Source organism: Phaseolus vulgaris, chromosome 2, assembly GCF_000499845.2.
Source record: "Phaseolus vulgaris cultivar G19833 chromosome 2, P. vulgaris v2.0, whole genome shotgun sequence".
NCBI lineage: Eukaryota > Viridiplantae > Streptophyta > Magnoliopsida > Fabales > Fabaceae > Phaseolus > Phaseolus vulgaris.
Window position 1 is genome coordinate 20,270,779 of NC_023758.2, and position 72,089 is coordinate 20,342,867.

The 72,089-nt window shown below is 36.9% G+C and overlaps 3 protein-coding genes across 3 annotated transcripts; all 3 read right to left on the reverse strand.

Moving 5' to 3' along the window:
- Nucleotides 1–5,733: 5,733 nt before the first annotated feature.
- LOC137810876 (probable arabinosyltransferase ARAD1) lies at nt 5,734–9,547 on the reverse strand. The gene is made up of 3 exons (XM_068612359.1): nt 8,297–9,547; nt 6,871–7,236; nt 5,734–6,414 (listed from the first exon to the last, which is right to left on the reverse strand). The coding sequence occupies exons 1-3, from the start codon at nt 9,245–9,247 to the stop codon at nt 6,238–6,240; spliced, it is 1,494 nt and encodes a 497-aa protein (XP_068468460.1). The 5' UTR covers nt 9,248–9,547; the 3' UTR covers nt 5,734–6,237.
- Nucleotides 9,548–22,883: 13,336 nt separating this feature from the next.
- On the reverse strand, nt 22,884–24,942 carry LOC137810877 (cytochrome P450 89A2-like). Its single transcript, XM_068612360.1, has one exon. It carries the CDS (start codon nt 24,542–24,544, stop codon nt 23,051–23,053), a length of 1,494 nt encoding a protein of 497 aa, XP_068468461.1. The 5' UTR covers nt 24,545–24,942; the 3' UTR covers nt 22,884–23,050.
- Nucleotides 24,943–25,147: 205 nt separating this feature from the next.
- On the reverse strand, nt 25,148–44,684 carry LOC137809172 (uncharacterized). Its single transcript, XM_068610309.1, has 6 exons — nt 43,842–44,684; nt 43,442–43,588; nt 42,417–43,276; nt 41,481–42,323; nt 25,370–25,424; nt 25,148–25,285 (listed from the first exon to the last, which is right to left on the reverse strand). Exons 1-6 carry the CDS (start codon nt 44,682–44,684, stop codon nt 25,148–25,150), a joined length of 2,886 nt encoding a protein of 961 aa, XP_068466410.1.
- Nucleotides 44,685–72,089: the final 27,405 nt, after the last annotated feature.

A 72,089-nucleotide genomic window follows, 5' to 3' on the forward strand; every position in this document is an offset into this window, starting at 1 on the left:
AAAATAAAGAAAAAGGAAGGACTGAGTCATCTGATCAAGCTGTTGAAGAAAAAGGCAGTCATTGAAGCTGAATCAATGCTATGCAAAAGACCTCAACAGTGAAAAGAGGCTTCTTGATCATAAAGCACATGACTCCTTCTACTCATGGTTGGTGTATTTCTGCAGCAATCTTAGTGTTGGTGTGTTGACCAAGGAGAGTGTGTTTCTTAAGGTGTTCAAGGTCCATTCTCTTGGTTGTTGTGTAAGTGATCAAGGTGTGATTGCTTAGTGGATTTCCTCAAGGTTCTGAGAAAACTGGATGTAGCTCTGGGTTTGGAGTGAACCAGTATAAACAATTGTGTACAATCTCTCTATCTCTAACTCTTTAAATTCAGTTTATTTTGTTGTTTGTTAGTATAAACAACCGATTGTTTCTGCGAAACAACCGATTGTTTCTGCAAAACAACCGATTGTTTTTCTGGTACTACAGCTTTTGCTTGCTGTTTTGGCGAACTGAATTTCTGAATCAATTGTTTCCTCAGATAAATTCATTCTAGTTTTGAAAAGTTTGCGAAAACCCTCTTTAAACAATTCACCCCCCCCCCCCTCTAGTTTAAAGCCATCTTTTCTAACAAAAAATGATTCAGTAAAAGGCCTATGGGCAGAAAAGGTTCCCAACATGTTTTAGGGATACCATTGCACACCACAATTGTCCATGGGAGAATCCCCTTTTCGCCTTACCTACGGGGAAGATGCCATGATACTTGTAACTCGGTGAAGTGTTGTTGATGAGAATCAAATAAAGGAGGCTTTTATTAATGGAGGAAGAGGACATCCACCCTCACATTTGAAGTTCTTCCTTCTAGTCTTCTCAAAATTAAAAGAAGACATAAAATAAAGATGAGGCCCAAGCCCAAAGCCCAAGCCCAAGCCCAAGCCCAAGAAGGCCAAAGCCCAAAGAGCCCAAGTCCATCCCATGAGGGGCAAGGCCAAGCTTTGAAATACTCTTGTATAGTTTTAGGAGGTGTGGTTATTAAATAAAGGAGTGTGAAAATGTAAAATAAAGTCACATTACCCATGTGACTTAGGAGAGTGGTGTAGGTGTAGTTTTTGGGAGGTGTCATAGTAGAAAAAGGTCACACCTCCCATGTGACTTGTTTTTAGTGGGAATTTCAAATGAGTTTAGTTGAAATTTCCCACCTATTTTTTAGCACCTTAGGCTATAAATAGAGGTGCTTCCTTTGTAAAATTCAGATTGGAATTAATCTAAGAAAACTCTACTCAAATTTTGAGTGACCTTTGGAGAGCTTTTGGAGCCTTCTTCTCTAGTCTTATCTTGATGGATCAATGGAGTCCTCAAGTGGCGGCTTCACTCTCATCTAGGAGCATTCCACACTTCTAGTGGCGAGATCATCCATCCTCCTTCCATCTTCATGAGCATTCTCTTCTCCTTCCTATCTTCTTCTTCAATTGTTCATGTTGCTTTGTGTTCTTGAGTTTTTCAGTTTCGGTTTTTCTATTTTCCAGCACTATGTTATGTTTTGTTCTTAATTTTGTTCGGTTCATATGATTTGTTGTTTAATTCTGTTCGGTCATTCCAGCTTTCATTCCCTTTGTTGATTCAATTTGACAATATTTGGTTCATCCAAATGAGTTTGGGATTTGGTACTAGTTTTTGGTGAGTTCTTGTCTTAGAACAATGATCCAACTCTAAGAAAAGTGCCTCTATATTTTCCAGCTCAAGGTGATTCCTACGAATGTCAAGAATCTTGTTCTATGTGGCTAGTGGAATCACATCAGTTGTGGTGAAGGTTAAACTTTTAAGAATAACACAATTTCAATAACCTGAGGACCAACCTAGATCTCATACATGAGATAAGAGAAGAATCCAGGTTAGGGAAGAAGCCACGAAGCACATGGCAACTCGTTGGTATAACACTTGAGTAAAGGCCCGATCATTCCATAAAGAAGACCTTGTATAGAGGAAGGCCAACGAGGAAAGAAAAGAAAAAATCGAGGGAAAACTCTCACCCAATTGAGACGGCCCCTACAAGATAATAGATACCCTGCAAAATAAGCTCGAGGAATTAAGTGGGAAGTTAATTCCAAGGACATGGAATATAACCCACTTGAAAATGTATTATAGTTTAACAAAGATGATGCACTTTTTTTCCTCAAACTCGGGTTTTTCCCTAATGAGGGTTTATTGGGTGAGGTTTTAACGAGACACATCTCGAAATAAACTATTTATAAAAAGGTACAATGTTACTTAGTATGCAAAAAGAAATAAGTTCAAACGCGAACACTATCAAGCATAGGAAACGAGTTCAAACACGAACACGACCAAGCATACGAAACAAGTTCAAACACAAACAAAAGGCAACCAAGCATATCAATAAGTTGAAACATGAAAAGAATGCGACCAAGCATACAACGAAGTTCTAACCAACACGGAAAAAAAAAAAGCAATTGAGCATATATCTAAGCAAGAAACCTTGTTTATAGATACAAAAAAGAGATATTGTTCAAATATAAGGATTAGTCATCAATAAGATGATCGTTTACCACATTCTTGCTCAAATCAAAATCATCAACATTAATAGAGGGATTGAAGTGAAAGGCTTGGCGCATGGATTTCTTAAAGCCTTCAATATAGTCGAGTAAGGAGGACTCCACTAGATCAACATTAATGGTTTTAAGGGCTTCCTCACGACCCTTACTTTGTTTGAGCTCTCCTTGCAAGTGCCCAAGACTTTCCTTGGTTTGGAAGCACTAATAACCTCCAACTCCATCTGAAGCAAGTCATTATCAACCTCTAAACTCTCCATCTTATTCTTAGTTGATGAAAGAGTTTCTTCAACGTCCAACTTTTGCTTGGAGAGATCTTGAAGTCGATCTTCCAGTTCTTTAATTTGGGCAGACGACTCGACAACCTTAACAAAGACTCCTTCTTAGTATTACATGATGGCCATACATCTTGCCATCATGATCATGGCTGAGTCAATACTCTCTATCGGCCCCGCATGTTGACATGCCACAACGAGTTTGAATGAGGATCCAAGGAGGACATATGATCCAACCTTGCGAAAGGACCATCTTTGCTCCTTATCATCATAGCAGGCAAAGGACTACTCGACATGTTGGGTGGTGGAGGTCCTTCGACGACTATTTTGCTCCTCTTGAGTAGGTTGAAATCGGATAATGCACCCTTATCCAAAGAGGGAGCCCCCTTTTGGGATCAAAGCGCCTTAAAGTCGAAACCTTTACCCATAAGTTCTGCATACAGAAAAATGAAGTTAGAAAACTAAAGCAGGAAATTAATAGGATCCCAAAGCATGAACCTTACCCTGAAAAGAGGCAACAGGGTCCTCAGTGATTGGTACTCTTAAGAGACGTTGGTTTCTAATAGGTCAGGGTAAACTCTTAAGGACTGAGATGTCCAACCTCCCCTCATCATTGAGAAAGTGTTTTGCCAAAACAAGGGAAACTTGATAGAACCATTTATGTGGTAGAAGATCATCCTCGTAAGGTCTTGGTTACTTAGAACCTTGAAAAATGACTCTTGAAACTTTTGAAGAAGGAGGAGTACAGGGTGAAAAGAGGACCATGTTGGTCACCATTCAAAAACACCCAACAAACCTCAGGTCATGCTTTAATTGATAAAAATACATAAACTTATTTGCAGTAGGTCGATTATGCAAGTATTCACAAAGTAGCTGGAATAGCTTCAAAAAATGCCTAGTTGTTAGGGTGAAGCTGGCTCGGTGTTATGTTCATGACGGTCAGCATACCACACTCAAAAGGGGTCAAGGGAAAGGTGACTCCTAACTCTTTGAAAATATACTCATAAACATAAGTGAAACTCGAATAGTCCCCGGTAGGACCTAAATAAACCATTATTTGAATCACATGCCTCTCCCTTGACATATTGTTTCATCTTCTCAATGCAAAAATCATAAACACTAACCAACTCTTCTACAAGGCGGACAGAGGTGAAATCAAAAGGGTATGCGTGCACCTCGCCAGAGACCCAGAGGTAGTTACTGTTGGGAACAGGGGAAAATCTATCCTTACATTTCCTATAGGTTTCACTAAAGGTCATCTTCTATTTAGGCTTCCTCTCTTCAGGTTCCCATATTACAATGGAGGTTGAAGGAGGGTTTACAAAAACTTCCTCCAAACAGCTAGACATAGTCTGACTCAAGGAAGACTCATTATCTAAAAGAACAATATCTTGAGGGGAAGGAATAGGATTAACAGCAACAGGGGAAGCAGAAGGTAGAGATGAAGACGCCATAAGAACGTACGTAATGTGAAAAAGCAAGGAGCATGCAAAGGAAGAAACCCTTTGTGAAGTAATGGATGCAAGAGAAAAGACAATGTAAAGGAGAAGCGCAAATGATGAAGGGAAAAGGTAAACTTTGAGCGCGAAAAAGTATCAACTCAAAAGGTGTCAAAAGATGATTCAAGAAGGAAATAATTAGGGAGAAATTAAATAGACGTGACATTAACTGCCACAATTGTGATGCGTTGTAACTGTAGAACACACATCTAGTATTCAATATTTCAAAAAATAAATGGTTTAGGTGGGATCGACCTACCCGAATTGTTAAGAGGATCATCTCTCCTGGTAACCACCGAGCTGACAAGGATCAAACGCAGCTCGGGTACTTATTAACTCATTCATTCCTCGATAATTTTTCACCATAGTATCACCTTGGCTTCCGAGCTGAGGGGGCTAGTGTACCCGTCATAAAGACAGGAATATCTACAGCTCGAGGCAACTATGTATATCCCATAGCCGAGCTCTCATTGCCATCAATGGTAATTATGAACAAAACGATCTACTCAAAGAGCCTTTATTGCTAAGCGACTATTTATGAGACATAAATGGTCATCACATATTTTATACTACCTTCTTTGTACTCTTACTTAAACATCGAATAATCTTTTTCATGTAGACCTTCTCCTTTATCTGGAGACTAGCTAAAAGCGAATTTAATAAAGAATATCAAGATTTTTACCAAAACACGAACGATACATATAAAAAAAAAACCTTGGTATTAAAGATGTGTTTCCAATATCATAACAAATAATAAAATTCTTTTCCAAAGAAAATATGTTATTTAGATCATCCCAGATTTTGTTTAGCAAGATAATAAAGCGTATTATTTTTGTCTTATCTTAGGAGACCATGGAATGCCACATCAAAGTTATTATCTCTAAATTTTCATAATTTTAAATCTACAAAATTAGGATCATTTGACGCTGCTCCTCCACCCTTAACTTAATCTAATATTAATTGTTAATTTAGAATCCTGCAAATGTAATAGTTATAGTGCAAATAATTGGGTGATCATAGTTGGAACCGACCACATTTGAAAAATCATTTAGGCTCATACGTGTAACTTTAGCCAGTGGCGGTTGTTGTTATTGGTGGTGCAGGTGCTTGGGTACCTGTTGGTCGGGGATAAGGGTGCGTAATTTGGAATTTTTTAGTTGCAAAGATGACGAAACTAACAAAGAGAATGTTGTTGGAAGCCAAAGTCATGGGGTGATGCTGTCTGTCTCTGCTAAATTTAAAGGACTTAAATAAACAAATTCTTCAACACATTAAAAACAGATAAGTCAGATCTAGAATCGGGCATTGATTCACACATTCTTCGATTTGAACTGCTTGTCAAAAATTTTATACTGTCATAAATTTGCCCCTAATTACTTAATGCAACAATACTAGAGCTACATACTGATACATAGAGAAAGTAAGAATGAGAGTATATTATGATGTAAAAGAATAATAATGGCTTTATTCTCATCCTGTACAATTCAATCACGCTATAATGTTAATTTTGCTTCCTACTCTAAATCTGAACGCTTAAACTTAAAAGGGGCATATTGGAATCTACAACAGAACGTGTTGGGTATACTATCAGGTGACAAGCTATGCACAGAAGACTCGAGATATCGTACTTGAGTCAAACCCCACAGTACATGGAAGGATTTTTAATGTATTGGATAATGATAATTACACATATAACTTTCTGTTGCATATCTCATACGCATTCCGTGGGGGACGAGTTGTTGAGTAGACTCAGATTATCAAAAGTTTCGTCAAGTCATCCATATGCGAGAAATGAGACAAACCATATTTACAACTACCATTATCGCTCATTCAAATGTGTCCTCATCACCTCGGAGTGTCCTCACAAAACTGACCCCTGATTTCACGGAAGGCCAAACCTCATAGAGGGACAAGTGCTATAGGGTTTTAACCGCAGTCTGGTTTGTGCATACGCAAGAGCACATAGATTCCTTTCCAAAAAGCCTTTTCTCACGGTTAATCATCAATTTAATCAATGGCAGTTTTTTTGAAACTTGGCGCCAGATCTCATTAACTGTCCCGTTGGCTTCTTCATATTCGAAGTATCGCTTAACCTGAAACAAGTTAAACTAAATTAAAGCCTCCTGTAACCAGGGGAAATCTTCAAAATATAATCAAGCTAAAATGAAAGCTCTTAATCAAACTTCGCATACTAAAGTTATAAGTACCATAGCAGAAAAACAATGAGAAATTAGCACCCTCTTACTGATGAAAAGGTAATAATTAATTAGTTCAGTTAAATAACCATAACGAGGGAACTTGTCTTCCGATCAATACATCATCACTGTATACGAGTGCACAAAAATAAATAAAGAATGAGAGAATCAGGAAAAGATAATGCAATAACTATAAGTTGCAATATCAATCAAAGTTCACCACATATCTTTCTATGTACTGATTCTGTCATACTTTACAAGAGATTAAAAACTGCAACAGGTGGAGTGAAAGAAAAATGTAGTTATAGCACCCAAAAACATTATAGCAAAAATAAATTATGATGCACTACTAACCTCCTTTAGTTCTTTTTGGTATTTTAAGACTCTTTCTAGGGACAGAGCTCTCAATTTTGACACCAAATATCCTGGCTTTATAGCTGAAGTAGTTTCTACAAACACAGCAAATTTTCTGTAGTCTATAGTATCTTCAAAAGGCAACTCAATACTATCACTGACAATGACTGGAATGCACAAGCTAACTATGGCATCAAACAGTCGGCAGGCTGAAGGAGTATCTCCTGCAGGATGTAAACAGAACTTTGATGTATGCATTCCTTGCGAGGCTGCCCGCCGACTCTCTCTGGATTGTGCTCCATGCTTTATTATGACATCCTTCTCATTTTCAAGAATTTGAAAGAGTGTATCACGGATTTTCCCTCCCTGTAAAACAGATTTGAAGAAGAAAGAATCAATACAAGAAGAATAAACCATTCAAATCAGCGGCGATGTTCTGATTATTTAAGCACATACAAGGAAAACAACACTATTACAGCATCATGCTAGAATATTTAAATGAAAACACAATGAGGAAACCTAATGTAGATACATAGTGCTATTGATACTACACAGAAAACCAGACCACTAAAAAGAACGACATTACCCCCAAGCAAAGAACACATACAATTTAAAGATGGTATTTTTTATTTATTTTTGTTTTGGTATCCCTACGGTACTATCGTTCTTCGAAGACAATCCTATTTGAGGCATTGATTAAGACACAAAATGCGAACAACACCTATCTTGACGAGATTCCTAACCTTGGGATCGTCAGGTCTTAGAAAATTAGTCACTTTTGCTAAATCAAACTTGTTAGATTTTAAAGACTGTAAAATCAATTATATACAATATGGGTAACAAACAACAAAAGCGAGTATCGTTCTGCAAACAGTCAGAATAGAGGAAAATTTAATGCCTATGAAACTAAAAATGCCCGAGCCAGACAAACGTAAGGCATGTATCGAAGATCACCAGGGAGGAGGCTCCTCGACTATTACCTAAATAAAATACTAAGATTGAATTGCATTCGTCATCCTTCAATTTGCTGCTTAAAACTACATTCATAACTAAAAGACATTTTCAAAAGTTCATAGCGCGAACTCTCCCAACTAGATCAAAATTCATTTGCTCTCCAGCAGCACGTTCACTCCACCATTGATTCTAACTTCACAAGCTAAATTAATTTTTCCCATTCCAGGTAGAATTAAGGTTTTAAAAAATAGTCCACAACCATGAATTTGGAAGCGATGTCAATATTTTAGGGTTCTAAGCAACCGCAATTGCAGCCACAACAGCACTTTTTTGACGAAGTCCCCCAATGTCATGGACCACAACGAATTCAAAACATTAGGTAGAGCTATATAATATCAAATTACACATAAACAAATCATTATCTTAAAATTGAAATCCAAAGTCTCAATGACAACAGAAGACAATACAATACCTCTTTGCGATACCGATTTCCCATGAAAAACAACAAGGTGTTGCGTTCGGCGACACCGACATCACCAGCGTACGTTCTAATGCGGTGCGAGTAGGGTACAACGACATCCTTCACCAGCGATCCCTGGTCGGGTCGCAACCGCCCGAAATCTGAGACAAGCAGCACGCAATTTTTGATCCGGTCGATGACCCGGTACATCGCATTCGGATCCGAGGCCACGATCACGTGGTCTCTCCCGTTGTTCTTCTTCCAATACTCCTGCTCCTCCAGCCACTCCATCAGCGCCTCCTGATTCTCCTCGTCGCTGTAGATCGGTTTCTCCAAACTAGCACCCGAGCCGGGAGGTCGAGCCGGGTTCACGATCAGGCTCAGCGAAGAGAAGAACGGCACGAAGAAGAAATCGGCCTCCTCGGGATCCGTGACGCGAACCACGGGCGAGCCTGATCGTCCGGAATCGGTTCGGGAGAGATCAGAGAAGAGGTACCACTCGGACATGTGCTGGTGGCCGGGGTACTTGAGCGAGGAGACGTCATCGTGTTCTTCTTGGGGAAAGCGTGCGCCACGCGCGAGGGCGTGGTGGCGGATAACGCCATGGGTGAATCTGCTGGGGAGATCGTAAAGGAAGACATTTACGGTGGGGATTTTGGGGGCGCCAGCAGCGAGGAGGACGGAGGAGGCGGAGTTGAAGGAGAAGGTGGAGTCGAAGGCGGAGGAATCGGTGGGGAGGAAGAAGGCGTTGAAGATTGCGTAGAGGACGAAGAGGAGGAAGAGCGTAGCTAGGGTTTGCTTGAGAAGAGGTTTTCGGGTCATGGCGGAGCAGAATGTCTGGGTAGTGGTGGTGATACCGGAAATGAAACTGGGTTTGGGTTTTCTGGCTTTGGCTTTGGCTTCTTCGTTCACGTTTTTCGGGTACGGCATCTTCAATTTTTTCAACCTGCTAAATGTACGCATTATTTCAATAAATACGCCTATCTTTATCCAATTATACCATTCAATCCAATTACACCATTCATTGCACACACACACCACTACATTTACATAGAACACAATAACCCTATATTCAGATTCCTCTTTCTAATATTTTTTATTTATTTATTAATGAAACATGAAAATTGAGGAGTGGCCGCCATGGGAGAAAAATGAAATTGGATCGGAAGATGTAATCAATCACTGGGCTATGGATTTTTAAATCATTGGTTTGGTGGAGGAGAGTAGCTCTTATCAAGACTAAATAAATATTAATTAAATAACACCTAGCTTAATTCCAGAATCCTCTACTATCATTCAATTATTTATCCATTTTTAATTACTATAATTCGGGGGAGAAATTGTTTTTAGCCTATTCGATTTTGTTTTTATGATTTTTTTTCTTTATAGATCTTTATTTTTATGATATAAGTTTGGAACGAAATTATGAAAATAATTTTTAATATATTTATAAATTATTTCTAACTTATCTCTATAAGTTTTCTTAGATAGTTTCTCTATTTTACCCTTTCATCTTTTGAGAAACTTGGAGATATGATTATAACTATGTTTAATTAACAATATATTTATCCAGTATCAAAATATTTTGGATTTTTTATAAATAATCAATAGCATAATTTAGTTATAACTAGATGAGTGTTAGGGGAAAATACACACGATATTGTTCAAGTAGCAAATAATTAACTATATTTTTTTGTTATTTACATGTTTATTTTGGAGATTTAAAAATCTACAAACACATAATAATATCATTGGAATTGGAAGTATTCACTTAATTATGTCCACAATACTCATCTATACTTAGGGGTACTTAGGTAGCAGTGTGAGGCGGGTTATATGGATTGGCGTGTGGCCCGTTACCAAAAAGTGAAGTAGGCTCATAATCTAGTCCGCTGACTTACTTTGGTCCGTCCCGCATAACTCGCAGCCTGTGTCGGGCCAACCGTGGGACGGGACGGATTGGTCTGATGTCCCGCGTAAATAAAACAATAATTATTTAATTTAAAAAAAAACATATTTCATTCACTCATTATTTCAGTGTGATCTTTATTTTATTTTATTTAAAAAATTGAATTTAATGTACTAAAAAGAGAAATGTTTTATTTTAATCATCTAAGGGAGTTAGTATTAAGAGTGAGAGTGAATTTAGTTTTAAGTAAAGTCTTATATTTAAAATTTGTTAATAAAAAAATAATATAAAGAAGAGATTTCAATAGGATAGTTAAAAAATTAGTCATCTTCATTAAAATATTTTGTAACTAAACTTTGATAAGATACTTCTATATATTTACATACATATATAGGAAAAAATAGATGCAAAACAAAACTTTAATTATTTTTAATCAAGCCTTCTAACAACCCTCATACTTGAATTTATATTTTTATCTTAATTAAATGAATTGAAACACAGATAAAATTTTAATTTTGCAGTAGTAGGAATAAGTTTTTTTATAATTAATAAAATTTTAATTTTTGAAAAAAAATTCTTATGCGGGCTGTCCCGCAGACCCACAGGTTACTTCTTATGCGAGGTGGCCAGTGAAATGAGTATGCACTCCTAGCGCGGGGCAGACCAACCCGACTCGCATTTTGCAGGCCAAACGCGGAGCGGGCCTATTCGGGGCGTACCAGCCCGCATTGCCACCCCTACCTATACTTAATATTTTCAATAGTTTTTACTAACTTAACTATCGATTTTTTTTTACAAGTGGATATTTCATCAATCTTCATCAATTGTTCACTGTCTATATCATAAAAGATAAAACTTGGATATTACTCTTTCGACTTGCAAAAGATAATACTATTTTTCGATGAGAACATTGTTAGAATGTATGGCTTTAAACTAGAGGGGAGGTGAATGGTTTAAAGAGGGTTTTCGCAAACTTTTAAGTCTAGAATGAAATTACTTCGAGAAAAACTTGATTAAGAAATCAGTTTGCCAAAACATAAAGCAAATAAGCACAGCACCAGAAAAACAATTGGTTGTTTCGCATAAACAATCGGTTGTTTATACCAGTTTACAAATACAAATTGAAATTAAAGAGTTTAAGGGATAGAGAGATTGAACACAGAGGTTTATACTGGTTCACTCTTAACCAAGAGCTACATCCAGTCTTCCCAGAAACCAATGGGGAATCCACTAAGCAATCAACCCTAGATTACTTACAACACCACCAAAGAAGTGACCTTGATCCCCTCAAGACACACACTTCCTTTGGTTCAGCACAACACCACTAAGAAGACTGATCTTGACAACCTCAAGAACACACAACACTTCTCAGCTTCACACACACAGTTTCTTCAAAGTACAGAGGATTACACTTGTTACAGAAAAGATCTGAAATCAATACAAGATGGAAATCATATATCACACTCTCTTTGATCCAAGCAATCTCAAAGGCAATCTCTAACCCTTTTTAAAAGCAAAATCAGTGAAAAACTCAAAATCTGTTTTTCTTTTATTAAAACTCAGTTGTTGTTTGTTACATAATCTTAACAAACTATTTATTGCAATCAAAGCTTGGTCAAAGCATTTAAAACTAGAGCATATTCAGTTATAAAATCATTTAATTCTCAGTCAAAGCACAAAACAGTTTTCTGTTATGGTCCCAAAACAAACAACCGGTTGAATGCTCGAATCAATCGGTTGTTTTGGTTTGACAGCAAGTCAACCATCAAAAAACAGTTTTCAACCATCAAAAACAGTTTTCAACCATTCTGAAAACACCTAAGTATAAAATAATCGGTTGTTTTGACAAAAGAACAGGTTGTTTTTCACTTAGTTTGAAAAACACTTTTCAATTAAAAGGTTTGAGAATGCTTATGCTTTTGATTCAATTAAGAGTGGATTTACACATAAAATCTACCCCAGATCCTATCTAAAGACAGCTCAGCAACAACAAACACATCCAACCTTTCATCAACCTTCAAAGGGTTTGGATTCTTCAAAGCTTGAACACATTTGATTCAACAAACATTTAACAAGATAGAAAGATGAAGTTGTCTCTCATATTATTATCATATGGTGCAAAAGTTCATTTCCTTGCTATCAACAAAATAACAACTCTAGAGCACTTACAAGATTATTATGAGTTAGTGAGAAACACTTAATAACTTCTAAAGAATTGTATTAAATAATTATACAAAACATAAGATTGTTAAAACATCATCTTCTTCACCTTGATCCTCTCCTTAGTATGACAAAGTGATATTCGATATTAATATGTTTTGTCCTACCATGTTACACATGATCTTTGGCCAAATATAACACTTAGACTATTGTAGAAGATCACTATCTTCTCATAATCAAACCCCAAATCAACCATTAGACTCTTCAACCATATATCCTCCTTAATTGTCTCATCCAATGACATATACTTTGGCTTCATAATAACAACTTTTTGTAATCATCCATTTTGACTCATTAATTTGTAGACAAACTATTTTTTCTTCTATTTATGTGTTTTGTTTTTTTTTTCTTGTATTATGTTATTCTCATTTTTTATATTTTGTGATCATCAATTGTACCATTGAGACTTTCTTCAACTCGAATATTGGATGATGACTTAGACGAACTAATCAGACTATAATCGATGTTGTGGTTGGTGTACATGACAATTTGGATCTTAATTTTCGCAGAAAACATGTCTATCTTTGTGAAACTATCTCCACGAAGGTGGTTTAGGGCCCAACCCTAGACTTACATGTCTTGACACTTAAGACCCACTACCTTTAAAAAGAGTGAATATTAATCTTTTTTAAGTTTATAAATAGACCTCTACACCACCACTACAAATGACACACATTGAATGCTTCTAACTTAGAGTCTCTCAATATCTATGGCTACATTACAGTGTGGAATTTCATTAGAAAAGTACTGAAGTTTGTAAAGGTAAACATTTTTAGCAAGAAGGAGAGGAGTTATGCAAAAATATGAGACTAGTTCAATTATGTAGATTTTCTTCAATGAGAAGTTGATCCAAATGCTTGGTGACACTAAACTCATCCCGGAACAGCGAGGACATTAACTAGAGAATAGGTCTTTAGGAAGGTGGCAAATGGAAACATGTCGTAGTCGTCGACATACAACTCTAATTATGCATAGAGTATTGTGCAAGTGAAATGGTTGGACATGGTTAAGGTTATATGGCTGAGGTTGATTTAAAATTAGTTGTTAAGGGTTAAGAACTATTATGAAGAAAACTATTTATGAAGACTTTAATTCAATACTTGCATTACGTTAGTCTGTTTGGTTTTACCACTTAGACATTGCTTTGTTAAGACTCTCTTCAACTCAGATATTGGCTAATGTCTTAGACAGACTAATCAGATTACTAATATGACACACATTGAATGCTTATAACATTATAGTCCCTCAATATTTTTTGGTTTGAACTTTTTTTATGGAAGAAGGCCAAGCTTAGGCCCAACAACTAGGTATATGGCAAAGAAGATTTAGGAAGATTGGGACTCTGCTATTGATGGCAGAGAAACATTTCTCTACATGTTCAAATATGGCAAGACCCTAGTGTAAATTTGTAGAGTAGAATTTAAATTTTGTCAACTAGAGCATAGGAAATTTGCTTGTACTTTTTTCTAAATGTAATTAGGTTGAATTTAGGCATTTAAAAACCAACCTAGGATTAATTAGGGTTTCTAGAGACTCCTAATTTACCCATGGTCGGTCCTTTAGACCTAATTTGAGACACATGAACCACACTGTGTCACACCTCCCATGTGAGCTCAAAGTAGGCGCCTAATTCAAACCTTTTAATATTTGAATTTCCCATCTATTTTGTAATGCATGACCGGACCTCTAAACCTATAAGTAGAGGTGTTTGGCTCATGATTTTGGAAGATTAATGAATGAGTGAAATTGTTGTCAAAGTTGCTAGCCTTTCTCACTTCCTTGTCATGCCTCTATAGGATAAACACTTAGCTAAAGTGATATGGCCTAACCAATCACTTTCCCTACCTATCATGCACCTTCAAGGAAACCATAGCTCTATATGAGCCATCCTTGTTCATCTCTTCCATTGAAGTTTCCTCCAATCCTCTCCAAAATTCAAGAAAAGAATTCGGTTATTGAGGCACATTCCATCATTTGGTATCTAGAGCCAAGGTACCTCAAGAGATAAATGCCTTTTTTGTGTTATTCTTAATTCCATGTTGTTCATCATTTTTTCCTTAATTGTGTGTGTTATTCTGTTTTTGCTTTATTTGAGTCTTATTGATGTTTTTAATCGGTGTAATCTGTTTGGTTTGAGTCATTTTAAATTTTTGAATCCATTTCAGTTTTGTTAAGTCATGTTTATCGTACAATGTCATCAATTCCAAGTGGTGCTTATTGTTTTTGATTTGGTTGCTTGATTTTAATTTGAGTGTAGTTTTATATTTCTGAATTTGAGCTTTGGTGCATTTTATTTTTACAGATTTGAGTTCATACTTGTGTGTTAGTTCCATACAAGTTCATTTACATCAATTCCATTATGTGTTTGAAGTTTTCAATTATGTTTTTAATTCTAGTGTCGGTTTCCTCTGTTTTATTAATTTTGTGCTGGCTAAAAGCATTTATGAAAATTATTTTCGTTGGTGAAAAATTTTGAGACTCCATATTTGAATAGTTTGAGGTGTTAAAAAAAAGTGAAAAAAAGAAGTATAGCAAAACTAAAAAAATGATAAATGAAAAACGAACATAGTTCAAAATTCTTACTCTGAAAAAAAAGTGAAGCGACAATGATTTGAAAAAAAAATTATCACAATTAATTGTCGTACTGCTTTGGTAAATTTGCAGCCCCTAATTTGATCTAAGGCATTGAGTTTTTTGTGGTTCAAATTTCACATTCAAATTTGTTGTTTTTGATTTTTTTTTATCCAATTCTAGTACCATTCTCTAGGTTTCAATTTAAGTACTACCTTTTCTTGTGTACCTTAATTTTTTGTTTGTCAATTTTATTGAAACTCTTTCAAGTCTTGTCATATATCAACTTCCTTTATTGTGGTCCTATTTTTTTTTTTTAAATTGAGTTTTGTTGCTTTAAACTTGTTTGACCTTTTTTTGTGGAAGCAACTTAAAAAGTGCTTTGGTGAGTAGTGGAGCTGAAATTTTTGGTGAGAGCTATATCACTAAAGAGGTGCAGATTTGAACATTCAAAGTTGAATATCCTAAGGAGGTATAACAAGGGACAACAACAAGCTAGCATTAAAAGAAAATATATACACAAAGGAGCTACAAAGTGAATGAGTGCATAGAATAGGTCTTAAAATTTTGTGCCTCAAAATTTGTTGATCTAATTTTTTTTGTATTTCTTTGAGTTTTATTTTTCAAAACCTTGATTAATTAGTGGATTAATTTCGTCTTAGACGGTGAGTGTTTCTTCAAGGTTCTAAGTGTCAAGAAGCCTCACCTTAGGAATTCGCCTAGTTTAAAGCTTTCTAGTTAACAATTTTCTTTCAAGTGTTTTATTGCTTTGCATTGTGTTTTCTTGCATAAAACTTTGTTTTCATCTTTGATTGTGCTCTAAGTGAATTACTTAGAGAAGGGTTTGTGAAAGTGTTGTGGGATAGAATGTGGCTAGGAAAAGTTTGGTACTTAAGTGATCCAAGTGATCCACCTCCCTTTCCTTGGAATCTACCTACGGTACTCCACCTATCTTTCTTTTGGTAAATTGATTTTAACACATAACTTTAAACAAGTCTTCTCATTCTTCTAGTCCAAGTGAAAGTAGTAGAAAGTCTATAAAATCTCTTTTAAAACAATTAGCCAAAGACTTTCAATCACTATCACATAGACAATTGCAACATGTGGCCCAAATCATAGAAGATAAAAAGAAAGGGATGCTCATCTTGCTATTTTAGAAGAGAAGTGGAAAATTGTTAAAAGAAAATGATGAATACACAAGAAAAACAAAAAAGATCTTCCCATGCATCTAGTTCTAGGTTGAGTGGCTCATATGCTGAGGAAAGTCTTTGAATGAATGAATACTATCGACCTCATCCTAGGAGAACTAAAAAGGAAAACCCAAAGGAAACTAGGGTAGATTTACCTCATTCTATGGAAAAGAAAATGTTAAAAGATATCTAGATTGGGAAATGAAGGTAGAACAACTTTTTGCATGTCACCATGTGAGTGAGGAAAGAAAAGTACCCTTAGCCACCTTAAGTTTTCAAGGAAATGCTACGTATTGGTGGATTGCCCTTGAGAGAGAGAGACGACTCCATAAGGACCCTTCCATTGAGTATTTTAATGATCTTAGGGGAGCCTTGAGGCGCCGCCATATTCCCTCATATTACAATAGGGAGTTAATGGACAAGCTCTAAAGACTCCAACAAAAGAGCATGAATGTAGAGGATATAGGCAGAAAATGGAGCTATACATGATGAGAACCTCTATTAGGGAGGAAGAAACCACCTCCATAGCTAGGTTTCTAAGTGGTCTCAATCTTGAAATTAGAGATAAAGTGGAACTCTTGCCCTACGTGGACTTGAATGACTTGGTCCAACTTTGCATAAAAGTTGAGAAAAAAATTTGAGAAAAGGATCAAGTCATAAGGAGAGTTCTTACTTTAACTCTTATCCTAAGAGAAAGCATAGAAGATAAAGGGATGATACTATTTTAAAAGATAAACCTAAAGAAAATCCCAAAAGTGTAGGAAAAGATGTGTCCAACTCACAACCTCGCAGTAGAGACATCCAATACTTTAAGTGTCTTGCTAGATGTCATATAGCATCTCAATGTCCAAATAAGAGAACTATGAGCTTAAGAGGGAAGGATGAGTATAGGAACAAAGAAGATGAGTCTAGTGGGAGAAAGGAGAAAGAAGGTAGTGAGGGGGCATATCCTTGTAAGGGAGAATTAATGATGATTAGAAGAACCCTCAACAATCACCCTAGTGTTGACCATGAAACACAAATAGAGAACATTTTCCACACAAGATGTAAAGTTTTAGAAAATGTTTGTTCTCTCATTGTGGATAGTGACTCTTGCTGCAATTGTATAGCACTAGGATGGTTGAGAAGCTTAATCTACAATTAATACCTCATCCTAAACCTTACAAACTTCAATGGATAAATGAAGATGGGGAATTAACTGTAGAGAAGCGAGTGAAAGTCAAACTTTCCATGGGAAACTATAAAGATGAAATTTTATGTGATGTAGTTCCCATGGAAGCTTGTCATATCTTATTGGGAAGACCATGGCAATTTGATAAGAAAACTATGCATAATGGTCTTACCAACGAGATTACTTTCACTCGTAGGGAAAAAAAAGTTGTACTTTATCCTTTAACACGCTCACAAGTGGTAAAGGACCAAGTACAAATGAAACAAAAAAGAGAAAATGAAAAAAAGAAAAAAAAAGGCAAGAAAAAACCCTTAGGGCAAAAGCTGAGGCGTGAGAGAAGAGTGTTCGTTCCCACAGTGTCATTCAGAAAGAAGAAAAGTTTGAAAATAAAATTGAAAAGATACTTATATCTGAACAACCTTCAGGTCTCATTCTTTGTCAATGAACACTTGCATGCACTGCCACATTTTTTGAAATTTGTGAGTTACCTCCTCAAGTGAAAAAGCTTTTAAAAGAATTTGGTGATGTATTCTGATATATGATTCCAATAGCACAATATGAATGATTCTTGACATTCTTAGGAATCAACTTGAGTTGGATATGAGGTAGGCACTTTTTTATAGAATTGGATCAAGGTTCTATGTTCCAGAACTCACCAAGACTAGTACCAAAACCCAAACTCATATGGAAGTTCCATATATTGTCAAATTGAACCAAAAACAGCAACTAGAAAAGAAGAAGAAGCAAAGCTGAACAGCAAAAGTGAAATGAACCGAAGCAAAACACAAAGGAATTGAAATGCCAAACTGAAAAAGCAAAGAACCAAGCTAAGACATGAACATAAAAAGAGAAGGAAGGAAGGAGAAGAGAAAGCTCATGAAGATGGAGGATTGGTTGGATGATCACGCCACTTAGAGGATGGAGACTCCAAGATGAGTGTGCTATGCCACCACTTGAGGTAACCAAGAACACTCAAGATAAGACTAAGTGAGGAGGGCACAAAGCTCTCCAATTCTCTCTCAAATTGAGTAGAGTTTCTCTAATTCAAAATTCAAATCTGAATTATGAAGGACCTAAGCCCTCCTTTTATAGGAGGAATGGCTGGTCATTTACATAGCTTATTCCCTAAGCTACCCAAAATGCTCCTAAGCTTACGCCCCCCTTACTAAGCTCACTCCCCAAGCTTCTAGAATTTTCTAAACTAAAGCCTAGAGATATTTTTACAAAAGAGGTGTCTAATGTTTCCCTCTAAGCATCTTTCTAAACACTATTCTATATTATTTACAATTTAAAAAAAACTATAAAGAGAGATATTTAATTGAAGCCCATTCTTGAAAGCTTGTAGACTTCTTTGGCTTTAGGCTTGATCCTCTCTTTATTTTATGTCTTCTTTTAATTTTGAGAAGACTAGAAGGAAGAACTTCAAATGTGAGGGTGAATGCCCTCTTCCTTCATTAATAAAAGCCTCCTTTATTTGATTCTCATCATACTCCTCGAGTTGGAGAGAATTCGTCCTGGAATTTTGAATCCCTGCATATAACAAAGTCAGTTTATTTTTACATTTAAAAGTGGAAGAAAAAGATAAATATGACTTAGCATTTGGAAACAAAGGAATTTCAGAAAAGGAGGTTCTAGAAATCGACCAAGTTGGAAAAATTTGTTTGGGAATGATGATATGTTTTGAAAAAAGACCTCTTAAATGGTGAAAACCATTAGGAAGTATAAAATCATCCCTAACATTTTTTAACCAAGATGGTGTTGAAATAGGAACCTTGGGTAATGAAAAAGATAAGGAAGGAAAACACCTTGGAGGTGAAAGGATAAGACCCATGTCAACTTGGCCTTCTTTGTCTTTTTCATATTTACTTGTGGTAGGTGGGTGAGTTAGGTCTTGTTTTACCTTGTTTATCATTAAGGTTTGCTTTTGTGGACAATGAAGAGCTATGTGCCCAAAACCTAAACATTTAAAACATTTGATATTTGAAGTTTTGGTAGGTGACTTAGGAGTAGAAGGATTTGTAGTAGAAACTTTTTTTGGAGAAGTGGTTTTCAAAAGATATAATTCCATCTTGATGGCTATGTGAAGCACTTGCTTTAAAGAAGAGTACTCATTTAATTCTATAAATTCTCTAATATCGCTTCTCAAACCACGTATAAACCATTTTATCTTTGACTCTTCATTAGCATGCATATTCATTTTAGTCAAAGTTGTTTCAAAATCTTTAAAGTATTCATCTACCATCCTATGTCCTTGAGGAAGCCTTTGGAACTTCAACAAATGTTCCTTCCTAGAAGGAGGAACAAACCTCGCGCGCATACACTCTTTCAAAGCATTCCAAGAAACCACGGGAGGTTTCTTGCGATATATAATGTCCATTACAATACCATGCCACCATTTCATGGCATAATCACTAAATTCTAAGGTGGCTAGCTTATATTTGTGCTCATCTAGGATCTCATGGAGGTCAAAAATATGTTCACATTTAGCCTCCCAATCTAGATACACATTAGGATCACTATCCCCATTGAAACTAGGAATTTTGACCGAAGGGAGCTTGGCCTTTGAATCTCGGTAGTAGCGATCTTCACGTTTATCTTCATGAGCATGAGGTCTATATCCATGAAAGTGGGATTGAGGTCTCCTTCTTCTATGTTCTTCTTCACGTCCATGATCATTGGAAGAGCCTCTAGATGAAGGTGTATGAGAATGACGTTCTCCATTGATTGATTTAGAGGACCTAGTGTGCTTCATTTCAACTCTTTGTATTCTTTCCTCCAACTTTCTTATAGCTTCATCTTGGAGATTAATGGTTCGTTTTGCCTTTTTTAATTCATCAAGAGCAGAAGCTTTGCTAGAATAATGCTGTTTGGAAGAACCACTGCTGGAATATGAAGCCATTGGTAAAAGAAAACAGCAAACAACAAAACAACAAACAAAGTTAAGAAAACAAAGTTAGCAAAAATAAATTGGAACCAAACTGCCGAAGTGAAGTGTCACTTAAATCACTCCAAAGAAAGAATACTCCCTTGACCAAGCTGATATTGAGGCCTTTAGTAACCTCAAATGAAATATGTCAAAGCAAGAGCACACAATCTTCAAAGCACTTCACCACAAAACCAATGAATAATGAAAGACAAGCAAGAAAAGGTATAAGCAATAAAAGGCTATAACAAAAGGAATACTAGATGTATGACAAACTCAAAGATTAATGAACAAAAGACAAGCAAGAAAATAAGGTACTCAATGAAAAAGAAGGCACACAAAAGATACCTAAAGAAAAGCACTAGAGTAGATGAAGAAAACAAAAACAGAGCTACTGGAAAATATTTTTTATGCAAACTGTGCTTGATGTTCACTGATTTAACTGGAACGATATAAAGCGAACTGGATTATGAAATTTTAACCACAGAAAGTTCAAGATCTTAGCTCAGCACTGACACTGGAATTACTCAAAAACAGTAAGCCAATTAATTGAGATAAATTTTTCAAAATCACTGCCTGATTACCGTATTTTTTTCGGCAGAATTGCACACTTTTTGTTTTTGATTTATCATTTTTTTTGTACTTTGAATTTTGAAGTACTTCTTTTTTCTATTGTTTTACAACACTTTGAAGAACACAAATCCAAAATTTCAGAAATTTCCAGCTAGTAAATCAATTGCAATAAATCGAAACAGTAAGTACGTTTTCAGAAAAATAGAGGAATCCTAACAGGAATGAAAAACAGAATTAAGAACTAGCAAAGACATAATGGAAATGATGTATAGGAACTTGTATAGATCTAAAATACAAGTATGAACTCAATACTAAAACAGAAAATGCACAAAGGATCAAGTATGAAACTCATAAACTGTAATACACCAAAGCAAGAAACAAAAAATTCAATAAAAGTACTACAAGAAGTGATGACATTGTTGGAAAAACATGACTATGACAAAACTTGTATAGATTCAAAAAGGAAAAGACACAAACACATGATAGGCACAATTAAGAAAACAAAATAAGCCTAAAAACAAAAAGATAAACAACAAGAATTATAGAGTTCTTGAATTAAAGTGCAACACAACTCAAAAATTAAAGAAGAACAAACCTAAACTCTAGATACCACGTGATATGATTCCAATAGCACAATATGAATGATTCTTGACATTCTTAGGAATCAACTTGGGTTGGATATGAGGTAGGCACTTTTTCATAGAATTGGATCAAGGTTCTATGTTAAAGAACTCACCAAGACTAGTACCAAAACCCAAACTCATATGGAAGTTCCATATATTGTCAAATTGAACCAAAAACAACAACTAGAAAAGAAGAAGAAGCAAAGCTGAACAACAAAAGTGAAATGAACCGAAGCAAAACACAAAGGAATTGAAATGCCAAACTGAAAAAGCAAAGAACCAAGCTAAGACATGAACATAAAAAGAGAAGGAAGGAAGGAGAAGAGAAAGCTCATGAAGATGGAGGATTGGTTGGATGATCACGCCACTTAGAGGATGGAGACTCCAAGATGAGTGTGCTATGCCGCCACTTGAGGTAACCAAGAACACTCAAGATAAGACTAAGTGAGGAAGGCACAAAGCTCTCCAATTCTCTCTCAAATTGAGTAGAGTTTCTCTAATTCAAAATTCAAATCTGAATTATGAAGGACCTAAGCCCTCCTTTTATAGGAGGAATGGCTGGTCATTTACATAGCTTATTCCCTAAGCTACCCAAAATGCTCCTAAGCTTACGCCCCCCTTACTAAGCTCACTCCCCAAGCTTCTAGAATTTTCTAAACTAAAGCCTAGAGATGTTTTTACAAAAGAGGTGTCTAATGTTTCCCTCTAAGCATCTTTCTAAACACTATTCTATATTATTTACAATTTAAAAGAAACTATAAAGAGAGATATTTAATTGAAGTCTATTCTTGAAAGCTTGTAGACTTCTTTGGCTTTAGGCTTGATCCTCTCTTTATTTTATGTCTTCTTTTAATTTTGAGAAGATTGGAAGGAAAAACTTCAAATGTGAGGGTGAATGCCCTATGAAACTTCCGCCAATCCTCTCCAAAATTAAAAAAAAATAACTCGGCCATAAAGTCACATTCCATCACTTTTGCGTTCACCACAAAAGATTTATTTTCAGGACTCTCTTCAACTCAGACATAGGATAATGTTTTAGATGGACTAATGAGATGTGATGATTAGCTTAAACACATGAAAATACTTTAATTGATTAGGACTCATTAAAGAAAATATATATTAAAATTATTAATTTATTATATATTTATTTTCTCATCATTAAGTACAAGCACCCATTGATAATAGAATGATAAATTTTATGAGAGGAGTGATGTAGAATTTTTTTAAAATAATCTTAGACCCTCTAAGAATAGCAACAACAGTAAGAATAGTAACAACGTATTTAGAAAGATGGTAATTTTCTCTCTAGGATGGTTAGAAATAATGGAAACTTCTCCTCGGATGTTCTAACTTTTCCATCTCTGTATACCACCGAAAATCATATAAGAAACTGCCCAACTTACAACTGCAAATCACAACTTCCTAAAAAGATTATATTTTCACAACTCTTCTTTTATATAAACAAATTTACAATCTTTTTATAATAATATTGAAAATACATACACACAGCATAAGCACCGCTCTTATCTATTATGCATCATCAAATTATTTATACAATATAGTGAGAAATGTGTACATTGCAGAGTCTAGATTCTAGGAGAAAGATGAACATGCAATGCATTTTTCATGACCACAGTGAACTCTTGTTTCTCTGACAAATCCACATCTCCTCCATCAGGAACCTTCCACTCAAAATTCCAAACTAAATTAGCGACGAAGTACTCCAAATGAAGAAGGGCGAGATTATAGCCAGGGCAAATCCTTCTCCCAGCACCAAAGGGCATCATCTTGATCTCTTTACTCCCAGTAATATCAAAGCTCTCATCATTCATAAACCTCTCTGGCTTAAACGCCAAGGGATCCTCCCATACCTTAGGGTCCCACCCCATCTCTGCCACCATGAAATTCACTGTCCCATTCTTAGGGACCAAGTAATCATTAAAAACCACATCCTCAGTTACTGCATGAGGCAACACAAAGTGACCAGGTGGGTGACGCCTCAAACCCTCCAAAATCACACACTTCAGATAACCAAGTTTCTGCAAGTCTTCTTCTTTCACTTCTCTCTCTTCTCTCTCACCCAATACCTCCCTTATCTCATCCACCAACCTCTCTTGCACATGCGGGTACTTCACCAAATTCGCCATGATCCACTGCAACGCCGTGGAAGTCGTGTCCGTGCCCGCGTTTAAAAATTCATTACACAGCGTCACAAGTTCCTCTTCGTTGAGCTTGCGTTTCTCCTCAGGCAACTGCAAATCCAACAAAGTATCAATATAAGAAGCAACACCTTCCTCCTTGCCTTGCTTTTGCTTTTGCTTCCTGGCTCTTATAAGCGGAACCAAAACATCCTCTTGCTCCGTCCGAAGCCTCAGCAACTCCTCCCAGAGTTTGCGGAACAAAACGCGCGTGACTCTGGGCCAGAAATTGAGGATGTTGAAGGATTTAACGCGCAGAAGCATCTGGCGCTGCACGCGCTCGATGTCTCGGACTTTGCCATCATCGAGTTGTTCCCCGAAACACATGAAGACGAGCAAGCAGAACATGGAGTATCGGAAATGGTCGATGATTCTGACAGAATTGTTGGTTTCGGAATGGGATTTGAGGTGCTTGAGGAGGGTGTGGAGGACCCAGTTGCGGATCCCAGAGAAGGACTTGACGCGGGAGTGGTGGAGCATATGAGAGGTTAGGTTGCGGCGGAGAATGCGCCAGGTGGCGCCATAGGAGGCGGAGCTAATGTTGTGTTGGTGGGTGGTTATGATTTTGGCGGCGGCGAGAGCTTTGGGGCGATCGGAGAAAAGAGAAGCATTTTGGACGAGGGCTTGGTGGGCGAGAAAGCGGTCGCGTATGAAGACGACGGGAGTAGTAGCAATGTAGAGAGTGAGAATGGGACCGTATTTGGTGTGGAGGGTTGGGAGAATTGGTTCGATTTGAAAGGACTTTGTTAGCCAAAGGATGTTTGAGATGATTGGGATGTGTGAAGGGCCAAGAGGAGTGGTGGGTTTGTTGTGAAGGGAGAAGAAGCGTCTTATTAGGACGCAAACGGAGAGAGAGAGTATGATGAAGAAGCAGGGCTCCATGAGTGTTTGGCCAGTCTGTGGCTAGGTTGTTGTTGTTGATGAGTCAAACCCACTTATAAGACAGACGGATGGAACACGAGTATACAACGTAATCGAAATTCTTCACTGTGCAATAGTCTTACACTCAGAGTTTATATTTCATATTTGAGGATTCATATTTTGGGAATGAGCCATACATTGTAAAACTCTTTAGTGTGTGAAGATAACCCTCTCCACTTTCATTGTTGATTATATTGTTGCCTTAGAGTTTTTCATTTGTCGAGAGCTTTTAGTTTCACGGGGAGGTTAAAACTTGTTAACCGGAGGAGAGTTCTAGAATAATTGTTATCGGGGAGAAGTGTAAAATATTTCTTATTTGGAGAAGTGTAGAATATTTGTTAGTAAATCGATACATATTTTTTTTTCTATTCCTTGGTTATTATAATTTGTGTTTGAAATAAGCGAATTAATTCAGGCTACATTCAACCTCTCTTCTAGAAGAACCAAATTGTACCTACAATTGGTGAGCTAATCTTAGGGGTTAGTTCTCTACAGAACTTGAGGCAACGATCAAAAGGGGAACTCAATGGAATCTCTAGGTCAACTGATTGACAACACCACAATTCAATGAAGAGAAATATCTGTATAGAAAATCAGGATGGACGCATTCTTGGAGTACATTGACTTAGATCTAATGGAGACTATTGAGAAAGGTATATCTCCTCTGCTTGACATTGTTAGAAAGCTACTTCCAGAAGAAGCCTGAAATGATTAGCAAAAGATGTTATATAAGCTGAATGCCAATGCCAAGAGCATTCTCTTATGTGCATTATTTGAAGAGGAAACATCCAGAGTGACCACTATGATAAGTGCCAAGGACATATGGGAATCCTTGCAAAACCTGTTGATGATTTAAAAAAGGACCATATATCCTCAAAATCAAAGAGCGACCATACATGCTACTCATAAGATGAAATGAACACACATGAGGATGCTTTCGAAACATCGAAGCCTGATAATGAGGTAAATATCTCTGACATACGCTCTCTTAGGGAAAGCCTATCTAAAAGTTTAAAACACGAAAGACTCTCAATCATACGTTCAAGTACAACCTCTCACAAAAACTAGTTTTCCAAGAGATCACAAGATTAAAATAACTACTAAAGAATTGGAAATGAATTTTGTATTGTTCAAAACCTGAGAACTCAATGGGAAATTATAAGAGAATGAATCTAAAAATGGTTTTAGCCTTCCATGCGGAGGCAAAACGAAAGAATTACAAAGAAGAAAAGAAACTAAGAAAACCCTGTGAAGCTTCATTTTTTCTTCTTGAAGCTTGTATATTTTTTTAGGTTTTTTTGCTCTAAGGATCTCGGGAAAATATTTTGGTTTAGATTTTGTTAACAGTTTCTCAGTTCCCAATTTAACAAAATTATTTGATTATGTTTCCTTGTATTTTGTAGAAGATTTGCTTCCAATTCTATTTTTGGGATATTGTAAATTTCATTCTCTTATTCCTCTCCACAAATTTCGTTTTCTGTTTTAATTCAAAGAAGAAACTTGGGATAAAAACACATAATTAACATAAATAATAGTTAAGGCCAAAATAAAACGAATTAGAAGAAGCATAATTTAAACAATGGATTTATTGATGATTACCGTCCAAAAATCTATAATTAAAGCTATTAAGTGTGAATAAAATTATGATCATCAATGTGTTAATTGATAAATGCCTAATTTCCGTAATATTTCATATTAAAATATAGGCACTTATGAGTATTAATTACTAATTTACATATAAAATAATTCCTAATTTATGAATTTATACCTTTTAACATTTTTTATGATCTTTAATTGAATAAGAGCATTTTATCCCCAAATTTGATGTTAATTGTAGGTTTTTAGGGAATAATGGAGATTTGAACTAATGAAGAATGATATATGCTAAAAGGAGAAAGCTGGAAGGCTCAAAACGCACAAAAGAGAGAAAAAGTCCAACTCAGCAGCAAAAATGCAATAGATTAATTGGGCTAATTTTATGTTTTTATGAACGAGTCCAAAGAGCAACGCAGGAAGTCACCTAACCCTAGCAAATTAATTAGTTTAAATAAGGGGCTATAGGCACAACCCTAGTGTGCCAGATTGAGAGGAAAACACCATTGAGTGAATTGTAACCAATTGGGAGAATGAAAGGTGCTATAAGTATGCATGGCTAATTCTACCCTTTGGGATTGGAAGTAATATGTTCAATTCCTTATGTATTGAGGTGATATTTAATTATGATATAATATTATGTTCATGATTGATTATTGGTATTGTTGTTTTGCTTTTAAATATTTGAGACATGTTTGAGGATCATAAATCTGTCTTAGAAGTATTTTTAGGGTTCTGACCTAAACAACAATACTAAACATATTTGAGTGCTAGGAATAGACTTGAAATGTTAATTACTATTAACTTATGAGTTTAATTCTAAGTTGTTCTTATAATTATGCGAAGGATCGATATTTAGGGAACATTCGTAAGAATTTTATATGCGAGGAATCAATATAAATTACTTTTATACGGGCATCAATTTCAATCAAAGAGCATAATGTTAACATGCTAATCAAAATACGTAAGAGTGAGACAGATGAAACAAAATCCCTATTTTTCCAACTTGAAGCAACCAATTCTTTATCTGTTTTGTTATTGATCATCGCCAAGACAAACACTTTCAACACACTTTTAATTGTTCTATTTTATATTTAGTGAGTATTATACTTGATAATTCAACTGTACCTTGTGGGATCGATATTCGTCCTTAGGGACAAATTATTATTTATGACAATGCGGTGCACTTGTCATAGAAAGTCATCATTAATCCAAGTAAATGACCTTGTTTTTCCTGCATTTTAACATTTTGGACATGGGTGGAAGAGATTCATACATTGTTGCAGCTATCATAATCTTGGGCAGACCCTTCATGAAGATAACGCGTATCAAGATTGATGTACATGCAAACATACTTACTATGGAGTTTGGAGACAGTTTAGTATAGTTCAACATCCAAAACGCTACGAAACATGATTTTGAGAATTATTTTGGTTTCATCAACATTTTATATGATATTGTAGATGATAGCGTGTTAAACGTTATAAGGAAATGTAATTTTTTTTTATCTAACTGAAGAGACAGACACTAAGACAAACAAGTTTATATCTTTTGATGGTATAAACGATAATAATCATTGTGATGTGGGTTCTAATATTGAAGCTAATGTTGTTGAATGCACATATGCAATAACATTAAATGAGTCTAATCTTGCAACTTCGTAGGTTGTTGAAGTCACTCTCAACATTAGACTATTTTACCATCTATCGTTCAATCATCACCACTTAAACTGAAACCACTTCCTACCCACCTCAAATACGCTTATCTAGAACAAGGATAATAACTTCCAATGATTATTTCCACTACTCTTTATGTTGATCAATAGTAAAAGTTGTTGCAAATGATTGGACAATAAAAGAAGGCTATTGGTTGGATGCTTGTAGATATTCTAGGTATCATCCCTTCCATATGCATGCATAGAATTTTGTTAGAAAAAGCGATGAAACTATGAGATAACCCAGTGTAGACTTAATCCCCATATTCTTGATGTGGTGAAAAAAAGGTCACTAAGTTGCTACAAGGTAGTATCGTTTATCCCATACTTGATAGCACTTGGGTGAGCCCAATTCAAATTGTACCTAAGAAATCTGGGATAACATTGGTGAAGAACGAGCATGATAAAATCATTCCCACTAGAGAGCCTATATTGATTACAAACTTGAATCAAGACACTAGGAATGATCACTTACCCTTTCTTTTTCTTATTCAAATGCTTGAGTGTCTAGCAGGTAAGACCCACTACTGTTTCTTGAGTAGTTTTTTTGGTTATTTTCAAATTTATATTGCACTAGAAGGCCATCACAAGACCACCTTTACATGTCCTTGGGTACTTTTGCATATAGGAGGATGCCTTTGGGTCTATGAAATGCCCCAAGAACCATCCAATGGTGCATGATGAGTATTTTTTTTGACTTGTTGAACATTGCATAGAACTTTTCATGGATGTTTCAATATTTATGGCTCTTCCTTTGATCAATGTCTGGTAAATCTTACTAAGGTGCATTGAAAATAACCTAGTTTTAAATAATGAGAAATGTCCTTTTTATGGTTGCATAAGGCACCATCTTAGGCCACATACGGTAGGAGTCCCGCATAGGCCCGCCCACGTTTGGCCCGTAAAATGCTGGCTAGGTTGGCCCGTCTCACGGTAGGAGTGCAGACTCATTTCACTAGCCTGCCCCGCATAAGAAGTAACCCGTGGGCTTGCAGGCCAGCCCGCATAAGATTTTTTTTTTCAAAAATTAAAATTTCATTCATTATAAAAAAAAATATTCCTACTACTGAAAAATTAAAATTTTATTCGTGCTTCAATTCATTTAATTAAGATAAAAAAATATAAATTCAAGTATGAGGGTTGTTAGAAGGTTTGATTAAAAAAATTAAAGTTTTGCTTTGCATCTATTTTTTCCTATATAGGTATGTAAATGTATACGAGTATCTTATCAAAGTTTGGTTACAAAACATTTTAATGAAGATGACTAATTTTTTAATTATCCTATTGAAATATCTTCTTTATATTATTTTTTTATTAATAAATTTTAAATATAAAACTTTACTTAAAACTAAAATCATTGTCACTCTTAATACTTGGGGTATGATTTTTTTTACAATAAAAAATTAAATAATTATTTTTTATTTACGTGGGTCAGCGGGCCAACCCGTCCCGCCACCTGTTGGCCCACGCGTGCTTTGGGTTATGTAGGGTGGGGCAAAGCGGGTCAGCAGGCTAAAATAGTGAGCTCACCCCGCACTTTTTGGTAGCGAGCCGCGGGCTGGCCCGCCTCGCATTGTCACCCCTAAGGGCACATAATCTCTGAAAATGAATCCAAATAAACCCTACTAAATTGAATGTTATATCACAATTGTTGTTCCCCTTTTCTATATGAGAAGTCATCTTTTCTTGGACATGCAGGGTTTATAGATGATTCATCCAAAAGTTTTAGCAAGATTGCTCTTCCCCTTTCCAACTTACTGCAAAAGGATGTTCCATTTGAATTTGAAGAGAATTGCAGAAAGGCATTTGACTACCTTAAGACAACTCTTTGTTGGGTCTATTAGTGTCTAAGTTCAAGAGGGGAGGGGTGAATTGATCTTATAAAATTTTCGCAAAAACACACACTTAACAGTATCTCAGAGGCAAAAAGAACAGATTGTTTTTACATGAAACAGATTGATTCTTCAGAGCAGTCTAGCACAATTTGAATTTGTTCAAATTAAAATTGTAATCAACAGAGGGTTATAACAGAATCAGATTAGTTGGATTTTATGAATATGAAGAATACAGCTATGCTAAGAAAACAATCAAATTCATTCAACACAAGGTTTTAAAGAGAATGAATCTTTCCAAGGTTTTAATGACTAGACTATTTGTTCACAGATCAATTAAAACAACATATACAACTGCCTTGTTTATGATCGGAGAGCTTTAACAAATCAGGAAGAACAGTTTTTACTTAAACCCAGAATTAACAGATTCAATTTCAAAAGAATAGATTTAGTTCTTGACAGAATTAAGCAAAACCAGAAATGAGTGCAAGGATGAGAAGAAAAGGCACGCAAGTTTTTATACCGGTTCACTCATACAGAGCTACGTCCAGTCTCACCTTACCCCAAGGTGGAATCCACTAAAAACAGTACCAATCACTTACAAACACAGCAGTTCTTGAACACTACAAGAACAATACAACCAATGCTGAAAAACCCTATTTCAGCACACCTTGCACTCCAAGAAACCCTATCAAGGAGTGACTAACACTTACACCTTTACAAACCAGAATAAAGGAAAGATTACACCTGAAAAGAAGATGCAAGAACTCAAAACCAGTAGTTCAATTTGCTAGAACAAGCACCTTCACCAAGATCAAAGGTTTCTTAGAACAAGCACACTTGAAAATCCCTTTGGAAAACCTTTCAAAAATCTTTTCAATCCTTCTTCTCACATTGAAAGTGTTTGATCTCTGTCAAAAACGCAATTGCTCAGCATGCTTTCATGTGAGAGAGGCTTTTCTTTATATAGAAAACAGTTTCAAACTTCTTTTCAAAAAACAGTTGAAAAGCTGTTATGAAAACAACAGACTCAGTTTTAAACTTAACAGATTTATTTTGTGAAAACTGCCAACTCAGCTAACTGAAATAACTGTCTGAGTTGTACCTTTGGTGCCCTAACTAACTTTCGAAAATCCTTTCAACTGACCAAAGAATAAACCTGTTCTTTCACAGAGAAACAGATTAAAAGATAACAAATAGGCCAGCTCAGCTTAACTGAAATAACGAACTAAGCTTTACCTGTGATGCCCTAATCAGAATGTTAGAAAAGCCTTTTAACAGAGAAGAAATAAATCGATTCTTTCTCCATAAAACAGATTTATTTTTGTACTGATTTAAATCTTTTAAGAGCACTTTTAAAAGCTTTTCAAAAACCATTTAACCACATCATGTGCTTGATCTAGGCTTGGTTAGGCATCTAGGATAGATCATGTAGCAAAAGGCAATCTTACACAATTACAAGCCTACATACAAGATCATCTAAACCTATTACAAACTTCAAAGCAAACTAGCTATTTTCTACATCAAATACACACAACACTAGGTAGAGAAGAGGCTTCATCCATCTTCAACACTCTTATCACTCCTCCTATCATTCAACCACCTAATTCGAAGATTTCATTTGAGCTCATGTGTGATGCATCAAATTACGCTTTGGGAGTTGTGTTATATCAAAAGGTTAATGGAATATCTCATGTGATTTGTTATGCGTCTAGAACTTTAGATGCAACTTAGGTTAATTATACTACCACTGAGATAGAACAATTAGCATTGTCTTTGCTTTAGATAAATTCATATTATAAAACACATCGGGCAAGGATTGTAATAATAATAATGATCAAGCAGATGAGTAGAGGAAACTACAACTACAAGAATTTGATGAGATTCATCTAGAGGCCCATAAAATCTAAGTTTTATACTATCGTATTTCTTTAAGCTCTTTAAGCTGTTACTGAATTGAGTGTCGAAGAATATTTTGTAGGTAGATTACCATTCAGTCTTCGTCATCAAAGTTCGACAACCCTTTTAAGTATGGAAAATTTATAACTTGACTTAATATTCTCGTACCAAGCTAGACATTTTTAAAAAATAAGTTAAGGTTCAGATTTTGTAACAATTTATTTAATTTAAAAAATAATTTCACTTGTTATTTAAAATTTATTTTATGTCTATGAGGGTGGCCTGTTTAATTTATGAGTAATTGTCTTTTATATTACGAAAAAAATATTTCAAATAAAAAAATTCGAGCTTATATTATTGAAATACAAATTTATAATTTGTTGAAGATTTATTATAAAATATACTTTAAACAAATAATTTACTAGGTGATATATATATATATAATATTGTATTATATGCTCAATACAAATATCATACAATAATATAAAAATTGTAATCATTAATTGGTTTATTTAGATGGAATAATATTCAATCATAAGGTGTTTAGAACCGAACCAATGAAAAAAAAAAAAAAAAATCGATCTAAATAATTGATAACATATAATACTATACACATTTTTATTGTTTTGGATTTTTGTTTTCTTAGAACTGAGCTATTCGGTACAGTTTGTAAAAAACTAGTCTAAATCAAAGCGAGTAACAATATAAATTTAATATATTTTTTATTATGAAAACAATAATAATAGTTAATTATATACTTCAACCTAAATCTACTTGTAGAGTGCAATTTTTTTGGTTCGTATTCACTGTCGATGTCTTCAGTTGTCCTCAAAGATGACGTCTTCAACTCCACTTTCTCGCTTGACCTCTCATTCTATTTTTATATTTTTTAATTTATCTTTAATTTTTTCTCATTTGTTGATATTATTACACTACAAAACTATTTGATTTTAAATTTTAATAATATTAAATATTTAATCTTATTATTATTTTAATATATATTTATCATATTTTAAATATGAAAATTTTTATTATTATATTTTAATTTAAAAGATGAAAAGAATATTAACTTTTTAATAAAAAATTAAAAATTAAAATTTAAAAACCTATTTAAACCAAATCACATAAATTGGTGTAGTTTGTCTTAGATTTTTTCTTTTCAAACTAAATCACATTTTTTTTTATGTTTGATTTAAATAAAATTGAGTTAAATTGCAGGCGAACACCCTTGCTATTAATGGTATATGTCATTATATGATAAAAAAAATATAAGTTGACGTTATAGAAAGAAAAACTATGAAAAAATATTATTAAATAAAAAAGAACTTTAGTATTAAAATAATTCATTACACTAAATTAATAATTATTTTATAAATTAAAAAATTATTGATATTAAAAGTAATTTCTATTATTAATAAAAATTTATAAAGTAATTTTAAATTGATATTTAATCATTAACTATCAAGATTTTAATTAATAACTATTTTATATTTCAAATTAGTTTATATTAGAATCTATTTATTTATATGTATTTTTTACAAACAAAGATGTGAGACTATATCTTTTATTTGGATCTATGATTTTGTGGAAAAGAGAAGGAGAAAATATAAGTGTGAATAGTCAATCTCTTCTTCCCTTAAAATGAAGAGAATCAAAGGAAAAATCAGCTCAACATTAAGTTTTTTTTAAATTTGCCATTTTTTATTTTAGAATTTCACATTTCTTTACATTTTTCATTAATAAAAAGTAGACTTGATTACAAATATTAGTTATTAAATAAATTTAACTAACACAAATATTTTAATAAAATAAATAATAATAATTAATAATAAAATAAAATTTTAATAAAAAATATGTAGTTATTTATAATAAATAAATTATATAATAATAATACTGATTATAAATATAATAATACTATTTATATTTAATAAAAAAGTTTTCTAATTAGAATTTTTAAATTTATGAATATTTAAATTATTTATTTTTATATAACAATGTACAATTTTTACATATATTCAAAATTTTACATGTAAATTATTTTTTGGCAGGTAATTAACTTGTATTTTTTTTAAAATTAATTATTCAACTATATCGGATTATATTAGTAGTAATTTTAATTCACCCAAATTTAGACAAAAATACCAAATATCTAATTATTCTATTTTTTAAAGATAGGGATAAATTTGTAATCTTACATTTTACACTTTAAAAAAAGAAAAATATTCTCTCAACAATCACATCTTTAATTAACTTTGCTCACAAATCCTCCCTAACATAGCCCAACCCAAAACACTATTTTCTTTACACTTTCTTCTAAAATCCTCACACATTCACTATCTCAAATCCTCAAACTTCCACTCCTAAATCCAAACACAACCTTAGTCTTTTATAGACTAATTTAATAAATATTGATTATTGATACTTAAAATAAAAAAAGTAATATATTCACGAGCTAACGCGTTGAATATATATCTGTCAACACACGTTTGCTATTTTATTTTCTTTTCTGAGATTTTTTTTCTTTTCAAACTGTATTGCGTGCCTTTGTTACTATGAATTCACAAAAGAAAAAGTTCAGGATAAAGCCAAAGTTGGAATTAAAAAAGACAAACATGTCAAAGTAAAAAAAAGGGAAAGGGTTATCATCATTATAGTTCCATCCCAACAACTCAAATTCTCATCCAAAGGTTGAGTAGTATGTCATTAATTTCAAACTATTGGATTAACCCTAAGGATGCTCAGTCACATCAAAGCAAGTCCAAGCATAAAAACTCACACAAAAATAGAAGAAACTGAAGAAAATGATGCTCTAATTTGCTATGCCCAGCTTGGAATTATGAGAACGAATGAATAACAAAAGTTTAGCTAAAGTGGAGAAAACCAACTAAGATTGGTAAAGCAGGTAAATGACTAAAGGAGCACTTGCCATTTTTGAAAAAGAAAGGTATATGGCAGCAAAACGTGGAACTCATATGCTTGGAAAATTGTGGTTGTATTGTAATAGAGTATGGCTATAGGTTTCCAATAACATGAGTTCCTCAAGTTCTTGATTTTTTATAAACCAGCATTTAGAATATTTGAGTTGCTAATTATTGAAATATGGTATCCATAATGACCCTAAACATTGACAAAGGGTTAGATCATCACAAACTTAAGCGTTGCCGATGCTAGATACTTTTGTGAGAAAGAAATGAAAAAGAGAAAACAGAGAAAAAAAAGTAAAAGAACTGCAAAAGTAAAGTAACTGTTGCTGCAAACATCCCTTGTTTAAGAGGTTTAGTAAAAAATCTGTCACTTGTTAATTGCTAGAAATGGGAAGCAACTGCAAAAGTTTGGATTTTGGATTGAAATTTTTCCTGAATAACATGACAATTTATTTTTATGTGTTTAGTTCCCTCATGAAAGTTTGGGTTGTAGGCAATACACCTTGCAGACTGGTTGTCACAATAAACAACTGCAAGTGTCTCAGTTTGTATTCTGAACTCATTGATCAAGTAAGTTAGTCACTGAATCTCGCAAGTAAGAGTTGCAAGAGCACGATATTCAACCTCATAAGACGACCGTGAAACAGTGGATTGTTTCTTGGATTTCCAACTAATTAAAGATGAACCAAGAAACACACAAAATCCAGTTGTAGGTCTTCTAGTTTGAGGGCAGGTTGCCCAGTCCGAATCACAAAAGCCCTTCAGTTGTAAGTTGGAGTGGCTGGGAAAGAACAAACCTAATGCAATCCTAGCCTGCATTGTTATGAGTATTTTGTTTTGTATTTTGGGATGCGGAATTTGGTGGGATTGGATGACTAAAATGAGTGAAATAAATTGTGAAGTATTGGTGTATGGAGAATGAAAATGAAGCTTAAGAGAGGTTAGGACAACTCCTAAGAGATTCCTTGGTAAAACACTTAGAAATAAGGCTAGCAAAGAGTGAGTTAAAAGACTAGTAGAGTATGAAATTGTTGACAACAATTCAATAGTATATTCAAAGCTCCTTTACAAGGGGGCTATCACCTGTATTTATAGTGCTATGGGTAGCCAAGGTGCAAACTTTAATCCTAAAAAGTTCAGTCATAGAAGGACTAGTGACTTTCTCTAATTGGAGCAAATCCTTTCAAATTAGAGGTTGACAAGTGTCCTCCTCTACCTGGAGAGAATCCTTTCCATTAAGGAGATGACATGTGGACCTTCATGTCTTCTTTGCCACTCCATGCTTTCTATTTGCACTCTAATAATTTATTTGTGCTCCCTAGATGGTCTAGATTTGTATTGGGTCCAAGGAGGCTCAATTGTAACTCTAGCTAGACTCTTTCTTTTTTTCTATATACACACTACTCTAATTGGCCCAATACATGGTCCATGAAAATTGGCCCAATACATGGGCCAAACAATGACCGAAATACAAACCCAAAATAAAAGCCTATACTACTTTGTACAATTTTATAAGAATAGGAAATTTGGATGAAAAGTTAAAAATTAATTCTCCACAAAAATAGAGTTTTTTGAACTCCTTTTTATTCTTCTTCATTCTTCGAGCCATGGCCCTAGTTAAAGGCCCAATATGTGTTCTTCCGAATAGTCGTCCATCAGACCCTCCCTCTTGAAAATGATTTGTCATCAGATTCAATTCTTCAACATTGTCAGCACCACCTACAAAAGGAATCAAATCACAAACATTAAAAGTAGTGCTAACTCCATAATCAGTTTGGAGGTCTAATTTATATGCATTGTCATTTATGCGTTGAAGGACCTGGAATGGACCATCTCCTCTGAGATTGAGTTTTGACTTTCTTTGGTTTGGAAATCTTTCTTTTCGTAATGTAGCCAAACCTAGTCTCATTCCTAAAAATAATATTTTAAGAGAGGTTAGGCCAACTCCTAAGAGGTTCCTTGCTAAAACACTTAGAAATAAGGCTAGCAAAGGTGCAACCTTTAACCCTAAAAACTCTCCATTCATAGAAGGACAAGAGACTCTCTCTAATCGGCAAATCCTCTCAAATTAGAGGTTGACAAGTGTCCTCCCCTAATTGGGGAGAATCCTCTCCATTAAAGAGATGACATGTGGACCTTCATGCCTTCCTTGCCACTCCTTGTTTTCTATTTGCACTCCAATAATTTGTTTGTGCACCCTAGATGGTCTAGAGTTGCATTGGGTCCAAGAAGGCCCAATTGGAGGGAATCCATGTTTGGAGTAACTCATCAACTGTATGATACAATTTATGACAGAAAGTACACTGCTTACCATTATTTTGGTATTAGTTTCTTCCTCTACCTTGTGATTTCCATCCTCCATTATGATGCGTTTTCCAGCTCCCTTGACTACCTAAAGTATTTAATAATATTTTTCTATTTACCATTGCATTCCCAGTCAATTGATTTTCCTGTTGAATAACGAGAGAGAAAACGTGTTGACACTTAGAAGTGGCTCCATGAGTAAGATCTGTGTCTCAACAGTAGCATATCTTTCATTCAAACCCTTCAAAAAACATAACACGTATTTTTGATTCTCTATGCTTCACAACATTTTTTATCAAAGCACAACTACATTTAATCTTGCAAACGCAATCCGGATTGGTCTTAGGGATTTTAGCTCCTCCCATAAGGTTTTTAATTTTGTAAAGAACTTAGTAACGTCGCGTTCCCCTTGCCTTATAGAATGTAACTCCTGCAAAAGATATGAAATCCTAAAATGATAACCTTTTGAGAACCTTTCCCGTAAATCTTTCCACAATTCTCTTGCGTTTTCAATGTAGACAATACTTTGAGCTATTTGAGTATTCACCGTCTTCATTATCCAAGATATCACCATCAAGTTGCATCTTTCCCAAAATTTATGTAAAGATGAACCAAATTGAGGTACGAGAATGCTTCTGTCAACAAACTTGTGTTTATTCTTCGAAAGAAGCACTCTTTTCATTCCCCGCCTCCAAGCGTGGTAATTTCCACCATCAAGTTGTATATTGATTAGCATCATTCCTGGGTTTTCTCCAAGATGCAAATAGTAAGGACTTGATGGGTTCTAGGAATCATTTGAACTGGTTCTATTTTCTGATTTGGTATAGTTTTCTGTAGCCATAATAGACCAGCAAAAGAAAGAAAAAAAAAAAAACAGAAACAAGAACAATCAAGAATGCAAAATGAAAAGAAGAAAGGAACAACGGAAGCAGAACAGGATTAACCCACTATGATACTATATTGTATACATGCTGACACTAGACATTGACAAAGGCTTAGATCATCACAAGCTTAAGTGGTGCCAGTGATAGACACTTTCGTGAGAAAGGGATGAGAAAGAGAAAACAAAGAAAAAGTAAAAGCAAAAAACATAATACTTATTATTATGCACTAGGTGCTTTACATATATGATTGAGAAAAAACAGAAAAAACAAAAACTGCATATATTGCTTTTTTTATGCAGAACTACTATACATTAAAATTTAATACTGATTTCATTTTAATTTCTTCATATATCTGTAGTTCTCTAGATCCGTACCATTTCTTCCAAAACTTTTTGTTCTTCAGAAAACATGCAAAGATATCTCACCATAATGACTACAAGTTCAACTAGGTGATACTTCAACCATTATCATTCATATGCAACATGATTAAATGAAATAATACCCAAAAAAAAAAAAGTGGGAGGAAAAGGAATCAAACCCATGAACAAATAAAGCAATCTAAAATATGGGACAACATAGTCACAAAAGAAAATCCTTCTTTATGAAACTATAAATTAGATCCTACTAAATCAAATCACCACGTTGCCACATATACGGATACGGACACTGACACGACACAGATACGGACACAGAGATACGTATAATCTCTAAAATGTAGGACACGGGGACACGAATTTATATATTATATAATTTTGAATTATATAAATTGAAAATAAATATTTATGTGCAAAAGTATGTTTGAGATTCTTTTCGGAGCATGAAGATATTTTTCATAACGAGTTCAAAAGAATTTGTTCCTTATTTTTATAATCATGATAAAAATTTATACAATAAATTTGAGTTTTTAAAAAATTATTGTATTTATACCTTTTAAATTTGTTTTAGAACCGTGTTAGAATTTTAAAAAATCCAACAAATATTTTTTTGAATTGAACACTTTATTGATAAGTATCCTATGAGTGTCGACACCGATACATGTGTCCGACACGGATACGTCATTTAAAGAGAAGTGTTTGAGTCTCATATACCTTCTCAAAACTAATTAATATTTTATTTCTAATTGTAACACTACTATTAAAAACATCAGTTCAAATAATAGGAAATCAGTAAAATAAAACACTAAATTATTGATGGATAAAATGTACTTTTAGTACAGCAATTACAATAAATAAATAAAAATGACTGGTCTTCATGTAATAAATATATGTCTGTTATGTTTTGATTGAATTTTATTGAGGGTGTACTTAAATATTTAGGTACATGTTATGTTAACCATTTTTAAAATATTGGAGAAGATATGGAATACACTTGAGGAATGTTAGAAAAATAAAAACGAAGGTGAAAGAAAGAAAGGGAAGGGATGTAAAATAGAGGCATGGTACTTTGTAATGTGATTCATTCACAAGGTGAAACCAAAATTATTGTTCTTATTATTTTGAACTGTGAAATTAATAAGATGTTCTTATAATAACCTAATATTGGGATATATGATAATCTTCCTTTCTTATTGTTAAGTGTTATGGTTAAATGGTCCGTGGAAATTCGCAATCCATCAAATTATTGAGCTAAATAAAAACACAATTGGAACCATATAATTAATTAACCTTAATCAATTAAATGAGCAAGAATAACATGTGACCATCGATTATATTAAATATAATCGATTAAATGCAGAAAGAGGTTTCGAAACATATACAAGACAATTGATCGATACTAAACATTATGGATTAATTAACTAATGATAATTAATTATGTTAAGTAATAATTAATTAATATGTTCTTAAAAAAAATCAAATATTTTAAAGAATTTATCAAGGTTTGTGACTATGAAGGTTTATGGGATTTGGACGTGAGTTTACAAGGTACAATGGTCAAGGAGTAGGTTATACCATATTTCTTGAGTTTCTAAATGCAAATGAGTACTATAAAAGAGAGACTTGGAGAAGTGTGTTGAGAATTTCAAAAACACAATTTCATATATCACTCAAATTTATAAGAGAGGAGTTTTCTGCAATGTCAAGAAAGTTTAAGCATACTTCTTAAAAAAAGATCAAGGTAGTAGATGATTTGCCTACAAAAGGAATTGAAATAATCAAGAGGTCATATTGTTATGAATGTAGACAATCAGGACACTAGAAGACGAAGTGCCTAAAGCTTAAAAGAAAGGAAAGATTCAAAAGGAGAAATTTGATGTCTTCGTGGAAAGACTCAAACTTAAGCTCTAGGTTAGACGCAGAGACTTCAAATCTATATTTCATGCCATACTTAGATAATGAGGTAACTTCTAACCTTAACCCGTATTTTACAAAACCTCATTAGACTTGTCATATTCATTGTCTAATAAAGATGATCTATCTTATGAAGAGCTTCTTACTATATGCAATAAGATCTTCGAGCAGTATTTAAAATTAAAATTCAAGTTTTGTTTATAGAAAATGAAATACTCAAACAAGACCTAATTACATATAAAGAAAAGACATCATGCCTTGAACAAATCCTTGCACATAATGCTTTAAAATAAAACATATGGAGGAAAAAATAACACAATGTAGGCGTGATTTTGAAAATTCTGTTGAGAGCTTAAAATCTCTAAAACTCATATTTTCTAACGCCAAACATGCATAAGACGGATTTGGTCTTAACCTAAAAAGAAAAAAAAACAACGTTAAAATTCATGTTAAGGCTATCTGTAATCATTGTGGTAAGTTTGTATACCCTAGTGTTAGATGCAAACTCAAAAGGCAATCATCTAGAACTAAGAAGAAAAGACCCAAGAAAGTGCACTACCAAAATAGATCATAATTTATGTTGTAGATATGTTGTATAGGAAGAGGAAATAAATGAAGATTGATCTTAGACAATGGATGCTTGTATCTTTTGTGCATATCTACAAGAGTTTCTTTTGTGCATATCTACATGTCAAAGTCAACACAAACAAAGTTATCATGTCAAAGGATTAGATACAAAGGAAACATCACATACTATTTTTTTATTTATTTAAACATTAAATGTTATTGATTTTATGATTGATTTTACTATGCAACATGACTAGACGATGTGATTGTCTACGTAATACCATTGTATATGTTGGGTTTGTACAATTAAAAACTATAAGATATATTCATAAGACGATAGTCGTTTTTTTTTATCGGCAATAAAAAATAAATAAAATAAAATAGAACTACTTCAGAGGTGGTTCAACCCTTATACATAAAACACTAAACCAATTCCAGCTATCTCCTTCTAAAAACCAACCCAACACTTCTACCCCTTACTAAACCAAGCAAAAAACCTCAAGAAACTAACCTCGTACACTCCAAAGGAGCCAAACACCAATCAGAATAAGAGAACGAAACTAACCGGGAATTTGTTGAGAGCCAAGACCAAGTCTTTACCTGTGCCAAAGCAAAGACCTCTTTCTCGTCTGCCACTCCACTATTAAAAATTATACGATTCCTGTGACTCCAAATCTCACTAATCACCCCTACCCAGATCGTGTTCCAAACAACCAGGCCCGTCTCCTAAGGAAAGCTCAATCTAAATTGATCGAAATTGCTCCTTGGATCAATATGAGTCACAAACAGGATTCCTAGCCACTTAAAACATAAACACCAAACTCGCCAAGCAAACGAACAACCAAAGAACAAATGGCTACTCGACTCCTCCTCCTTCCCGCATAACACACACCTCAAGCTTTTTAAAAGAACCCCTCTTCTACTAAGATTGACCCTGGTAGCAAGCTTGTTTTCCAACACCCTCCAAGCCAAAACCATTGCAGAAGGAATTGCCTTACTCCTCCACAACTTTCTAAGCTCCTGCGAGGAAATCGCCTCATTATCCTTCCTGAAAAGGTTGTAAGCTGAGCTAACCGTATATGACTGAGAACCCCCACCCTTCCAAACCCAACTATCAGTCTCTTCAAGAACAACCTCAACCCCAAGCAGGAGCTGACTCAATCGATCCGTCGCCGGCTTCTCCCATTCGAAAAAAGGCCTTCTCCAAACAAGACCCCAAACCCATCTCCCATTAGACCAAGTCCCAAGTTCCGGCAGTTTTGCATTTTTGTTAGAGCTAACTGAGAAAAGTCGTGGAAAAACATTCTTCAACGCCTCACCCATCAACCAACTATCCTTCCAGAAACAAATGTCCGTCCCATTCCCAACCTTCCACTCAAAACTATCTTCGAAACATCTCCCCCACCCCTTCGAATACCAAACTTCCTTCAAATCCTTCCACCAAAGAGAACAACTCTTACCATTACTTGCCTCTCCCAGATCTCTCCACCCACCGTACTTAGAAAAAATGATGTCCTTCCAAAGACCTACCTCAACCGAGCCCAACCTCCATATCCACTTTCCCAACAGAGCCAAATTAAACAATCTCAGATCTATTATTCCAAGCCCCCCAAACTCACGAGGTTTACAAACCAGGTTCCAGGAAGCCCAAGCGATCTTCCTCCCTTCTGCACCCCAGCCCCAAAGAAAATCCCTTTGCAACTTGATCAACTTCTTTGCCACCCCAGCAGGCAATCTGAACAAAGACATAAAAAATAACGGAATAGAAGAAAGCACAAACCTAATCAGACAAATCCTCCCAGCCATCGACAAACTTCTTCCCTTTCACCTGCTTAATCTAGCCTGCACTTTCTCAATCACCCCGTTCCAAAACGCATCGCGCTTGTGACTCCCTCCGACTGGCAGACCCAAGTAAATGAACGGAGGAACCATCGTATCGCAACAAAGAATCGCTGCAAATCTCCGAAGTGTGACCTGATCCATCCCCGTCCCTCCAATCCTACTCTTCGCAAAATTAACCCTTAACCCAGAAGATAGCTCAAAACACTGCAGGATCGCCCTGATGTTGAAGACACTTTTGGTATTTGCTTCATAAAAGAACAAAGTGTCATCCGCATACTGTAACATATTTACCTTTACTTTATTCTTCCCAACCTCCAAACTGTCAATCAACTTCTTTTCCTCTGCTACCCTTGTCACCCCAGCTAACCCCTCCGCCACAATAAGGAAGAGAAAAGGGGCAAGCGGATCACCTTGACGAAGACCCTTTCTAGGAAAGAACTCCCTAGTTGGGCTTCCGTTTACAAGGACCGACACCGAAGCTGACTCCAAGCATCCCTTGATCCAACGAATCCACCGAGCACAGAAACCCAACCTCCTTAGCATATAATATAAAAATTCCCATTTCACCGAATCGTATGCCTTCTCGTAGTCGACTTTAAAGAAGATACATTGTTTTCTCTTTCTCTTGTAATCCTCAAGAACCTCATTTGCAATAAGCACACTATCCAACAAACCTCTTCCTTCTATAAAAGCCGTCTGTCTAATGTCAATGATTTTTCCAATCACCTTTTTCAGGCGCAAGGAGAGCGCCTTTGAGATGATCTTATACAGGCAACCTACTAATGAGATAGGTCTGAACTCCCCCAGCTGTTGAGAATTTTCAACTTTTGGAATCAAAAAAAGAAACTATGCGTTTGATCCTCTTGGCCAACATCCAAACTCAGCAAAATCCTTTACTGCGTTCATCACATCCTTCTTCAAGATGTCCCAACAAGATTTTATAAAACCAAAGTTAAACCCGTCGGGACCAGGACTTTTTGAACTATCGCACCCCCAAATCGCATCTCTTACCTCTTCTTCTGAGAAGACGCTGACTAACATAGCGTTATCAGCTTCCGATATGGTATTGAACCTGACATTATCCAAAGTGACCTGACAAACATCGTTCCGGGCAAACCTTTCTTCGAAGTACTTACTAACCTTATCCTTTACCTCCTCCTTATCATCACACCATTTATTATTGTCAAAAAAACCATGTAACTGGTTCCTTGCCCTCCTCCACTTAACCGCGGAATGAAAGAACTTTGTATTGTGATCCCCCTGCTTTATCCAATTCTGCCTTGCTTTCTAGAATAAGATCGCCTCCTGTTTGGATTTGGACTCAGATAGTTGAGCAAAGAGAGACTTTCTTTCTTCCCTTTCGGACTCCATCAACCCGTCTTCGTCGTCACGAGAATCTAACTCGTCTAACCTTTTTTTGGATTTCCTTACTAGCCTGATTCACATCTCCGAATACTTCCCTATCCCACACCTTGAGGTCTGCTTTTAACTTTTTCAGCTTCTCTTTAAACACAAAAATTCCCCCTCCTGTAATCTTGTAAGCAGACCAGCTCGAACTCACAAACTCCTTAAACCTACTATCCTTCAGCCAAACATTCAAAAACCTAAACGGCTTCGGACCCCAATCCACTGAAACTTCCTTCAGAATAACAGCGCAATGGTCCAAGATTGATCTATTGAAGACAAATTGTTGGCTGTTTGGCCACAACTCCAACCACTCCTTGGATACCAGCACCCTGTCAATCCTGCTTTTCACCAAACCATTGGGTTTGAACCAAGTAAACTTCCTGCCCACCAGCGGAATATCAACCAACTCAAAGCTTTCAATGAAATCATTAAACCCCTTTATTTCTCTAGAGTAATCAGAGCACGACACCAAACTCTTCCTTTCCTCCTGCCTTCTTATATAATTAAAGTCTCCAATGATGCACCAAGCCTTCAATAGCTGACCCTGTCTGATACCACTGATCTCATTCCACATCTCCTTCTTTTCCCGAAAAGATCCTGAACAATAAATGTTCACAATGGTGACGTGGATTCCAAAACCCCTCTTCCAAACCCCTTCTAACACTGAAAAGTTCCTACCATTCTTGAAACTGGACAGCTGAAAAACCTTATTGCTCCACATCGTAATCACCCCACCTGCACTATTAACTGCTTTGTTTTCCACCCAATCCACTTCGTTGGTTCCCCAAATAAGATACACCTTTTCTCTACTAAAATCCGAACACTTTGTCTCTTGTAAACATACCATGTCCACCAGCTCCCTACTAATCATATCCCTGACATAATTCTTTTTTACCGCCCCGCCTATCCCTCTGATATTCAGACTAAGAATCTTCATTAACAAACTTGCTCCTCTCTTTCCACATTCTCCTCGTAGTCACCTCGCCTTGATTAGATAACGAATAAATACCATCTAAAACTACCTCTTCTCGATCAGCGAGCGAAAACCCAACTTCTTTCCCTACTCCCCAGACACTTGCAGCCAAATTCTTATCTGTCTTCACCCAAAAAATCCTGTTACAATTCTCAATTGCACTATCAGAAGTGAATAGTGAATTCGACGAGCTGCCTGTTTGGTGAACCAAAAACACTTGATCCACTGAGGACTATCTTCCCACGACTTCTCCATCCAAACCCGGCACCCTGCCCTCCATATCACCGTTGTTGCCCCCACCTTCCACTTCGTCTTCCAAACCCGCCCCTAAAACCTCTGATTGTCCTCCTGGAGGGGAGGCGCACCCACCGTCTCTCGGCTTTGACGTCTCTGATCTCCTTGCCTCCTCTGCATCATCTGGCTTTCCAGGGTCAGCCGAGCCACTATCAGTCAAACCTTGGACTACTGGAGACTTTGGGATGTCCATTACGACTAACGAACTCCCGACAACTCCATCTTTAATCACACTGGTCCCAGACTGTTCCAAATCGTGCAAAGAAGGTCTTATCCCTACCGAGTCAGCGACCAAGTCAGCGACCCTACTCACCAAACTCGTCTGTCTTGAAACAGTCCCGACTTCAACTTCTTCTTCTTCGTGACAACCATCCTGAGCGCTCAAAATAATGTTGCACGGCTTCATAAGTGCACTTTGACACTTTAAATCCCCCACCACTCCTTTCACACTTAAAACACCATTTTCCACGCACCTAATCATAGGGGAACACACCTTTAAAGAAGCGGTCCCACCATCATTAATTTCCTGCACTCCTACTTCTAGAAAAGGCTCTTGAGGTGGCGCTTGAAAAGACGCTCCTACCCTCACAGAACCACTCAACGTGCACCTACTCACTCCTACACCACCATTACTCCTTGCCTTTTCATCTGCTGACTTGGACTCCTTGGAACTAGCCACCTCCACGTAGGAATCCACTTTCTCTTTCTTTGAAAAGCTAAGAGAACCGTGCCCACCCACTAAAGCCACTCTCTCTCTCAAGGAATTATCGTGCACATTCAATGGCCCTCTTAAATGATCTTGAACCCTTCCCTCACGCCCCTTACCAAGACAACCCGGGACCACCTTGCCCTGCACCGTCTCTTCCATCACCATTCCTCCTTCCCCGACGGCGTCCACACCTCCATCTCCGGCCATCCCAAGCTCCGACCCCACTGAATCGCACAAACTAGCCTCTACGCTTTCGTCATCAGAGCTAGCTTCGGTGTCTACCTCTGAAGCTCCGCCATTCCACTTGCCAAGACTCCACTTCGGGACGCACAACTCTTCAACAAAGGCGACCTTACACGACCTGCCATTGATACACAACTCCTTCTCCATATTGACGGCTGACCTGACCGTTGTTTTAACTCTAAACCGAGCAAACTCCACTGTTTCTCTTCTCTCAGTTGCTTCGTCAACCTCCATCACCTCTCCCACCACGGCCCCTATTTTGGAAAAGCTGTGATTGCACCAGAACTGTAACGGGATTCCACTGCATCGTATCCATGCAAAACGTTCTTTTAGTTCGAAAGAACCATCCCAGCGGGTAACCGCCGAGAACACTTCGTTGAACCATGACCTGTTGTCTGCTATGATCTTCTGCAGACTCCCTCCAACATCGCATGAAAGCAGAACGAACCTACCACCAAGATATCTTACTTTGACTTGGCTGAAACCTCCCAGCACAAAGCTCTCCTGAATCACTTGCATGCTTGGAAGCTCTTTCAGATTACCAACGCAGCTTCCTTCTAACCAATCATCATGTTCTACCTCCACTGTAACCTGAAAATCGACTTCACCCCCCAAAGAGCTACCCGCATTCTCGCTTGTTCTGAGCTTGCCTGCCCCCCCTGAGACAACTTGAGCGAACGAAACCTGCTCTGTTTGCTTCCCCTTCCCACTCGTTGTGCTCAGCTTTGGGTTCCGCCCTAAACTTGACCCTTCATTCCTTTGCTTCCTTGGTCCATCCTTCTTCTGATATTTGGGAAGGTTCACCTGCATCTTCCAAGTGCCAATCCAGATTGCACTCAACTCTCTTTCCAGAGAAAGAACATCCTTCACACCCTGGAACCTTACGAAACCAAACTTCCTGTTCCTTGCATTGAGCTTTCATGAAACAAAGACATCCATAACCCTTCCCCACCTTTGAAAAACCTTCCAAAGATCTCTCTCCATGAAATGTTCGGGGAAGTTAGTAAAGAAAAACGAAGTGTCCGCCATTGACGAGAGATAACAAAACCGTAAGAGCCTTTACGTATCCCGACCATCGTGTTCCTCCGATTGCTCAGGATTTGGTCGCCATTAAGTTCATGCACTTGCTCACAACTAGTAAGTAAATTTACCTGAAGTACTGAACATGAACATGAAGATTCATGTGTATGATAAGACGATAGTCTCGTAAAAAACAAGTTTTGTTCAAATGGAAGAAAAGATAATCATCACACCCAGAAAAAAGTTATTTGTAATTAAAGGTGAGAAAGCACCCTCCCTTGGTAAAAGGTCATCTTTTGATGGTCCTTAAAGGGGAATATATAAAGTTTGAAATATGTTGAAGAGGTAAACTCTAGAAAGGAGAAAAGTTTACAAATTTCAAAGGAGAAAAGATGAGAGAACCTCGAGACAAATTCTAAAGAGAAGAAGAAATATAAGAGCCTGCAACCCCTTTGTTGGTGATTTTTAAGGGAGAGAAGACGAAAACAAGATGAAAGGATGAGATAATATAAAAAAGAAAGAAAGAAAGGAAACTTAACCTAAGGGGAACTAAGTTGAAAATTCCTTAGAGCTAAAAGATGATGGTTGATTAAGGGGAGCAAACAAGAAGAAGACAAAAACTCTTATTTACTTTGCTTCTTTTACTCCATGTTTCTTTTTATATTTCTTGAAAATTTGTTAATAAAAACCTTGTTCGGATAAAAGTTTGACTTTTGACTCCAGACTCCAAGAGTTTATGTCAAGAGATTCTAAATCATGGAAGACATTTGACTTTAAACATCTTCAATTTTCCTCACACCCTCGAAATGTACGAATTGGCTTGGTTACTGATGAGTTTAATCCATATGGCAATTTAAGCATTAGTCATAGTATTTGGTTAGTTGTACTCATACCGTACAACCTTCCTCCTTGGATGTGTATCAAACAAAGTTCATTCATTCTCTCCATGATCATTCCTGGAAAGCGAGCTCCAGGAAACGATATTGATGTATGTTTACAACCACTAATAGAAGAGTTGAAAGATTTATCGAACACTGGCATCAAAACTTTTGATTCATATGGAAATGAAGTGTTTGATATGCATGCATCCATATTGTGGACTATTAGTGATTTTCCAGGTCTTGGAACCCTATCTGGATGGAACACACATATTGGGTTGGCATGTCCTAGATGTAATTTTCATACAACTCCTATGAAGCTTATTAAAGGTGGTACATTTTGTTTCATGAGTCATCAACGTTGGTTAGATGGAAGGCATAAATTGAGACTAGCTCGCATGAGATTTGATGGAACTATTGAAAATAGGAATCCACCTTTGGCAATCTCAGGATATGATGTCTTACAAAAAGTTCAGAATTTTAATGTTGAATTTGGGAAAGAACCGGTACTTTAAGAACTGGCAAAAGACAACGGAGAGTTAATCATGCAAAGTTAGACACTCAACAATGGCGAAAAAATAGTATATTTTTTGAACTTCCTTATTGGGTAGAGAACTTATCGCCCACAATTTGAATGTTATGCACATTGAAAAAAAAATGTATGTGATAATGTGGTGTTTACATTGTTGAATGATAGTTCAAATAAATGCAAATACATTCTAAAGGCACAAAAGGATTTACAACTTTGGAGTATTAGACCTGATCTTTGGCCTGATGAAAATGGTAGATATCTCCATGCTATATATACATTGACAAATGTAAATAAAGATATCTTTCTCAAAATTTTGAAAAACATAATTGTTCCAGATGGTTACTCTAGTAACATTAGTAGATGCATTGATGTCAAGCAACATAAGTTTGGATGATTGAAAAGTCATGACTCACATATTTTGATGGAGCAGCTTCTACCTTTGACAATGAGAAAGACACTCCCTAAAGAAGTTTACTTTGTTTTGATTGATTTAGGTTTGTTTTTCAAAAAATTGTGTAATAAAGTTTTAAAATGGATGAACTTGATCAGCTACAAAGTAGAGTGGTCCTCACATTGTGTCACATGGAGATGTTATTTCCTCCTTTTTTTACTGTCATGGTTCATTTAATTGTGCATCTAGTAGAAGATGCCAAGCTTGGAGGACCTGTCCAATATTGATGGATGTATCCCATTGGGAGATATCTAGGGAAATTAAAGTCCTATGTACGTAATAAGGCACAAGCAGAAGGGTCAATAACGGAAGGATACTTGGCTGAAGAGGCTTTAACTTTTTATTTGAGATATTTAGATGGAATTGAAATTGTATTCAACCGATTGCACATGTTAATGATGAGCCTGCTACAGTGCCTTCTAATGAAAATACATTGTTCCCGCCAGTCGAAAAACCAGTTAGGGGTTTTACTAATTGCACTCTATCTGCAAAGGAAAAGTTGCAAGCACATCGTCATGTACTAACTAACTACACCATAGTTGATCCATTTATGCAGTAATTTTATAAACCTTAGTTTTTTTATAATTGGTTTTCTCTTTAATATAATTTATATATTTTATATGTTTCACATAGGGAATTTAGAGACACTCTACGAAGACAACTTAGAAGTCGGACACGATCATCCTTTGGATAGACAAGAGGGTTCATAGAGAATTTCATCCTGAAACGAGTAATCCTAGAGGTATTTCATCTACCTTTCCCCATCCACCTCCATCTGCACCACAAGAAGGTACTAAACATGCTCTCCCTGCACCTCCAACGGCACCTCAACCAAGTAATTTGTGTTCACTTCTTTTTCAAATTTATTAACCCTCACATCATTAGACATAATTGTTTTTTTTTTATTATGCTGATTTATTTTCAGGAACTTTGAAAGTGAGGATACGTTCAACTAGTCATACCAACTTTGCTCCTACATTCATTGTTCAACCCCCAATTGCACCTCAATGTAATTCTGAGCCACCAAATCAATTTGAACATGTACCTGGACCAACAATACCTGGTACATCAAATGTATATTCGGAAAATGAAGAGGAAGAAAATGAGGAAACTGAGTTGAAAACACATCAACAAAGGCCTACAGCCTGCAAAAGAGCATGGCTTGTTGATGTCATTGGTAAGCCACTATATATCAAGTTCAAAATGGAAATTTGTATAAATCCACTATCAATTTGTTAAAAGCATACAATGTTATATATAGTTATATAAGCAATATTATTTTTTGGTTTAGTCCTATATCCCTTAAGACAAATGTTTGTATTATTTCACAGATGAGGAAGGAAAGAGAAACACAAAACAGCTAAGAACCAATGATGTTTGGCATCTACCTCCAAATGAAAGGATTGTTGTGCAATGGAATAATAAGGGTCAACCAATTGTAGATGGTGGAGCATTATTGAATAGGTTCTTAGGTAGTATGGCAAGAAACTATAATGTATTTCCTATTAGTTATTCTAGCTAGAGGAAGGTTCCTAAAGTTTATAAAGAAGATATACTTAAACACACTATTCAGGTAATCATATCCAAAACTATACTATAATTTAATTTATAATTTAAATATATTATAATTATTGTTAATTTTAATTGTTGACTATTTTGAAGGCTAAATTTGATGTTCGTTCTGATGTTCATATAAATCATGTCCTTAAATCACTTAACACAAAATGGAGAAACTACCGACAAGAATTGTGGGAACAAAGGAATGATGGAACATGTACAAGAGTTGAATTGATTGAAATGGCTTTAGAAGGAATAAATAGAGATCATTGGGCTTCTTTTGTGGATTATCGTCTAAATTAAAAAAAAGGTATAACTGAAATATTTTTTAGACATTTACATTCAAACTTATTAATTTTTATATGTTGATGATTAGGAAAATTCCCTAAAAAATAAAGAGAATAGGACAAAGCAAACCATTGCTCACACAGGTGGATCTAAGAGCATTTCAAGGAAAAGAGATGAAATGGTGATATCTATACATATGTTTGTTCTTGTCGGTTCACTCGAACGTCAGCTTTTGGCCCTTCTATCTCCGCCTGAGAATCTACTTCCATGATCAAAGAAGCTCTCACCTGCAAAGACAAAGGGGCGCCTTGACGGCCGTTTGCACTCCGACGCTAAAGTCAGTATATGGGCAAAGAAACACCAAGAGTGTATATTAGCTTCAGTCTTAGAAACTGTGTACCTTGTTAGGGTTCTTGGCACCCTTTATATAGGTTGAAACTAGGGTTTACCTTTATGTTGTTACCCTTATCTAGGGTTCCTTGGGGAACGTCCTTGCGTCGCTATTTACATAATCTTAGCGTATCTGGCATATGAACTTCCCTTAACTGGAGTGCAACGAATAACAGAGTGGTCGCTTGGGTACCAACTTGTGCACCTAATCTCTTGCGCCATCTTCTTTGTGGGTGCCCTAAGCATTCACGTGCCATGCATGCAGCTTTTTCTGGAAACCCTAACCCTAATGGGCCTTAGCGCCTCCCAGGATTATTCTCTCGTGTCGCGCCTGCATGCGTTATACACACCACGTGCATGGATCCTTCGTGATTTAGGCTTCCCACATATCTCATGTCTTAACTGTTAACTTAGCATAACTCTAGGACCCACCTTACGTGGCCTACTACATTGTTCAGTCCGTCGATGTCCGATATCCATCTCCAACATCGAGGTCTATGATACCAATGTCTGAAGACTAACCAATCCTCTGGTAGGTGCGTCTAGGGCCCACCTTACGTGCCCCCCTTCCATTACCAAGCACCGGTGTGTGATGTCTGAGGTCAGTCACTGGGTCGATGACCGAGGATTGGTCGGGACACAAGCCCCCCAGTCTCGAGTTGTAACTTGTTCCAGTGAAAGGACTAAGTGATTGCGTTGGGCGACCTACGTGGCACTAGGTAGCGGGTCGTGAACAGTACGCCAAAGCGACGTCTCACCAACTTTTTCAAATCAGTGTACACGTGGCAAGGTCAACGATGGGGACTTGTTGGCGCTCGAACTTCTTCGTGCACTGTTCAAACCTTTAACCCTTTACGCTCTCCTTCATTGTTTCATTACTTTCACTTATGCGAACTTTCTCTTGAGCATATATGCGAAAACGCTTTCTCTTCTCTCTTCTAAAACTCCAAACCTTCGAACCTCAATATTCAAAGGTATGATTTTTATTCACCGATTGCTTCGCGATTTATGATTCAACTGCTTGTAACATGCTTATAACTGTCTGAGACTGTTTATGATTTCTGCATTTCTCTGTGCATTCATTTTCTCTGTTTTACGCTTTGAGTCTCTATTTTCTGGTTTTTCCTAGTTCTGTCGAGTTGCGCCATCTTCTTCCTCTAAAGTTTCTCTTTTTTAGCTTCTTTATCTAAGATGACCCAACAAGAACCCACTTCAGCTCTTCCTTCAGATTCTAACTCTGTTTTGTCTTCATCCCCTGTTCCATCTACGTCACCGATCCTTCCTCCTTCCGCCTCCTTCTATAGGTCCTTGTACCGCTGGGCGTCGACTGCTCTTCTAGAGGAGACTTCTAGTTTTACCTCCCTCGAGAGCATAGCCGCTTATAGGAAAAAAAACAAAGCTTTCATAAATCGCGCGTCTTTGGCAAAGACCACGACAAGTTTGTGAGGAGAGTGACTTGTCGGGAAGGAAAGTCGGTGTGCGCTGACAAATCCTCGGACCCCGAAAGCCCCTTCTGCTTTATTTACTCCACCGTTTATCGAAGGCTTGGGCTTCGACTACCCATCACCCCCTTCGAGGGAGCGCTCCTAACAAAGGTGAATGTCGCCCCCGCCCAACTGCACCCCGACAGTTGGGCGTTCGTAAGTGCCTTTTCCATCCTATGCCACTGTCTTGGTCATATGCCATCGGTGGATGTTTTCCTCTTCTTCTTCGAAGCGAAAAGTCCCGACAAGAAGTTGTGGGTTAGCTTCAACAACGTCACTGAGAGGGTGCTTCTAACGCTCTTCCAGCAATCCTACAAGGGGTTCAAGAAGAACTTCTTCAAGGTATGAAGCAACCGGAGGGATCCCGCCCTTTTTGATGGGTTCCTCCTATATTGGGCGGAGAAACCCAACCTCCAGAGGCCCCGGAGTCTCGAGAACCTTCTTCCGCAGGAGCTGCTCAAACATGAGTTCAACCCCAAGAACCTTAAGAAATACATTGGTACTCTTCTCATTCCTTTCTTACCCTTTCCTGCACTTGACTTGCCTTATCATTATTACCTATGTTGACTTGTTGTTTTCATGCATATATGGGCTTTAACAAGGATAAGAAGAAGAAATTGGCTGACCTGCTTGCCAAGCGCAAAGCGGCCGCTATCGGTGTGGGCACTTCAACGCCCAGAACTCCTCCAACTTCAGCTACCTCTGCCCCCAACACAAACGTACCAGCCCCTGTCGACGATAGGTAGAAAGGGGTGGTGGTCATTGACTCGGACGACAAGGACACGTGCACGGGCTTTGTCTTCAAAAGGAAGAGGGTGGGCGAAGTCGTGGTGCCTTCTCCCTCTGCATCTAGTGGGCTAACTCCAGCTTTCAGAGATAATCCTCTGAGCGCCTCCTCCCCGCACCACCTTATTATTCACGAAGGTGAGCGGGAGAGCGCCCCTGAAGGTCAGCAAATGCCTTCCACTCCCGAGCTCCCCATGCTGCTTCAGCAAATCCTCAAGTGCTTCCAAGTCAAGGAAGTATTGGAGAGCTTGAGCGGTAATCTCTTCGATGATCATGTGGCCCACGGCCTCGGGGACTTCCTAATCGCATTCAGCCTTGCGCTAAGTAGGGCCCAAGAAGCAGAAGAACTCAAGGCCAGGATGGCGGAGCTGGAGGAAGAACTATCCCTCAAGACCAAGGCCTTTGCCAACCACGTCTTGACAAGAGCCACGAGGCCGTCCAACTGGAAGCGGATCTTGCCTCTTCGCAACAACGTGGTCGACCTGGAGAAGAAGGTCGAGGAGATGAAAGCGAAGATGGCCAAGCTGGAAGAGAGGGCCACCCAATGCGAGGTCCTGCTGAGGAAGGTTGAAGGGGAGCTGGACGAAAGGGTTGAGCTCTTCAAGAAGACGGAGGGGGAGCTCACCAAAGATGTTGCTGATACTTACGATGAGGGGTTCCAAGATGTCATCGCTCAGTTTGCCTGTGTGCATTCTGAGGTGGATCTTTCCCCTTTCAGTTAGTCTAAGTGCGTCGTTGATGAGCAACTCATGTTGCGAGAGTGACCATTCTGTAACTCTGTCTTTTTGAAGGACAATTTACCCCTTGTACATATAACTTTATGAATATTTATCTTTTGTTTAACTGTTTGTTTTAGCTGCTTTAGCTTGCGTTTTTCTGCCTTGACTTCTACTAACAACGCTTTCGACCTAGGTTCGCCCTTTTGGTAGCACGTTTTAACTTCGTATGCTTTATCATGTGTGCGCGAATCCCTTAACTGACTCGATCTTTGTCTGAGGGTAAACTCCTCTCGCTGTTCTTGATCTTCTTCTTGTGAAGTAAGGCGACTTTGTTGATCCCGTCCCTACCTTCCTTAGATTGACGGGAATGTCTTGCTGGTAATACTGGGGAACCATACCGCCTAAAACCTTGGCTTGTAAACAAGGGGGAAGCATTTCCTTTTGATCTTGGTCTTGCAATGCGAAGGCAGGGGTGACCTTAACTAGTGAGCCATGCTATTCGACCCTGGAGTTACTACGCAAGAGGGAGGCCCCCCTAAGGAACCACACTTCCCTCATCTTGGTGTTTCTAACTCGAGTGAACGACTCTTAGCGACCTCATCCTTGCTGTACAAAGTCAAGGGACAAGTCTGAATAACTGACCAAGACCTTGCTATAAAAAGTCAAGGGGCAAGCCTTTAACGTTTGAACAATACTGTTCTCAGCCTTGGTAAACTTGTGCAAGAGGGAGGTTCACCATCGAACCATACTATTCCCGATCTTGGCGCATTACTTCAAGGGGGAGGTTCAATAACTGGAGAACCATACTATTCTTCACCTTGGTGAACTTACACAAGATGGGCTTATTGGGGAAACCACACTACCTCTGCTCTTAGTGTATCACTTCAAGGGAGAGGTTCATTAACTACAATGCACACATATTTCTCAACTGAATAACTGAAATTTTATTTGGGTGACCTCGTTAAAAAAACCCTTATGAGGGAAAAAGAGTGTCCCCTTAAAACGTGTACAATGAAAAATATTTTTAACTAAAATAAAACTTAAGATTGGTCGCGTTCCAAGTACGAGGGATCGCTCCACCCTCTAACGTTTCGAGTCTGTATGCTCCATTCCCAAGGGCCTCCGTTACTCTGAAAGGGCTGGTCCACTTAGGAGATAGCTTGTTTTCCAACTGGTACGGGTGGGCCTTCCGCATCACCAGGTCGGTGACCTGGAACTGCTGAGGTCTCAGCTTGGAGCTGTACTTATACTTCACCCTCCTTTTCAAGGCTTCAGCCTTAATCCTTGCTTCCTCCCTTACTTCATCTAGTAGGTCCAGGTTCACCTTTCTCTCTTCATTGGACTCCTCGACCACGAAGTTCTGGAAACGCGACGAGTTCTCTTGGATTTCTACTGGAATCATGGTGTCCGAACCATACACCAAGCTGAAGGGTATTTCCCTAGTTGTGGACTGGGGAGTAGTGTGGTAGGCCCACACAATTCTAGGAACTTCTTCCGCCTAGGTTCCCTTGGCTTTGTCTAGCCTTCTCTTCAGACCTCTGAGCAGAACTCGGTTGGCAGACTCGACCTGCCCGTTTGTCTAGGGGTATTCTACTGACGCGAACACCTGTTTCACTCCCAGCTCTGTACATAACTTACCCAATTGCTGGCTTGCAAACTGGGTACTGTTGTCAGATACCAACCTCTTCGGAATTCCAAAGCGGCACACTATGTTCTTCCACACGAAGTACTAGACCTTATGGGCTGTGATCTGTGCCACTGGCTCAACCTCGATCCAATTTGTTAAATATTCTATGGCAACCACGAGGTACTTCATCTGTCGTACTGCCAAAGGGAAGGGCCCCAAAATGTTGATCCCCCAAGTATGAAATGGTCATGGGTTGTAGATCGACCTCAGCTCCTCTGGAGGAGCCTTGTGCCAGTCAGCATGTTGTTGGCATTGTTTACACCGCTGGGCGTACCTCGTGCAATCTTCTCTCATGATTGGCCAGTAATACCCTGCACGAATGGCCTTCATGGCTACCGCATATCCCCTCATGTAGTTCTGCCATAATGCGCGTGCATTGCTCGCCACTTACACACACCAGGATAGGGTGGGTGAACCCGTGCCTGAATAACTTCCCGTAGATCAAGGTGTACTTGTTTGATTTTTTCTTGATTTTTCTGGCTTCTGTGTGTTCTAGTGGGAGTACTTCATCAGCCAAATAGCGTTGGTAGGGTGTCATCCAAGTTTCTCCTGATTCAACTTGGTAAACTTGCGACGACATCTCCCCAACAACCGGGTACATGCTTATTCTGTGCGTTTTCACCGTCTCCTATGTTAACGACTGATGACTCTTCCTCACCCCTTCCAATGTGCTAATTTGTTGGACTTCTGCCAAGTTTTCCGCGGTAGTTCGAGGTGTCTTTGGGGTCTCCTGAATCACTGTCATCTGCTTGCCCCCCCTTGCCCAAACTGGCGAGCTTTGCTAGCAAGTCTGCTCGGGCATTCTGTTTTCTGGGTACGTGGACTAACTCGAACACCTTAAACGTTTCCTTCAGAACTTGGACGTACTCTTGTTATGCAGCCATTTGAGGATCCTTAACTTGGTATTCCCCCGTGACCTGACCTGTGACTAACAAAGAATCACTCTTTGCCAGCAAACCTTTCGATCCCATCTCCTTGGCCAGCAGCATTCCAGCGATTACGACCTCATATTCTGCTTGGTTGTTACTGGCCTTGAAAGCGAACCGTAGGACCTGCTCAATGAGCAACCCATCTGGTCCTTCCAAGATGACACCAGCCTCGCTGCCTTGTTGGTTTGAGGAACCATCCATAGAGAGCACCCATCTGAAACATGCTCCTTCTTGGTGCGTGGCTACCGAAGAGAGCTCTACTACGAAGTCAGCGTAAACCTAACCTTTAATGGGACCTCTAGGCTCATACTGTACGCAAAACTTGGACAGCTCTACTGCCCACCTTACCATTCTCCCTGCCACATTTGTCTTTTGTAAGACCTTGCAAATTGGAAAGTCGGTCATTACTATCACGGTGAAGCTCTGGAAGTAGTGGCGAAGCCTTCGCGCTGAGAATACTAACGCCAGAGCTGCTTTCTCTAGGGCCTGGTATCTCACCTCTGGCCCTTGCAGTACTTTGCTGATGAAGTAGGTCGCCTTCTGCACTTGGTCTTGTTCTTGGAGCAGAACCGTACTAATCGCCTTTTCTGTAACTGCGAAGTATAGGTGGAGTGGGGTACCTAATTTTGGCTTGCACAACATTGGTGGACTAGCTAGGTACTCCTTTAGATTCACAAACGCCTCTTCGCACTCCCGGGTCCATACAAACCTGTTGTTTCTCTCCAAGCACTGGAAATAAGGGTGCCCCTTGTCTCCTCCTACCGATACGAATCTGGACAGAGCGGCCATGCGCCCTGTCAACTGCTACACCTCTTTCACCAAGATCGGGCTCCTCATGGCTATTATCGCAGCACATTTATCAGGATTCACCTTTGTCCCACGTTCAGTGAGTAGGAAACCTAAGAACTTGCCTGTATCAACCCCGAACACGCACTTCTCTGGGTTCAGCTTCAACCTGTACTTTGCTATCATGGTGAATAGCTCTTCCGGGTCTACTACGTGCTGCTCCTTCTGCCAGGAGGTGACCACCATGTCATCCACATATGCTTGGACATTTCGCCCTAACATGGGCGCTAGCACTCTGTCCATCAACCTCTGGTAGGTGGCACCTGCGTTCTTTAGTCCAAAGGGCATTACCTTGTAGCAATAACAAGACATCTCTATCATAAATGTTGTCTTGGACTTGTCCGTGGGTGCATCATGATCTGGTTGTAGCCAAAGAAGGCACCCAGGAAGCTGAGTAATCTGCACCCAGACGCGTTGTCCACCAAGGCATCAATACTGGGCAGCGGGTACGAGTCCTTCGGACAGACCTTGTTGAGATCTGTGAAGTCAATGCACATCCTCCACTTCTCGCTAGCCTTCTTCACTAACACCACATTGGCTAGCCATTCGGGGTACTGAATCTCCCTTATGTGGCCAGCCTTTAGCAATTTCTCTGTTTCTTCGCGAACAACCTGACGCCTCTCCTCGTTGAACTTTCGTCTTCTCTGGCAAACAGGTCAGACCGAAGGGTCCATGGTGAGGCGATGACAAAGGGAGTCAGAGTCTATGCCAGGCATGTCAGAGGCAGACCACGCGAAGGCGTGAAGGTGCCACGCTATGACCTCGGCAACATGATCCTGCAACTCTTGGCTCAAAGATTGGCCAAGCTTAAACATCTTCCCACCGATCTTTCTTTCTACTACGTTTCTGGCGGGTTCGGGTTGTTTCTCCTGGGCGATCTCTGCACGTGTGATCCCTTCTTCCCTTGGAGGCTGGGTTGTAACAGCGAACAACCCTCTCTTTGTCTTGAGGCTATTTTCGTAGCACTCTTAGCCTCTTTTTGGTCAAACTTGATGGTTATCACCATACCCTCAAGGGAAGGAAGCTTCATCTTCATATGCCTCGTGGAGGCAACTGCTCCAATCCTGTTTAAAGCTGGTCTACCTAACAGTATATTGTAGGCCAACGGAGAATTAACAACGAGATACCTGATGTTGGTAGTGCGTGAAGTCGCGCCATCCGTGAAGATTCTCTTCAGCTCTATATGCCCACGCACCTCCACCTGGTCTCTAGCGAAACCATACAAACATCTGGTATAGGGCCTTAACTGGTCTGGGGATAGCTGTAACTTGTTGAAGGTCGACCAGAACATCACATCGGCCGAACTTCCTTGATCCACGAGGACGCGGTGCACCTTCCTTCCTGCTGTGACTAGCGAAATCACTACCGGGCCATTGTCATGAGGTATAACATCCTGGAGGTCAGCCTTGGTGAAGACGAGGTCGACGTCAGGAGTTTGATCTACCTACTGCAACTCCACCGCCATTACCTCTCACGCATACTTCTTTCGCTGGGAGGCGGTGCACTCTCCTCCTGAAAATCCTCCTGAGATCGTGTTGATCTCCTCGTGAATGGGCACCTCGTGCCCCTGGTCTGCCCCTGCAATTACCAACGCTTGATCGTTCTGTGGCTCTTGAAGATAATCCTTTAAGAACCCGTTCTTTAAGAACCGATAGGAAGATGGACCAAGCAATTGTGTATGTTGTGGCCATTTGCTCAGTGAAACTTGTTGAACCAAGTGGTGTTCAAGCTTTGAAGAATCCAAATCCTTTGAAGGATGTTGAAGCCTCTATTGTGCTTGATGTTGCTGTGTTGGTTTAAGCTTTGTTCTGGGGTAGTTTATATGTTGTAATCCACCCTATGATTAAATCTAAAGCATTAGCATTCTCAAACTTTGTGAAAATAAAATAATTTCAAACTAAGTAAAAACAACCGATTGTTTTGTCGAAACAACCAATTGTTTGTACTTAGGTGTTTTGAGAAAAAGTTTGAAAACTGTTTTGAATGGTTAAACTATTAAGTACCAAAAAAACCGATTGATTCGAGAAAACAACCGATTGTTTGTTTTGGGACCATAACATAAAAACTGTTTTCTTTGATTGAGCTTTAAATGATTTAACTGCTTACGCTCCAGTCATTAAATGCTTTGACCACTCTTTTAATGCAATTTAAGAGTTTGTTAAGATTTGATAACAAACTACATCTTTGAATATATTCAGAAAAACAGATTGAAGAATTAAGAATCTTTGACAAAGTTTTTATAAGAGATTTTTTCAAAGTGTTGAGATTGCTAAGTTGTTTGTGATTGATCAAAGTGCTGGAATAGGATTCTGCTTGTATTGATTTCAGATTATCTTCTGTAACAAGTGTAATCCCTGTACTCTGTTGAACAATTTCGTTTCTGTGTTTACTAAGATTGGTTGTGTGTTCTTGAGGTGTTCAAGATCAGCAATCTTAATGTTGGCCAAGGAGAGTGTGTTTCTTGAAGTGTTCAAGGTAATTCTCTTGGTTGTTGTGTAAGTGATCAAGTGGTGATTGCTCAGTGGATATCCTCAGGGTTTTTGAGAAGACTGGATGTAGCTCTGGATTTGGAGTGAACCAGTATAAACAACTGTGTACAATTTCTCTATCCCTATCTCTTTAAATTCAGTTTTGTCAATTAAAAACTGGTATAAACAACCGATTCTTTCGGTAAAACAACCGATTGTTTTTGCAATATTGTGCTTTTGCTTTATGTTTTGAAAAAGTGAATTCTTAATCAAGGTTTTCTTGAAGTATTTTTCATTCTAGGCTTAAAAGTTTACGAAAATTCTTCTTAAACAATTCACCCCTCTCTCGTTTAAGGCCATATATTCTATGCGGGCACCTAAAGCCTTGCTGCTATATTTGGGATAGTGATGAACTCCTTGAGCTCCACTCGAAAATTATGCTTCGGGGGCGGGTCCCTCCGTGTGCGCGTCCTCGCCTGGAACCGTTTGTAGGGTTTTCCTGCTCCCTTCTTCTCTTGGTCGCCTCATGCACCCTCATGGGCTGAGGTCGTCCTGCTGCTCGAGGTCGGATAGGACCGACCAAACCCTGTTTCTCCGTTACTCGATCATCTGCAGCGATGTGTGCCAACGCTCGACGTCTGATTTCGGTGAACGTCTTCGGGTATAACCTTAGCAGCGATTCGCTGAAAGCTCCTGGAAAGATTCCCTTGACAAAGGCATGCACCGTCATGGCCTCATCCGTGGGTTTCAACCTCACCTCCTGGACCTCAAATCTGTTCAAGTAGTCCTTCATGGACTCCCCCTAATATTGTTTAATATCGAAGAAATCATAAGAAAGCCGAGTGGGGGCTTTGTTGACAAGGTACTGTTCCCTGAACAGCGTCGCAAACTGGTCAAAGGTGGTGGTGATATGTTCGTTGGGAAGGCTAACGAACCATTCCAACGCCGCGCCTGCCAACGTGCTCATGAACAACTTGCAGTACACAACGTCAGATCTTCCTGTAAGCATCATCTGTGTGTGGGCATCTGGGTACTCTACTCCTGTGAAGGTGACCTTCGGGCCCAGAGACGTGGTCGGTAACGCTGTATCCATGATCGCCTATGAGAACAGCATGGGACGTGCCCTGAGTGGCACAGGTGGGGCACGTTCGTCCACCGCGCGTTCCCCTACTTGTTGCAAATCCCTGCGCAGTTCCTCATTGGCTCTATGCAGTTCTTCGTTGTTCACTCGTGATGCGACAATTACAACCCTGGATGCCACCACCTCTGCTTGGAGGGCACTCATAGTCTCCAAGATTTGTTGTGTAGTAACGTTGTCCCCTCCACGGGGTACAACTCCTGTGGGTGCAGTATGTCCTTGCCTCGTACTCCTCATATTGCTGGTAAAGATTCTTAACACGTAAAGATTCCTAACACGATTGTGAGTGGGACCTTTCTTTAACGGGCCCCATGGTGGGCGCCAAATGTTCTTGTCGATTGACTCGCTTCGCCGGTTCACTCGAACAAGAGCTTTTGGCCCTTCTATCTCCGCCTGAGAATCGTACTTCCTTTATCAAAGAAGCTCTCACCTACAATGATAAAGGGGCACCTTGATGGTCGTTTGCACTCTGACGCTCAAGTCAGTATAAGGGCAAAGAAACACCAAGAGTGTATATTAACTTCAATCTTAGAAACTATGTACCTTGCTAGGGTTCTTGGACCCTTTATATAGGTTGAAACTAGGGTTTACCTTTGTGTTGTTACCCTTATCTAGGGTTCCTTGGGGAATGTCCTTGCGCCGCTATTTACATAATCTTAGCGTATCTGGCACATGAACTTCCCTTAACTGGAGTGCAACGAATAACAGAGTGGTCGCTTGGGTACCAACTTGTGCACCTAATCTCTAGCGCCATATGCTTTGTGGGTTCCCTAAGCATTCATGTGCCATGCATGCAGCTTTCCCTGATCGGGACAATGTTCATGTCAAATTTATGTTTTAATCTCTCTTACATTGTGTCATAATTTTTCTTCCTTTTAATAGGAAAAAGAGTGTGGCCACAAGGTTAGTAGAGGAGATGTATGGATAGCTACACATAAACATGCTAATGGAGCATTTGTGAGTGATGAAGCAAGGGAAATTGGTGTAAGTTCAATTATAATAAATTATATAATTTTCAACCACATTTAATGTAATATTAAGTAGTTTCTTCTTGTGCTCTTTCTAGTAAAAAGTTCAAGCATATGAATTAACCTCATCACCATTCACATCAAAAGAAATATCAAATATTGATTCCTTAGTTTATGTTTTCGGAAGCCGAGAACATTGTGGACGTGTTAGGGGTTTAGGTTTGGGTCCTTGCCCACCTAAAGTGTTTGGTTACGGTGCTCATTCATATAGTGGAACATCTTCAAGTTTTCCTTCCTATACACATTTACAAAATCTGGTTAATAATTTTTTACTTTTACTTTATCATATTGTTTTTACTTGTTTAATTGTGTATCCATATATTATTTATGTTTAAACTTTATATTTAGAACTTATTTTAATTCTTATTAAATATGTTAATGAAATGAAGTTTGTGTTCTAAACTAGGTTTCTTCATTAACATCACAAGTTAATGAAATGAAGGCAATGATGATTTGTTTTGGTGCAAAACTATCAAGGAGAATTGGTTGTGATTTTGTTATGTTTCACACATCACCGATAATATTTAAATCTTGATTAAATTAATATATATTTTATATTATAATTGAAATGCTACTAATTATGACTATTTTTTATATATTAGGCATCTGATCAAGGAAGTGTTCCTAATGATGAAACAAATGATCCAGATTAAGAACCATTCTAGTGTTTTAACATTGCAAGTAATATAGTTTATTTTTAAAATAACTTTTGATGCTTATTTTGTTACTGTGGCAAAGAATGATTGGAAGTCATATAATGATAGGTAAAAAATATGCCCTCTAGATATCTAAGGTAGGATTTGATTTCAAATATACTATAGTTTGTTTGACTATTATTATTCTATTTGTTGTCGGAGTTTGTTATGTATTTTATAACCTCTATATATGCATCTTTCTTTTGAATTGTGATATATCTAAATTTTGACTCCTTTGTTTAACCATTAAAATGCTTATTTTTTGGTTGTTACAATATTTCCATGATGATGATTATAAATTATTGGTATGAATATGCAACTAGCATGTTTTCCATATTTTTGAATAAATTTATAATGAGTTTATGTAAAGTTTGTTGATTATAGTTACCTAATTTCTGATTAGTTGGCCTTTTTATATATCTTCTAAGAATAGTAACTAGGCATACTTGATTACTGCAAATGCAATTAGTTACTCTTCTATTATTTACATCATTGTATTTTTACCTGATATATAATTAGTTTACTTACGATGATGTAGAAATGAAAAAAAAATATTAAAATAAAAAGTATTGTATTTCTTGATTTTTATTTTCTAAAGATAATCTTAAATGACATTTAAAAACGAATAGGGGAATATTAAAGGTGTTTTAAGAGGAGGTCAAGAGTTTTATCCAATTGAGTTAATGCATGCCTTTAGAAATGTTGAATTTGAATGGTTATAAATGATGCATTGTTTGGAACAGGCTTTTCTTAGGAAAACAAAACCTTATTTTTTTAGAAAAAATTTAAAAATAAATTAAAAGTATATTAATTTTAACTTATATTTAAACTATTACTCCATTTGTCATTCATGAAGATATTAATTTCAACCCTTTCTTAACTTTTACATTATTCCTACACACAAGCTACCTTATGGAAGAGACAAATTGAATTAAGTTTTTCCATCATTTAATTTCACTATAAGAAAGAAGCATTACTATGAATCTTCTTTACCTTAATTACTTATGATTGAAAAATTAAATGTTAAAATTTTTTTTTACTACACTTGTTGATGTGATTCCAATAGCCACATAGAACAAGATTCTTGACATTTTTAGGAATCACCTTGAGCTGGAAAATATAGAGGCACTTTTCTTAGAGTTGGATCATGGTTCTAAGACAAGAACTCACCAATAACTAGCACCAAATCCCAAACTCATTTGGATGAACCAAATATTGTCAAATTGAATCAACAAAGATATGAAAACTGGAATGACCGAACAGAATTAAACAACAAAACAGAACAAGTGCTGGAAAATAGAAAAACCGAAACTGAAAAACTCAAGAACACAAAGCAACATGAACAATTGAAGAAGAAGAAAGGAAGGAGAAGAGAATGCTCATGAAGATGGAAGGAGGATGGATGATCTCGCCACTAGAAGTGTGGAATGCTCCTAGATGAGAGTGATGCCGCCACTTGAGGACTCCATTGATCCATCAAGATAAGACTAGAGAAGAAGGCTCCAAAAGCTCTCCAAAGGTCACTCAAAATTTGAGTAGAGTTTTCTTAGATTAATTCCAATCTGAATTTTTACAAAGAGAGCACCTCTATTTATAGCCTAAGGTGCTGAAAAGTAAGCTACACAAATTTAAAAAAAACTCCCTCCTAAAAAGCTTCTAGAATTTGCGCCTAAAACAAAGCATGAGGAAGGTGTGATCCCTTCTCTCACTTTGGCACCTCCTTATTTACTCCTACACCTATCTACTAACACCCCCCCCCCCCTAAGACTCTTAACTAAAGACTAAAAGATGTTTTAACAATAGAGGTTTCTAATGTTTCCCTCTAAGCACCTTTCTAAACAATATTTATTTAAAACTTGGCTTTGCCCTTCATGGGATGGTCTTTGGACTTTTGTGGGCTTTGGCCTTCTTGGGCTTGGGCTTTATCTTTTGCAAAGATTAACAAGAAAAACTTTAAATGTGAAGGCGAATGATCTTGTTCTTCATTATAAAAAGCCACCTAATATGCAGTGTCCCAATGGCATTGCTGCATAGACATAACTAAGTACAAAATCTAATGTAGAAAGGATAGAAAATATTTACCAAGATTTTTATAAATACTGGAGGTTAAAAAACTCCGGATAATACTTTAGTTTCTAAACTCTAACCATACCGGAGGTTTTGAAAACCCCTAAAAATAGCGGGGGTTTTGAAAACCCCTAACAATACCGGGAGTTTTCAAAACCCCTCGTATCCAAAATGATCTTCCAGAGGTTACTCAAAACAGTCGGTAATCCGTTAGCAACGCTGCTCCTTCTAGGAGAAAAACAAATCGCAGTAACTCACTTAATCGGAGTCAAAATTTTCTACAAGATATGTTAAATTTATTTTTATAAGTAGTTGTGTTGTTGCTTATATATTTATTATTCTGGTGGGGGGTGATGTTGGCTTCTCATAATAATGGAAAGATTCTGTGCGACAATACTCTTGATGCACAACTTGATGTAGTGTTTCGTGAAAAGCTCCGTAAAGTAAATTATTTTATGCATGTTAATTCTTGCAGTGATTTTGTATCTTTTGTCAGATATTTTCTACTGAATTGTTTGTTTATGTGAACTTTCCATATTATTTCCAAGTACGAAGGTGGGTTATTTTTTAGTTGTTGAAAGTTTTGACATTGAAATAAAAAAATATTTAAAATCACATCTGATGAACAACTAGGACAAGTAATGGAATGTGCCAATGATTTTCAAGAAAAATAAATAAATAAAAACACAGAGCTTGCTTTAAGAGAGAAGAAAACGTATACAAAAGTAGGAAGATAGAAATTCTGGGAGGAATTAATAGCAACAGTATATATATATAGTCAGAGAGTCAGTGATCTTCATTGGTTCAATGATTTAGGTGAATATTATTTCAAAATTAATTTGTTTAATTGGTGTTGCATCACTCGGTCTACAAAGTCAAGTTGTATAAAATATATGGAAGTTTGATCTGTTAGACATATGTTCTTAGAAAAAGATCTCATAAGAAGTCAAAAACTCGATATTAAAAATTGGATTGTTGTTAGGAAACCGTCAATTAACATATCTGTCATGTAACAAATATTATTAAAAAAAATTAAATATTGATTTCAACTCATGCATTATATGGTCATTCTTACATTTTTTATTTGATTAATGTTTAATAGTGTTTAAGAGTCAATCATTTATTACAGTGCCATATTCTACTTTCGATATAAATATTTAAGAGAATATATATTTAAATTTATTAACACCCGTGACTTTACCATTTTCAGTCGATTGTTTTTCACCTAATTAGTTAATATGTGTTAGTCCGGTTTCTTATAAAAGAAAAAATAATTTATTTTACTTTAATATAGTATTTATTGTAAAGTAATTAAGGATAGTGTAATATATATATATATATATATATATATATATAACATAAAATTTTATTTAAAAATAAAAAAATTCTACTAGTCGGACGTGTTTGGATTCTCATTCCAAACATTTAAGTGTAGTAGCTCAGTTAGACGAGTCATGTGAGAAATACCTAGTTTGACCTGGGACAGGTATGGATCCAATGTCGTGTCACAAGGTCGATTCAAATATTTGGCAGTCCATAGGAAACAAATTATTAAAAGTAAAATCAAATGGAAGTAGTTGAATTAATGAAAGTGTATATATATTTTAAATACAAATAAAAGTTGTTAGGAATGATGTGGTATTGTACCTGAAATATAAAAATACACATTAACAAAATATTCATACTCTTGAAATTATATTTTTGTTGTTGAAATTATATTCTTGTTGTTAAAATAATATTCTAGTTGGTGAAAATTATTGAAGGAATGTCTATAAAAGGGGTTTAAAATCTTGAGTAAAGATAAGCTTTTTTGAACCCTACACTAATATAAATTTATAGTTTGAATGCTCTAACGGTGGAGCCCCCTTCGTCACAAAGCATTTTCATCTCGACAACACATCAAGCAAAGTCACTTCAGCCTTTTCCAAGTCCGACCAAGATCAGCTGGCGAGAACATAAACAAATATAAATAATTTTTAAAAATTTGCCTTACATATAGAATTACATAACGGTGTTTGACAAGTCCCTAACCTCGAAATAAAATGTATAATTTCTTGTCACTCTTTTGAAGGATTTTATTCTCAGGTTATATGTGTGCTAAGATATATGAGTTGAATTATTTTGAAAAAACTGGGCTTAGCTTAGAAATTCAGAAGATAAAGTATTCCATCAAAAGTATGGGTTCATAATGCTCTACTAAAGATTTGTGAATGTGATGTGTTCATAAAGAATGATTGATTGATTATGAGTACGTAAAAAACGACTAATGATTAGTAATCTGATTAGAAATTTGTGGAACATGATTCATTATACTATTTTTTTTATTCCGTGTGTTCTTTTTTATATTTTATTTAATTCTAAAGAAAATGGATTCCTTTTTATCTTTAGTTTTAAAATTTTGAACACATATTTACTAAATTGTTTATATGGATTTTCTTATTATTCTTAGGGTTCAGAAATAAACTTTTTCTTTCTTCTTCTGAACCTATCGATTTCTCGATTTTTTTTTCAGTTTAGGTTTTGGGTTTGTTATTTCTTTGATTTGGGCTTGGGTTTGGTTTGTAGACTCTTGCTCACTGGACTGGTCAACTTAATCTCTTAGTTTTTTATCTCAATGTCCTCTCACGAATGGTTGTGTGTACTTGCAAGGAGCTTCGATGATAAAGTTAGAATTGGTTTTAATTAATGATCAGATAAAATTCACTCTCCTTACCTCTTGGGTTGATCACCTATTTATACCACTTTGTTATTGGGCCTTCAACCCAGTTGGGCTTTACTCTTTGCAACTAATCTTCTTTAAACACACTCTTTATGTTTTGGACCCTTTAATGGGCTTTGCTACCGTAACTATTTATTTATTCGTTTCTTATCTTTTATTTGATTTTCACCTTCCGGTCAACCTTTTGGTCAACCTTTCCGCCTAGACACTAGAGATTTTTTGGAAATGACTTTGATTTTGACATTGATGAGATTTTGCATATTAAATGCGTTTTCGTACGAATAGATTGCATCGTTTCACGTGTGTCACTTTTATTGTGCCGTTTGATGTGAAAGCTCATTAATCCTCGATCTTTGGATGTATTTCAATTCAACGATCACGATGTTATGACGTTTCACGTGTAATGATTTTAGGAACACTATAAATATTTGGTTTCAAATGGTAAACCCTACTGCTTTTGCTACTTTTGTATTCTTGCATCTGAGAGATTTAGACAAATATTCTTAGAAGGTATTATGTCTTCCTCAAGCTCTGTTTCATTTCTGACGAATTTTTGGGGTTTTCGAGCGCGAGTAACGAGGCTACTGGAGAGTGATTGAGACCAATAAAGATATTCATTCGTCTGCTTCATCTGCTACCATTTCTTTTGTGAAAAATAAAATTTGTACTTTAACTAGAGAAGTTGACCTTGAGGTTGAAGAAAGAACCGAGAGAGAAGAAGAGAACAGGCATCTTTGTCTTAGCTATGATTGGGTTAACCCTAAAGTTCGAGAATACTTCTCTCGGTATCTCTATTCTTCATCCCTTCGTAGTTTTCTTTCTAAAACTTAAAATCATTCTCCTGATACCACTGAAGAAATCGTTTATTTTCGGCGAGTCCGAGCTATTGACAATGTTTGTCATGGTCTTGAAGGCGAGACTTGTGATTTCTTATATTTTTATGAATGTCTTTCTACAGACATTCATATTCGGTTTCCATTAGATGAATTTCAAATGGGTGTTCTTCGCCTTCTCAATGTTGCCCCTACTCAACTTCACCCTAATAGTTGGGCTTCTATGCAAGCTTTTAGTATTTTATGTAAATTATTTTCATTGTCTCCTAGTCCGGGAGTTTTTCTTTAATTTTATAGTTCTCGGCTCGGTAAGCGACCAAGTTGGTTTTCTTTGATTAGTCAGTCAAAAACTTGTCTTCTTTCTCCTACGGTTTTGTCAAAATTCTTATTGAAAAAGTCGAAAAAAATTATTTCTATGATGGCGACATCCCAAAATTTCCATACGCGATCCCCTTTGAAGTTTAACTCATGGTCATATCATTCAATGAGTGTAGAAGACTGACATGTTCTTTCGGTGCTTGATCACTTATCCCGAAAAATTCCTACTCGCATTTTTCTACGATTATACACCTCTCGTAAACCACAAAAGGATTTTATCAGTGTGTGCTTTTTTTGAGTTTTTTCTTTTTCAAGCAAGAGAAATTTAACTTTGCTAAATTTTTTGTAGGGTTTTAGGTTTGATGGCTGCTACCAATCCGAAAGGGCGAGCTTACTTTTCAAAACTATTCACCAAAATTGGTGGTTTGACCCCTCAACTTGAAAGGGAAGTTCAACACGAAACAAAGATTGAACTTGTTGAACCTATCTCTCGGGTTGAAGTTGTGATTGAAACCAACAACACCGGAATACTAGCACTGGACCTTCCAAGAATAGTAAGAAGCGAGATAAAAGTAGTAGGTAGTTGTACTTAACAGGAATGCTCGAGACCTCGATCCAAGCTTTTGGCTGTGGTTAGGTCGACTTTGGGCCTAAAAGCGGGTGATGGTGATGCAAACCAAGACAACAAGGAGATGACAAAGGATGCACACTATGAGAAGTCATCTCAACAATCAAGTGTGTTAGAAAAGATGGCTTTAAACTAGAGGGGGGTGAATAGTTTAAAAGGGTTTTCGCAAACTTTTCAAAAACTAGAATGAATTTATCTTAGAAACCAATTGATTCAACAATTTAGTTAGCCAAAACAGCAAGCAAAAGTTGTAGTACCAGAAAAACAATCGGTTGTTTCGTAGAAACAATCGGTTGTTTATACCAGCAAACAACAAATAAACTGAATTTAAAGAGTTAGAGATAGAGAGATTGTACACAGTTGTTTATACTGGTTCACTCCAAACCAGAGCTACATCCAGTCTTCTCAGAAACCTTGAGGATATCCACTAAGCAACCACACCTTGATCACTTACACAACAACCAAGAGAATGACCTTGAACACCTCAAGAAACACGCTCTCCTTGGCCAACACTAAGATTGCTTATCTTGAACACCTCAAGAACACACAGCCAATCTCAGCAAACACGGAAACAAAATTGTTCAACAGAGTACAAAGATTACACTTGTTACAGATGAATATCTGAAATCAATACAAGTAGAATCCTATTCCAGCACCTTGATCAATCACAAACTCTTAGCAATCTCAGCTCTTTGAAAAACTCTTTACAAAATTTTGTCAAAAGATTCTTAATTCTCAAATCTGTTTTTCTTAATATATTCAAAGATGTAGTTTGTTATCAAATCTTAACAAACTCTTAAATTGCATTAAAAGATTGGTCAAAACATTTAATGACTGGAGCGTATACAGTTAAAGCATTTAAAGCTCAGTCAAACATAAAACAATTTTTTTGTTATGATTCCAAAATAAACAATCGGTTTTTTCCTCGAATCAATCGGTTGTTTTGGTACTTAACAGTTTCAACCATTCAAAAACAGTTTTCAATCTTTCTCAAAACACCTAAGTATAAACAATCGGTTGTTTCAACAAAACAATCGGTTGTTTCAACTTAGTTTGAAAAAACATTTTACTTTCATAAAGATTGAGATGCTAATTGCTTGAGATTTAATCAAAGGGTGGATTACAACATATAACTACCCCAGAACAAAGCTTAAACCAGCACAGCAACATCAAGCAAAGCAGAGGCTTCAACATCCTTCAAAGGATTTGGATTCTTCAAAAATATTGAACACCACTTGGTTCAACAAAGTGAAGACCTCACCAAAGATTTAGCAGACCTCACCAGAGGAAGAAATTGACACAAACCAGAGCATCTAATGTTTTTCATGTTAGTTTTCTTAAAGAATAAAACAAGTTGTAAATAAATTAGGCTCACTTTAGGGTCCAAATAGCAAAGATAGGCTAGAATAAGGTGCCTTTAGCATAATAGGGGTGTAGGTATCAGTTTAGCTAAGGAAATTTGACCTAGTTTCTAAAAGGACAAGCGTAGGATGCGGGTTTGACTTAGTCAAACCCTAAGGCTACCCATTTTTTCCCTTTTCTCACCCTACCCCTCTTGCTTGTTTTCCAAGGCTCCTTCACCTATAAATAGGAGGCCTACCCATTTTATTTTAGATGTTGAAATTGAATAGAAAGTTACTATGCACAAATATTGTGAGAGCTTAAGTGAGTATTGTCTGCTCTTCCTTTTGGTCTTATCTTGAAGATAATGAATCTCTCAAGTGGCGGCCTAGCACTTATCTTGGTGGTTTCCACCCACCAAGTGGCATGACCACCCACCACCATCTCCATAAGTTTCTTCTTCCATTTCCTTCATGTTTCCTTTCCATTGATGTTTCCTAGCTTTCTTCTTTATTTTCACAATTTGCATACATTCTCACCATACTATGTCTTTTATCTTTGCCTTTGTGAAATGCACCTTCACACCTACTTAACCACTTGATTAAGTTAGTGTCCAGTGAGAATTTTCCTAAGGTCATCACAATTAACCCCTAAAATCTCAATCTTAAAGTAAAGTGTCACCTTAAATGAAAACATCTACAAATCAACTCACATCATGTGGTATTCAGAGCTTTGGTTTTTGAGCTTATCTTAGTTGATTGGCACTTTACTTTCTTGCATCTTTAATTCCTTATCTTTACATTCAAGTACCTTTAAATTCTTGTTTTTACATTCTTTCAATTTAATTTTCAGCCCTTTATTTTTCTTGCAATTTCATTCGGCCATTTTACTTTTCCATAGCTTTGTTTCGCTTTTGGATTGTTATTTTGTGTCTTATTGTGTTCTTGCCTTTTGCTTTGAGTCATATGTTCATTAGTGTTCTAGGAGTCCTTACTTTGATTCTATTTACTTTGCTTTTAATTTTGAAATTTTAAGAAGTAATTAGAAACTTGTTTTAGTAGAAGTAGATTTAAGTTCCAAACAAAAGATTTCAAGTGATCAATTATTTTGAATCCCAAATTTTTTTGTGAAAATTGGAGCTATTGGAAAATATGCATGATCAAAACAATGGACATTTCATTTCCACAATTCAAAAACTAGTATAAAAAAAAAGGTGTGAAACGCAAATTTG

What these genes read in the sequence shown, in the direction of transcription:
- LOC137810876 (XM_068612359.1), bottom strand. Translation starts at nt 9,247, where the DNA reads ATGCGTACATTTAGCAGGTTGAAAAAATTGAAGATGCCGTACCCGAAA. An exon ending in GAAATCGGTATCGCAAAGAG is followed by an intron (nt 7,237 to 8,296) that starts GTATTGTATTGT and finishes TCTGTTTTACAG; the next exon opens with GGAGGGAAAATCCGTGATAC. An exon ending in ACCAAAAAGAACTAAAGGAG is followed by an intron (nt 6,415 to 6,870) that starts GTTAGTAGTGCA and finishes AACTTGTTTCAG; the next exon opens with GTTAAGCGATACTTCGAATA.
- LOC137810877 (XM_068612360.1), bottom strand. Translation starts at nt 24,544, where the DNA reads ATGGAGCCCTGCTTCTTCATCATACTCTCTCTCTCCGTTTGCGTCCTA.
- LOC137809172 (XM_068610309.1), bottom strand. Translation starts at nt 44,684, where the DNA reads ATGGTATGTTTACAAGAGACAAAGTGTTCGGATTTTAGTAGAGAAAAG. An exon ending in GTAAGGAAATCCAAAAAAAG is followed by an intron (nt 43,589 to 43,841) that starts GTTAGACGAGTT and finishes TGTGATGATAAG; the next exon opens with GAGGAGGTAAAGGATAAGGT. An exon ending in GTTCTTTTAAAAAGCTTGAG is followed by an intron (nt 25,425 to 41,480) that starts GTGTGTGTTATG and finishes AATCATCAACAG; the next exon opens with GTTTTGCAAGGATTCCCATA.